General features: G+C 33.9%; 2 protein-coding genes, 1 long non-coding RNA gene, 1 other non-coding gene and 1 pseudogene across 9 annotated transcripts; 2 read left to right on the forward strand and 3 right to left on the reverse strand.

Moving 5' to 3' along the window:
* The first annotated feature begins 9,595 nt into the window (after positions 1 to 9,595).
* Positions 9,596 to 20,016, forward strand: LOC113739232 (TSL-kinase interacting protein 1-like; annotated as a pseudogene).
* A 2,765-nt stretch (positions 20,017 to 22,781) lies between these two features.
* Positions 22,782 to 27,926, forward strand: LOC113740227 (exosome complex component RRP4 homolog). Of its 6 annotated transcripts, none has more exons than XM_027267769.2 (9): positions 22,782 to 23,050; positions 24,455 to 24,570; positions 25,113 to 25,388; positions 25,532 to 25,633; positions 25,725 to 25,770; positions 26,099 to 26,188; positions 26,532 to 26,597; positions 26,938 to 27,006; positions 27,299 to 27,926. In XM_027267769.2, the coding sequence occupies exons 3-9, from the start codon at positions 25,228 to 25,230 to the stop codon at positions 27,752 to 27,754; spliced, it is 990 nt and encodes a 329-aa protein (XP_027123570.1). In that variant the 5' UTR covers positions 22,782 to 23,050; positions 24,455 to 24,570; positions 25,113 to 25,227; the 3' UTR covers positions 27,755 to 27,926. The 6 variants fall into 6 exon arrangements, with proteins under 6 accessions (XP_027123570.1, XP_071902357.1, XP_071902359.1 ...); XM_072046256.1 differs by having other exon boundaries at positions 24,494 to 24,570; XM_072046258.1 differs by having other exon boundaries at positions 24,494 to 24,561.
* Positions 27,927 to 34,160: 6,234 nt separating this feature from the next.
* LOC113738426 (uncharacterized) lies at positions 34,161 to 39,493 on the reverse strand. The gene is made up of 4 exons (XM_027265623.2): positions 39,159 to 39,493; positions 37,594 to 37,829; positions 36,500 to 37,223; positions 34,161 to 36,317 (listed from the first exon to the last, which is right to left on the reverse strand). The coding sequence occupies exons 2-4, from the start codon at positions 37,813 to 37,815 to the stop codon at positions 34,570 to 34,572; spliced, it is 2,694 nt and encodes an 897-aa protein (XP_027121424.1). The 5' UTR covers positions 37,816 to 37,829; positions 39,159 to 39,493; the 3' UTR covers positions 34,161 to 34,569.
* A 4,784-nt stretch (positions 39,494 to 44,277) lies between these two features.
* Positions 44,278 to 44,438, reverse strand: LOC113740485 (U1 spliceosomal RNA). Its single transcript, XR_003460481.2, has one exon. It is a non-coding gene; the product is annotated as a U1 spliceosomal RNA (small nuclear RNA).
* A 7,044-nt stretch (positions 44,439 to 51,482) lies between these two features.
* On the reverse strand, positions 51,483 to 52,680 carry LOC140005367 (uncharacterized). Its single transcript, XR_011813198.1, has 2 exons — positions 52,139 to 52,680; positions 51,483 to 51,912 (listed from the first exon to the last, which is right to left on the reverse strand). It is a non-coding gene; the product is annotated as an uncharacterized lncRNA (long non-coding RNA).
* Between the last annotated feature and the right edge of the window lie 19,409 nt (positions 52,681 to 72,089).

Below are 72,089 nucleotides of genomic sequence, written 5' to 3' on the forward strand. Positions count from 1 at the left end.
TTTCCTTTCAAATGTCCTTTTTGACAATAAAAACTACACATAATGGAAGAGTCTTTAACATGTAATGATTTGATAAATCTCAATCCACTCCTTTTATATGTTGTGAAACCATGTGCATTTTTGTTGTATGCTAATGTTCTTTCATGAGCAGTAATAAAGGTGGTTGACATGTTCTTTTTGAGATAATCTTGTTTTCTAGCTTTTAAGATCTCATCCAAATTGTCCATCTTTTTCTTCAAATCACCATGTCTTTTCTTTAGCATTTTACAAAGACTTGTCTTTCTGTCAAGTTCATTTTGAACATCAAATCCGGCTCTTACAAGGCACTCATTGTCAGCTTTTAGTTGTTTATTTTGTTGAAAAAGACTTGCATTTTCTTGAATGAGAAAAATAATTTTCTGTTTTAGCTGCTTGTTTTTATCATAAGATTCCTTCAAGGCATTATGCAATTTTTCAACAAAGGATTCAAGATCATTATCATTTTCATCATCACTTTCAGATTGAGAGTGTATGGAAGTTACCTCATTATCTCCAATAGCCATGAAGGCCATTTGAGCTGATTCTTTCTCTTTTTCAACTTCGCATTCGGAGTTATATTCATTCCATGTAATCTGGAAGTTGTTGAACATTGGCTTTCGATCAGCTTTTTCATCTTTCTTTTTCTTCAGGGAGCATTTGTTTGCGTAATGTCCAGGCTGTCCACATTCGTAGCATTTGTTCAATTGTTTCTTGTTGAATTCTTGTTTTCCTTTGTTCCTTGTGTTTGAAGACTGATTCTGGAATTGATTGCTAGGTCCTCTCCTTCTAAACTTTCTTTTATTCAAGATTCTCTTGAAGTTTTTTGTGATGAGTGCAAGATCGTTGTCATCACCATCCGAGTCTTCATCATCCAACTAAGTTGGATCATCTTCACCTTGAGCTGTCTTTAGAGCTATGTTTCTCTTTACTCTCGCGTCCTCTTTCTCCTGCACTTTAGTTTTCAACTTCAACTCATAGGAGGTTAATGAGTTAATGAGAGATTCAATAGGCACAGAATTCAAATCGTTAGCTTCCTCTATTGCAGTCACTTTACTTTCTCATTCTTTGCCCAACGCATTGAGAATTTTCCTGTTTTTCTCTCCCAAGGTGTACTCTTTACCCAACACCTCGAGATTTTTGATCAAGTCATTAAACTTGCAATACATTTTGTCAATATCCTCAAGGGGTTCTATTTTAAATGATTCATATTTTGTGACCAAAATAGACTTTTTCTGTTCTCTCACGTTGTCACTACCCTCATAAATTTCTCTTAGCTTATCCCACATTTCTTTGGCAGGTTTACATTCTTTTACTCTAATTGATTCATTTGAGTCTAAGGCACTATAAAGAACATTCATGGTTTTGACATTCAATGTGAGATTGGTTCTATCTTAAACATTCAACTCAACTCTTATTTTTGGCCGAAACAAACCTGTATCTGCATCAAGAATGTTAGCATCATGCGGTCCTTCATTCACAATAAACCATAGTTCAATATCAATGAATTGCAAAAAGATAATCATTCATTCTTTCTAACTAACATAATTAGAACCAGTAAATATGGGAGGCCTAGTGACAGATTTCCCCTCAACAAACATGGCATGATTGGTTGTCATCTTTACTCCAAGCCGTTTGAGTTTAATCTCTAGGAGACCAAGTTCTGATACCAATTGTAAGGCTCAAAGACAATCTAAGAGGGGGGGTGAATTAGGTTGATTAAAATTACTTGATTTAGTTTATGCACTTTTTCTCTAATAAAAATTTACCTTCTTTTCTAGTAGTGACCAACCAAGTAAATTTAAAGAAGAGAGCAATGTTGATTAGAAAAGAGAGTGTATATAAACAATGAGAATTTTATTAAACAAAAAGAATAAGATAGAGTATCAAACCGATTGTTTACCAAGCTTTCCTCAAACTTGAAGACCAATCACAAGGATGAACACCTTTTCTTTGATGAAAAGAAATCAACTCAATGTACAATGGAGGAATCACTTCCTCCTTGCCCCAAGTCTCACTTAGTCAAGTTAGGAAGTTTTACTATCGCTCAGATAACTCTCAACAAAGCTACACTATTGAAAATTTCAAACACAAGAGAAGTGCTTATAAGAAATTCACACCACTTGGAGAACAAATCTTGCTTAGGAGACTATTTTCTAGCTAAAATATCTCTTGAGATCTTGTAAATAAAGTGTGCAAAAGTCTCTCACTGGTTCAAAATCGTTTGTATTTAAAGGGGACAAAAAATGGGGTTCAATAATGCTTCCAATGGATAGTAGGCAGATGAAGAGTCAGCTAGCCGTTAGGGCCGTCGGAAGTCCGACAGATTAATCACCGTCCGATCCCATTGTCCGAAAATCAGCCAATTTGTCGTTCGGACGTCCGATGGGATATTATCGTCCGACAGCATTTGCGTCCAAACGTCGTCAGAGAGTCATCAAAACTTTGCGAAATTTCTCGGACGTCCGATGCAATCGATGTGCGTCCGATCCTCCCGGACGTCTGATGCTTCCTTACGAGCGTCCGACAGAGTTTCCTTCTTGATGTTTTTCATCCTTTCGGACGTCCGACAGCTTCCTTTAGGACGTCCGACATAAGTGCCATGTTTTTGCTTCTTCTTTTGGTTGATTTTCTTTCCTTGACACATTTGTACCTGATTCTCTTAAAAGCAAAACACTTATATTTGAAGAGAATTAAATAAACATTTCAAAATACTTTGTGATCATCAAAATCAAGAATAACACGGCCTCAATCTTTTTCTTGGCCAAACATATAAACAAGTTACTAGCGTACAAGAAACTACATAATTTATAGGGTTAATCACATTTTATCCCCTTAAAGAATATCTTATTTATCAATTTATCTCATAACCTTTAATTTTGCTCACTTAACCCCCTTTAAGACAAAATTGCCCTTGCATTATTTTGACTTTTCATTTACCTTATTTTCCTTTCTTTTATTTCTTTTTCTCTTTCGTCTTTATTTAATTCTTCCTCTTTCCCACAAAAATTTTCACCTTAATGATTGAAATTAAAAAAGAGGAATTGCAGATATCTATCTTCTCCTTAAATGATTAAAAAAATACTCAAATCACTTTCCTAAAATACAATTTTTTTAGTCTTTCAATTCTTTTAATTTTGGATTTTTCTCTTTCCTTTCTAATTTTTCATTTTATTCTTAAGAAAATATCATAAGATGAAATTGTTTTCTTTTTTTTATTTCTTTTTCTCTTTCTTCTCTCTTTCATCCTTCCCAATAGAAATTCCATTTTAACGAAAATTTTTATTTTGAGTTTGTAATTGCATATTTCTGGGTGAAGGTTGAAAACGCATCAAAACTAATTTTGATTTTTTGTGTGATGCCACGTATCACAAATTTCAATTGATAATTATTAATCAAGTCACAATTCATCTTAAGATATTTTCTTGGGAATAAAATGAGAAACTAGAAAGGAAAGAGGAAAATCCAAAATTAAAAGAATTGAAAGGCTAAAAAATTGTATTTTAGGAAAGTAATTTGAATATTTTTTTTAATCATTTAAGAAAAAGATAGATCTCTACAATTTCTCTTTTTTAATTTCAACCATTAAGGTGAAGATTTTTGTGGAAAAAAAAAAGAATTAAATAAAGAAAAAAGAGAAAAAAATAAAAGAAAGGAAAACAAGGTAAATGAAAAGTCAAAATATTGCAAGGGCAATTTTGTCCGAAAGAGGATTAAGTGAGCAAAATTAAAGGTTAGGGGTTAAACTGAAAAATGGAGTATTCTTTAAGAGGATAAAATATGATTAACCCTAATTTATAAGAGATCTGAGAATAAACAAGGAGAAGAATCATGTTCACTGGTAAGGGGTTGGTGAAAGTGGTAATAAAGGTTCTTTTATTAGGGTTAATCACATTTTATCTCCTTAAAAATACCTCATTTCTCAATTTACCCCCTAACCTTTAATTTTGCTCACTTAACTCCCTTTAGAACAAAATTACCCATATTTTGACTTTTCATTTACTTTGTATTACTTTCTTTTATTTCTTTTTCTCTTTCTTCTTTATTTAATTTTTCCTCTTTCCCACAAAAATTTTCATCTTAATGATTGAAATTAAAAAAAAAAAGGAATTGCAGAGATTTATCTTCTCCTTAAATAATTAAAAAAATATTCAAATCATTTTCCTAAAATACAATTTTTTTAACCTTTCAATTCTTTTAATTTTGGATTTTCCTATTTCCTTTCTAGTTTCTCATTTTATTTCCAAGAAAATATCTTAAGATGAAATTGTGACTTGATTAATAATCATCAATTGAAATTTGTGACACGTGGCATCATACAAAAAATCAAAATTAGTTTTTGATACCTTTTAAAACTTCACCCAAAAGTATGCAATTACAAACTTAAAACAAAAATTTTCGTTGAAATGGAATTTCTATTGGGAAGGATAAAAGAGAGAAGAAAGAAAAAAAGAAATAAAAGAAAGGAAAACAATTTCATCTTATGATATTTTCTTGAAAATATAATGAAAAACTAGAAAGGAAAGAGGAAAATTCAAAATTAAAAGAATTGAAAGGCTAAAAAAATTATATTTTAGAAAAAGTGATTTGAATATTTTTTTTAATCATTTAAGGAGAAGATAGATCTCTGCAATTTCTTTTTTTTTTTATTTCAAGCATTAAGGTGAAGATTTTTGTGGGAAAGAGGAAGAATTAAATAAAGAAGAAAGAGAAAAGAAAATAAAAGAAAGGAAAACAAGATAAATGAAAAGTCAAAATAATGTAAGGGCAATTTTGTCCTAAAGGGAGTTAAGTGAGTAAAATTAAAGGTTATGAGATAAACTGATAAACAGGATATTCTTTAATGGGATAAAATGTGATTAACCCCTTTTATTAAGTACTTATTTTTTTTCTCTCTTTTTTCATTCCTATAAATTTAAGGTAGAAAGTGTAGTCCAAACATGTTTGGAATTTTGCTAATTAGGTGTTGAATTTTAAAGAGAAGCAAATGGTGGAATAGATGTCAGCTAGAATTTTCTTGCTGGCATTGTAATGCTAATGTTATAAAATGTCAACTTTCAATAAGGGGAAGGAAGTGTTTGAGTTTGACCCAAAAAAAGAAGGGCTTTTCTAAACGGTGTCCTTAGCGTACTCGTTAACACATCTAGTATTCACATAACCTATCAGATACATATATATACTAACAATTATTATCTTCTCTTGTATTTATATACTTTTCTTAGTTAATTTTGCCTACCCTCCCTTATATTTATTTATTTTATTTAATTAGCCTTATATTTTAAAAAATATAACACCTAAAATATATTTTAACCGTTGCCCATAGACAAACCGAGAAAAGAAAAGAAAGGTTTAGCCAAAAAGATTTGGAAAAAAAAAAGAAAAAAAGGGAATGAAGGAGGTTAGTATTTTTGTCATTGGAAAATAAAAAGTGGCTGGCTAACCATCAAAGCCATTTTGTTATAGTTTTCTCAATTTGATTTTGAAATAAGGGACCTTCCCATGTAAGTATCAATCATTTCCCATACCATTAACTGGATAAAGGAAGTCTATTAATCTGGCCATTAATTCAATCCTATAGTCCCAAAGCGTCCTCAAGGTTTCTTTTTTCACAGAATTTGAAAAGGATGATGGCAAGATTATCTTTTCTTTTGCTTTTGTGGTAGGATGATAGATTTCCCATCATGTTTGGGATTCATTTCTCAAATTAAATCTGAATCCTTTTTAAAACTACAAATACTTATTTCTACTTTAAGTTTGTTATTAGATAATATCTTGTAAATAGTTTGTGAATAATTTACACTAACTAAGGGTGCGTTTGATATAACTGAAATTTGAAATATGAAATCTAAGTCTGAATCCATTAACTTATTGAATTGTTAAGTATTTAATATAATACATTTAAGTGCATATCATATTCAGTGACAAGTGAATAGTTTATCACTTAATTTTGAGAGCAAGTTTTGCCTAGAAAATTCAGTGCCACTTAATTAATTCAGATGTTCAATTTTTGGTTATCAAATGATTTGAATATGTTAAGATCTAAATCGATTAAGTTTAAATGCTAAATTGAGCTATTAAATAGGGCCTAAACTCGTATGAAGAAATTATACAACTACACAGTCATGTACAAATGCAAAACTCACAATTTTGAAGATCATGCGAAACCCATAGAATAAACTTCATGTCCTGAAATTCACAAAGAAATAGTATTTACATTTTTTATTTTGTAAGTAAGAAACAAGGTTTTATCTAAGTTGTTCATGTTATGACTAAAATCAAAGGTTGGTCAAACTATACAAATCCACAAAAAGCATCACAATTTTAAATCAACTTTTTATCTTTTTAATGACTTTTTTATCTCATATATATCACATCATAAAAAATATTATGGTACTTAATATAAATAATATTTTAGATAATCTCCTATCCAAATAAAGTACCACATACATCCTAATAACCTTTTACAATTCCCAATGACATTTGTTGTCAACCAACTAAATGAATTCTTCTTGCTAAAGGTTAAAAATGTAAAACAACCACCATATTAACGATGTTTCAAAGCAAATTTTGATAGGCAAAAACCCTACTATTTCAAAATCAAGAAGGGAGGTTTGTGATTTTTATCAAAACTATAAGAGGGTTAGTGTAATTTACCCTTTTTCTTATTTCTGAAATTTTGTAGAGTGATAAGTGAGAACACGTAGGTTCATATTTTGTCCTTGTGTAAGCAGAAACTAACAGAGTGGGGTACATAGAAATTGCTTTGGAAAAAACAGAAAAATGCTAATACCAAACATGCCCTTAATTTGAGACCTTTCCCCCAAATTCTTTGCCCTAATTCGTAATCTTTAAGGCTTCTTCATCTCTATCGGCCATCAATCATCAACTCCACCCTGCCTGCACTGCCACTGGAATCCTATCGTTTTCTTCCAGTTGGGCTTTTTCTGCACACTGATTTCTCACTTCAGCGGAAATCTATGGTAATATTCCTTCTCTGTGCGTATTACAATCTTTATTAGGGATTAATTAGTAGATACTTAGTTGAATAGCTTTACATATTCTTATGCTACTGCTTCTTCTTAAATCCTGCTTTGTTTTTTGTTCTTACCCTGTGATACTGAGGTTTTGGTTTTCTTTTATTGGCGATTCGGGAGCTAAATTTGTGATCTATTTTGAATACTTTTTAAAAATTAAATCTAATCTTTTAATTCAAATTTGTTCTATTTCTCAAAAAAGAAAAAGTTTGTTCTATTTCTTTTTGTAATGTGGAATTTAAGGGCGTATTGCAATTAAATTTTCTGCTGTAGTAGTCTTTGCTTTGGCTGTCATCTTAACTTAAAATGTGTTATGGTTGTGGTTCCAATGTTAATTTCCTGATTGAAAAAGTCTTGTGCATTGAGAGCTGTTGACATTGTTTAACCTAATTTTGTGGACTCTTGGGTAGCTTTTCTTGTGGTGAGTCAAATTTTGGCTATTAAATGAAGAGCGAATTGCGCGAAATGTCACTAAACTATTTCAAAGTGCCGGTTCTGGTCACTAAACTTTTTTATTAGCGCGAAATGTCATTGAACTAGTAAGTCTGTACCGTTTTGGTCACTCCGTGTATTTGTGCCGTCAAGAGAGACGGAAATCAACTTTTTGAGGGGCAAATTCGTCTGCACAGTCTCTTCTGTTGGTTATTTAATATAGTGAGAAAATTTAAATTCTTTTTTCCCAATTTATGATTTGGGTGCAATTCTCCTTGTTTTCCTTACTCTTGATATATTTTAACCATCCAGCTTGAAGATCTTGGCCTTAGTAGCAGCTTTTTTCCTTTTATAGTTGCTGAAAAGGATGTTTGCTCTGAGATCCGTATGCTTGAAAGTGAAATGGAATTACCTGAGACAGATTGTCTTGGTGTGAAAACCGAAAGTAGAAAATTGGCCATGGATTTTATACATGAATTTGGTTGGCTTCTCCATAGAAGTCAGTTGAAGTCTAAACTAGGGCACTGAGATCAAAATTCTCATCCATTTGCTTTCACACGATTCAAGTGGATTATACAGTTCTCAGCAGACCATGCTTGGTGTGCTGTCGTGAAGAAACTCCTAGATCTTCTTCTTGATGGTAATATAGGTGCAAGAGAGCAGCCTATGTTAAGGTCTGCAATGTTTGAGATGGGTCTCCTTCACAGAACAGTGAGAAGAAATTCCAGGCCTTTGGTGGAGCTACTATTAAGATATGTCCCAGAGAGAATAGCAAATGAACTGAGTTTGGAATACGCTTCTCTGGTTGGTAGTGAAGGAAGCCCGTTGTTTAGACCTGATGCAGTGGGTCCAGCAGGACCCTGAGTCAAACGAAACCTTGACGCTTTTAGCCCGATTATTGTCCAAAGCCAAGTCCAAAAGCACAATCCCAGTTCCGCCAAGAACAAACATGAACCCAGAGGAGAGCCCTTCGATAATATACTGCCCATTGACCCGACTCGGGAGGAAAACAACAGGTCTAACTGATCCGGTGCGAGGATCCTGAGTAGATCCGATGCCCGGAGGTTCAATGATGACATCGTAGACGAGCCCTGACACGACGAGGAAGTAGGTGAGGAGGATCAAGGCATAGATGGTCATGGCGGATGGAAGAGTGAAGGATGGGAGCTTTAGACGTAGACGAGGAGGGCGGAGGAAGGAGTAGGGAAGGATTTTGAGGACGTGGAAGAATGGGTCGATGGCGGATGCAATAGGATCCTGCCGGGCTCAAGCACTCACCTATCTGTTTCCCAAATTTTCTTACGAAAGTAAGAAATATTATGAGCGCTACTTGGCAGCGTCAATTAAAGAAATTTTACACTGATTGAACTTGGTTTTTATTTAATATTATGCGTGATGTAAAGGTGGCAGTTGAAGCATGGAAAAATGCTTGTGACAACAATGGTTTTTGACTGTGCAGACGAATTTGCCCCTCAAAAAGTTGATTTCCGTCTCTCCTGACGGCACAAATACACGGAGTGACCAAAACGGTACAGATTTACTAGTTCAGTGATATTTCGCGCTAATAAAAAAGTTTAGTGACCAGAACCGGCACTTTGAAATAGTTTAGTGACATTTTGCGCAATTCGCTCTTAAATGAATCATGTTTTGTGTAAGAAATGGATCACGTAAAATCATACATCCATACTTCATCTTTTGCAAATTACCCAGCATAATGCAACATGAGAAAAGTGTTAGTTGGTGTTCAATTGCATTATTTGGTGTGGAATATTCTGTCATTCATTTGGATGTAACTAAAATTACAGACTTTTATTATTGGTATCGTATGCCATTAACTAGCCTCTCAAGTCGATTTTAAGGTTGAATATGCTACAAATTCTAAGATGAATTTTACATATAGTCTATCAAAATAACTCATTTATGCTAGTAAGTTCACTTACCTAGATATCAATGGCCTTTGACTTTGATCAACTATCATTTTGTATTGATTCTCACAAATATTTCCTTCTTGTGTGCTGATATTTTGATGCAGATTTTGAGGAACTAGCTTACGTGATGTTGAAAACTGGAAAATACTAAATTCGCGTGTTCCCCTGATGACCTTAAAAACGCAAATGGAGCCACAGATCTCCTTGGATTGCAATTCATGCCTCCATCCCGAGAATCATGTAAAAGGAGAAGCAATTCCTGGTTCAACCATATCCTTGCAAGACAAAAATGCCTCAACTCTGCCAGGTTTGTGATGTGATTGGTTGCTTAATCATTTCATTATTAGCTCCATACATTTCAGACACACGGCATTTATACTATGAACTGCTCCTGATTTAACATATTTCTTGTCCCACAGTGACTAAAGTGTCTTGAATGCATTATGTTCTCCGAAGAAATTTCATGCAAAGAAAAAGATCTGTGTTTAGTCATGTTGTAATCTTTCAGTTTCCTATTTCATTGATTTTGGTTTGCCTGCTCCCTCAACGTTCTTCTTAATTTCCTAATTTCATATTCTTTGCAAGTTCTATTATCCTTTTTCTTGCAATTGATCTGTTGAGTAGTTTTATGTGTGTTTATTTCTCTTTCTTCAAGAGAGTGTGACCATGTTCACCAACTTATGTCTAAATTTGTCTTGTATAACTGATACTTTGAGATATTGAACTTTAACGAGCATTCTATCTTCTAATTCAGTGAAAAGACCAACACGACAATGGCCTGCTTGGACCCATCAAGAGGAAGAAAGTTTTTTCTCTGCTCTTCGACAAGTGGGCAAGGCAATCTACTTTTATTTTTAATGTTGATTAACCCAATATGTTTTGTTAGATTCCTGCAGAAATTCCTTATACTATATAAGAATGAGTTTAGAGTAAAGATGTTCTTTGAATTTCAACCGTAAGGGTAAGGCTATTTTGGGAATGTAAGAGTTTGAAGTGCAATTGGAGTATTAAATACAAGTCATTATAGCTAATTTAGTTTTGTTGTAATTACTTAGATGTTCTTTTAGACATTTAAAGATAGGGGTGACAAATATCCGATTGAACATTGGGTATAACTAAATTCAACTTGTGTTTTAGTGAAATAACATAAAAGCCCTTCTAATCATTTAATTGTATTAACATCCAAGTCTCTTAATTTCCTAAAGCATTTCTCATCAGTTATCTGCAAACTTATGATATATAGATATTAAGACACAATTAATGCCAATTAGTAGAGAAGTTTGCTTTTTTGGCCGTTACCCCCATCTGTTCATATTCATTTCATTTACTTACAACTTTCTTCCACCACAATCATCTAGCCTATTAAATTTGGATGTTGCTATATTAGCTACTCCTCTTCCCTATTTTGTAACACCTTTTTTAATAAGTATATTTTCTTTAGCCAATTTACTTTTTGGTTGTAAGAAATCTCAATAGGTATGTTTTCTTTAACCAATCTACTTTTTGGTTGTAAGAAATCTGTAATCTTGAAGGTTGTATGTGTAATAATTTTTTAGTATTTTAATTCAATTGTCCATATTAGATAGGCATGATAGAGAGGAGATCACATTTGTTAATTATTATTTGTGGTTTAAAGTAAGTTTATCATTTAAATTTTTCCATATGCAGATTGCATCTACTTTTGTTGTTTTAACTATTAGTTATGATAATTTTCAAATTGTTTGTTATTTTATTGATGATTCCATTTAGGCAAATTTTTCACTTCATTTGATTTGCTAATAGGTTTAACTATCTACTTAAAACTATTTGGCTACAAATCTAAAGTATGTACTTCATTACTTTTAATTGTTTTCTTGAATTGAGTGGTCTAAAATGTTTTTGTACTTTATTTGACATGATTATTCTTCTAAATTAGCATTTTAGTTGTTGTATATCTTTGCAACTAGATCAAAACTGATGTGTAGGGATTGTAATTCCTATCCAGAAGGAGATGCTTTACTATATGTTCTAAATCATACAATAAATCATAATTGATGCATTGGTGAATGTGGAGATTTCATGATGATATGTCCTTGGAATCAATATAAATTCAAGAATTTGGCTTGCAAGAACCGAAATTCCACTAGCAATGATTTTCTTCAAATATGCTAATTGTTCAAATATCACTTATATGACAAGATAATGTGGTGGATTGCCCTTATATTAAGATCAAATTCAAACTAAGCAATAGATTTTAATATCCATAAAGTGCATGAGCAGATATAAATAGGTCTTTTATTTTATTAGGTTAGATGCAAAATAGTTAGGTTAGATGCAAAATAGTTGATCGTATCTTATAATTTTGTTTCATTGCATATTAGTATATTTTTTAACTCAATATGTAACTTATGATTTTTCTGTTTAATATCATATATTAAAATTGTCATATTTCAATTCTTGTACTATAAAATACCAAATAATAATTATTAACCATCTTTAATTATAAGCACTAAACTCCCACGCATCGCGTGGGCTTTTCCTCCTAGCATTGACATAATGATGAGTATGATGTTTTCTTTGACAGAACTTCGAAAAAATAACTTGTCGAGTTCAGAGTAAAAACAAGGATCATGTGCACTTACTGTTGATATTTGAGTTTCTATCTCTTAGTATCTTGTTTTTTTCTTTATGTCTAAATCATGATTTAGGGTCTGTTTGATAATATTAAAAAGTGCTGAAACTGAACTTTTTCAGATATTCAGATGTTTTGAATGTTTGTTGTTTGATAAATGAAAATCCATCTGTTGAACTTGTTAAGCATTGCTGAAATTATGTGTATTTTTTTCAGCACAAGAATCCTAACTGAATTAGAATTACTTTAACTGTCTTATTTTATCTACCAAATCTACCTTTGTTTGTCAATTATGTTCAAAATTCTTATCTAATTAAACAACCTGATATTCTTTATCTAAGGGTTTTCTATTTCTCTTTTCTTCTTTTTTGATGACTTTCACATTTTCTCCATACTCCTCATATAATATATTTCATCTTTTATAGTAATTTGATTTAAAAATAAATATTGTCATTTACATACCTAACAATTTTAAAATAATTAAATTATAGGTTTTATTTCTTTTTTGGATAAAAGATATAAAGACAAAATTGTCAAATTTAATTTATTAAGCATTCAGTTATAAATATTTATCAAACAATATAAATAGGTTTAACATTAAAATTCAGACATTTATATATTTCTTTTCGGTGTTTAAAATTCAGCAAATTAATTGTTTGAATATTTAGATTTTAGAATTCAGATTACGGAACATTAACTTTTCTTGTATTCTCGTTCTCCTTGAAATTGGGGTTTTAGGTCAGACATTATTACTATCGCCTTGTAAGGCGTATGAACAAATTGCTGGGTCCAGAACTTTGCCTTGATGCCAAAAACTCTAAGGATACCAATGCTGCAATGCTTCGATGGTACTTGTATATTCAATTAAACTTTCTTCTGTCTGTTTCAAGCTTTCTGTTATCATTCTAACTTAATTACTTTAGTGTATAGGCTAGAGTCCTCTATGCAACAAGCCATGATAGTATTCATCTATTAAGTTGTCAGGAGTCATTTTATTTGGAAATTTGTAAAACTCAGGATGAGCACCATCTGTGCATAGAGGAGAAGCGTGTTTTTTTTTTTTTTTGTTTTTTATGGTCACCACAATGATTTTGTTGAGAAGTTTTGGTTGTGTCGTACTTGTGACCTGGTCTGAGGTGTATGTATTGTCAAGAACAAAATTTTGAAGGTAATTTACATACCTGTCCTTTTGTTCCTTTTAATTGAATAAGGCTGTGGAAAACTTGTCCAAGCAATGAAAGGTAAAAAGTAAGGAATTGAAGAATGAGATGCTTCTGCCCCCAAAAACTGGCCAGAGCTATTTTTAGGATGAATGGCACAGGAAGAATTTTGTTGGTAAATGTTAAAAATGATGTACTAGTAACTTTTAATTGCCCTGAAATATGAGATTTCAGCTTGGGTCCTCTGTCACGCTCTCTGTGTGCAGAAAATCACAACCTGTCAGAAGTTGGAAAACTTGTTTATCATTAAGTGCACTTTAGCAAGCACCTCATCTACCTCATGCTAAGTAGTAAAAGTGTAACTCTTCGGAGGGGTTATTTCTATTCAGCTTGACAAGCGAAATGTGAATGGTTGTACTTGCGTGGTTTTTGGTTTGTCTGGAAAGAGTCTACATATGCTAATTTATTCAAAATGTACATCTCATAAATTTGGTCTTTTTGGTTTGTAGGTGGTCTTTACTTGAGAAGTACAGCTGCAAAGCATCAAAACTTCACCTGAAACCCCGAAGATTCAAGTTGTTTGTAAAGACTTTGGTAAGCCTGGACCAAATTGTAGCCATAATCTTTTTAAAAAGCTTTCTGGTGCCCATTTTGGGCACATTTGGTTTTGATCTTTTTTGTTGATTTAGTTACTATAGCTACTTTCTCTTGAAGGAAACCCAACTCTTGAAAGATAGGAAGAAGAATGTCAGAAAAAGAGCTTCTTAGGGAGAAAACAGTTCTATAACTGCTCCAACTGGCCTCCCAAACCAGGGTAAAGTTTCATGCCATGAAAGCCGCGTGGTCAAAGACGTTCTTATTGATAGTCAAAACATTCCAAAACCTGGAATTGGGAAAGGATCCTCTATACACCGCCATCTAAATATAGGCATCAACAGAGGCAACTATAAATCAGGCCCCTCTGCTCTTAAAATAGCTAGGTATCAGCGCAAAACAGGTAACTTACTTTACAAGTTTTATGGTTGGCATGCTGTAGTATGTAACAGTTTTTCTTTTCTTTTTATTTTGATGTCTTAACTGTTTTATTCTAGTTGTAAAGGAAATGGGTATTGATAGATTATATTTGGTGCATCTCATCATTGAAGTCTTGTTTGGGTGTCCTTTTTTTAGATTCTAAATGTTGCTTACGATGTTGGAATACAAGAATAGAATATAATATGTAATGGCGAACCTACTTGTGGTGATATCTTTTTTTTTTATGCTAAAAAATTAATTAAGTGATGCTAATTTAACTGCAAATATAAATTTGACTTCTTTTTACCAGCAATGTTATCCTAGTTTTATGATCCCAAAAGCTGTATTCGTCATGGGTTTAAATGCTTTCAAAGAGGTTTAAGTGCAAGTTTAACTATTTCTAGGAGAATAAGTTCTGATTCTTTTTTCCTAAACGCAAGTAAAAGAGATTTTCATATTGTCTTTCCCCAAATTCTCCTTTTGTGTTGGATAGGACAGCAATTCAGGGAAAAGTCTGCTGTCATTTAGAGGATTTAGAATTATTAGTTTAGTCAATCATGGCATAACAGAGAAAGTTCAAGGTAGGTTGTATACCAGGCAGAAGAATGCTCCTGAACTAGTTGATACAATGTAGTTCAGTAGAAATTGCATGTAAATCTTTTGAAGGATTTGACAGGCAGTACGAAATTCTATGAGAACTCCTTTAGGAAATGCTTGTGATGTTAATTTAGAAAGCTATGAAGAATTTACACGTTTTCATGTGGTTTTAGTTGTATTTTAAAGGTGTGAGTTGATGATTATATGAAAGTGAGGCCCTTGAGTGGAGTGGTTGCCGTATAGATCTGTTACCTGGCATTGTAGCACTTCACAGCTTTAAGTATAGAAGTTATGAAAGATTATTGTTTGGGAAAAGTCTTCAGCGTAAAAGCTGGAATCTTGGTCAGGTGATTGAATTGCATAGACAGGTGTAACGACAAAAATTTAATGTAGATCTGACTTGTAAGTGTGGCCATTAATGTACTTTGAGTTGATACAGCTGAACTGAGGTGGTGCAGCCTCAGTGCATTGGGTGTTAGAAAAGGAAAAAAAAAAAAAAACAGTGTTCACATGGGGGTAATAGTCTGCTGCTTGTTTTGATTTTTCTATGAGTAGTGAAGTATGCTTTTAAATGCATGATGAAACTTGTTTCTCCTGGCTTTTGAGCATAGTTGAAGGGATCAAGCAATCATACTTGGTATTTACCATGATAGGCTTTGATTTTAACTGATCCTATTGACTCCGTAAATTATGTTGACAGGCTTCTGTTCTTTTAGCACCTAAGCAATTGAAGCTCTTTAAGAATTTTTGATGCATGGGAATCACCATTCTGGCTTATCTTGTGGTAATCTGTTGCAGGTGCTACATCAAAAACTGCCTATAAAAGATGGGAGAAGGCTGCTATTGCCGGGGTTTCTTTGGTTGCTGATGCTGCTGAACATTTAGAGAGAACTGCCACAGATAGAGAGGTTGAACATGTCGAGGATGCTCATGGTGAGTTGCCAGTGTGATTTTCTGAAGCTAATGGATTAGGACTTATTTGTAAACTTGCAGATTTTATCTGAACTTGCTCATTACTTCTCAGTGCAAAATGCTTTTGACTACTGTGGAAAAGACATGCCCTCAATCCTGAACAATATGCAGAGTTCAATGAAACTTAAGCTCCAGTTATTCCCCGTTGATGAAGCTACCCGAAGAGCCTTGGAAATGGTGGGTTATTTAGTTATGTGTTTTCTTGTGCCAATCTAAGGGAAGTTGTATAACTCAGAACTTGAAATCTGGCTTTTATCCTTTCACAGGATAAACATAATCCATACCTGGAGCTGACTTTGAGTACACGAAAGAAGATATCTTCTGTACTGGAACATCTTAATCGCAAATGGGGTCAGTCAAGCATAGCATCTGGAGAACTAATGCTCTTGCCATACTTTGTACAAGCAGCGAACCTGGTTAGCTGTCACAAATGGGCTAAAGATTCAGTTCTTGGTGCTTCAGATGTATATGTGCAAATTGGAAACCCTCCAGTTTTCCGCCTCAGGTACTCTATCCTCCCCCCACCCACCCCCCCAACTGGCCAAAAAAGGGGTAAAGTACAAAAGAATCCTGTATGGTTAGGCGAATGTAAACATTAACTCCCTATAGTTTTGGAAACCTAGAATCTAACTCCGTGTGCTTATACTGTTATGAAATGTTAAATTTTCTGTTATGTTTAACAGCTGTAAAGGTTAAATTAGTAATTCAATTATTAGGTCAATTAATAGTATGAAAAGAGCCTCTCGCCTCCACCTCTACCCTCCCCTTCCCCGGTGGCTTTCGCAGCACTGTAGAAGCCAGACATAAGAGCCCCAAAGAGAGAGAGAGAGAGAGAGAGAGAGAGAGTCAATCATGGGATGTTCTTATGTTTCAGCAAGATTGTTGTAAACATGACATCTGGATTCTCTAAAGATGTTGGATTGCTAAAATATTCAAAACTTAAAGGTGCATACCTGTGGGGATAGCAAATGAAGCAATCAATTGTTCTCAAACTGAATACATTTCTATTTTGGTTGCTTTGCTACTCTGCTCAACCCAAGAAAGTTTTCTTTTTGGCATAAATGAGGATATGCTCTATTAGCAATTATCATTTCCTTTTCCGGCAAAATTACTGAATTGACTTGTGACAATAGGATAGCAATTAGAGTTTTCCCTCCTGTAGCTCTCCCATGTGTCATCACCTACTTTTGAGAGATTGATTCAAATAATTTATTTGATTTTCCCTTTTGTGCTGGAATTGATGATGATCCAATGGTCGACTTGAGTTGGCCTCCACCCCAATTTGCCCATTGCTGGTGATTGGGGAATTTGGTTGGAACATGGATATGCGGAAGTTGAATGGCGCAGTTGGGCTATTCTTCTGGTCACAGGGATGGGACGTGAATTTTAATAGGGCAGGAGAGTAGAGGGAGGATGATGGTGGGGAAAGGGGAGGAAGGAGTGACGAGTGAGAAAGGAATGTACTGAAGAAGATAGGAAAGAACAGAATTTTAATTTTGACCCCAAGTTTTCTTTTATAATTTCAATTTTACCTCAATTTAAAGGGAAATCCGATAATTTCATCGTTATTCCATATAAAATTGCTGACTATTGGCATTAGACCATTAAATGTGACCAAAAAAAATTTACCATTTCACTTTAGTTGGAACCATAAGGAGCTAAAGTGTAGGTTTTCAAACTGTGGGATGGTTTTGTCTATACTCACTAAACTACTAGGGGTGCTTGTGTATTTCCCCCTACCCACACCCCCACCCCCCCCCCCCTTCAAAGAAAAAAAAGGCAATTTTCTTCTTGTGAGAACAAATTCTGGAGAGTGATTTCAATGATGATCATTTTTTCTTTTCCTTTAGATATGGTTGGTTTCCTCATGCTGACCCTGGATCTGCAACATCTGTAGCATCATTATCATGCCCTACTCAGCACCATACGGAGACATCTATTGTGAATGAGCAGATTGTTGATACGACACCAAAATCGAGTCCACTTACTTATCAGGAAGCAGAAAACCTTTTAGGTATCCATGAAGGCTTGCTCTCTGCTACAAAAATGACCACCTCGACTCCTTCAAGATTGCCCAATGATACCATTGGTTGTGCTGGCATAGGTCCAGATGTGAATAGAGTCAGATCCTCTAATCATACTGCAGCACATGTATTGAACAGAAGAGAGAGTACAACTGACAGAGTCGTGGAACAAAAGGAAAATCTGGTAAAGTATTCGTCATTTTAGCTCCTAGTTTCAGAACATCTTAAACTAATATGTTCAGCACACTGGAGGTTTCTGTTGTTTAACTTTCTCTCTTGAAGCTTCAGTCAACTTGGCCTTGCAATTGTTCTATATTAATCTAGTTCTCAAGTGAAATTTGCACTACCTGAAATTACAATTATGTATGCCTGTAATAGATCGATATTTTTCCTCGTTGTGATTGCTGTTCCAACTGTGTCTGGACCACCCGTGATTTTGTTTTTTGGGGCCCCCCCCAGGTATAGATTAAGTAACACTTGGTAATATACTTTTGTGGTTTGCTGAAAGTGGCATAAGGCTGTTGTCTATCATTGTGGACTTGTGGTAGCAATGCTGCCTATTTCTGCCTCAAACTGTCAGAAAATATTGAAGTCGTGAAATAGATAGTCTGCTATAAAAATATGATATGCCTGTAATATTTTGTTGGAAATAAATGGGTGATTTTCTTTCCTTCATACCATGTATAACTTTTCGCGCATCTCAAAGTCCGAGGAATGGCTGGTCCCTTTGTTACAATTCTATCTAATTTCCTATTTGTGCTTTTTTAGGATGACTTGAGGCCACACAAGACTGTGCTTTGTCAGCTGGGGAGTGGGCTGATAGCCTAACCAACATAAGCATTGGGGATCTGCTCACTGAGGCATCTCACAATGGAGAAGTAAATTGCATTGATTCAACTGAATTAAGGAACTCTCACTGCCTTCGGCAGATTCCATTTAGCTGTGACTCCTTTGATGCTGCAATTGCTGCTCATATATATAAACATCAAAGCCGATCTGCTTTGCAGCCACCTCTTCACACTAATACATCCTCTATATGGGATGGTGAAGAAACATGTGATGCTTTTGTGTTTCAGAAGAACAGTGTTTTCTCTGAAGAATTTCAAAATGCATCAAGAATTTCTCCTCCAGAGACATCCAGCGAGATTACCAGTACAAGTTCGGCTGCATCTGGTAAAGCACAGGAGGTAATTGCATACAGATATTCTTGCAATATCTATTTCCTGCTTACTATCAAATTCTTGCAATTTGAATTCAGATATAACATATCCATTTTTGGTTGGCCTGGCAGTCTGATCCTGAGGAACCCTTGACTGATGATCCCATGCATGGAGACATTGTGGATAAGTGTCATTCCGATCAACATTCTTTTGATGACTCTCAGAGGGATCTCAATGGGCTTACTGACATTTACTGGGTACATTCTTGACCCTTTGCTTTCCTAGTTCGTGTTTCTCCTGGTTTCAATCAAATGCCTCGTATAAATCCAGTGGAAAGATGGTTGTCTTTTTTGCTTTTTTTCATATCAAACTAGTACACTTAGTTAGTTATTTTATTTCGAAAGAACACGAGAAAATTTGCTAAAATTATGTAATATTACAGAAATTTTTCTGCTGTAGGATTTTTGCACCTATGACCTAATTCCATCTTTCAATTTTGCAGCCTGATTCTTTAGGCGCACTAGATTTGGACATATCTTCCTGTAGATATCCTAGTGATGATCTGATTTTAAGTGATAGTCTTGGTGGCTTGAACCGCCTCATAGCTAGCAGTGCAGTCTGGATGCATTCCAGAGTTGCTCCTTTTTTGGGTCGGACAAGAAAGAGTCTGCATCGGCTGTTGAAGCTGGAGAGATTGCTTCCGACCTCAAAATCAGCACTCAAATTTGAAATGTGACCAAACTCTGAAGAAAAGTCTAGCAGGTGAAGTGGGTAAGCCTCCTTTTGGTCCAAAACTCCAGGATGAATATTTTCCCTGGTTCAGCTGACAGAAGTATATGGTAGTAGAGAATTCTGACATGCATGATGGAGTTTATTCAAATGAAACTGTTCCAGATGCAAACGGCGGAAAGTTTGAGTCTCTTCCTGACTTGTTATTTTGTTAATATAAGCTTGTACATTTTGTTCTTTCATCTCCTTTTGTGCAGAAATACGGTAATTTTAGTCTATTTTGCTTTTCTTAATTAATCAAAGAGTTATATTAGGAAATTGTACATTACGTTTTTCCCCCCCTCTTTCTGTATAGATCGTTAAACTTGCAAGTTAAAGTTGACTGATCTTTAGCACCAGATTAACAGGAGCTTGTCTTGTCAACGGGAAATCCCCTCATACAATAAAAAAAACAGTTGTAACTTCAACCCACTGAAACAGTTTGCATAATCAATTCTCGGAAAAATGATCTTCAACAAACCATTCTTCTCTACCATGTGAAGGACGCCGATGATCGGCGTCACAATGCCCGCCATGATGGTCCCGGCTTTTGAGCTCCCAACTGTTGTCACAGCCTTTCTCCATTTTTTGTAGGCCGCAAAACAAATAAATTGAGATGAATTGTAATATGCACCGACGAATTGTCACTAGATTTTTCTCTGCAATCTATCAATTCTAGCACTCAATTAAATTAGTTGGGAACTAATGAAATTTGGTAGCAAAAACTTCAACACTCTTAAATGATCTAGCGTACTTGTACAAGGTAATTAAGTGCTAAGATGGATATAAATTTAAGGGTACTAGAAAAACTCTATTTATTTCAACAATGTGGCACAATTTGGCAATACTATAAGATAATGGAAACACAGTTTAATAATCTTATAAGATACTACTCCCTCCGTCCCACTTTGTTAGTCTTGTTTTCCTTTTTCGTCCGTCCCAAATTGTAGTCCACTTTCCCATTAAGAAATGTAGTAATCTTTCAAATTGTCTAAAATACTCTTATTAAATATCTTGTTATTAATACATTGTTATTAAATACTAACCTACTACATTGAATACATTGAATTTTTCCAATACATTGAATACATTGACTACATTGATTAGCATAAGGATATTTTAGGAAATTATTAATCTAAATTTATGTTTTTAACCAAATTAATTACACTTTCTTAATCTGTGTGAAAAAAAGACCAAGACTAAGAAAACGGGACGGAGGGAGTAATAATCAAGAATTAAACAATGGAGACTTTAAGTTCCTCTTGGGATGCTGTTTGAAGAATCATATTCCTTTATTAGCATCAAATACCAGAAATTCTTTAACTTCTTAAATTCAATGAGTGCCACAGTGCACTTGTCTAGATTGGAAGTAGTTTAGTTTTCTTTTGTTCTCAATGATTCCGTTGAACTTATCTCCTTCCTCTATAGTATAAGAATAACAGTATAGGAACGATAATCTATTAGGTTTATCCCCTTTCTCTTAGGGGTGGGCAGTTTCGGTTCGTACCAAATTCATAACCGATTTCAAATTCAATTCAGTAATTTGAAATCGAATATTTGGTAATTCGGTTCCAATTCGGTGCATACCGAATTCACCGAATTCTAATATGGTATAAAATAGGTAATGAGATTATGAATTTGGTAATAACCAATTTCGAATTCAAAATTCGGTAATTGAAATCGGGTACCGCATTACCGCATTCGAATACCAAATTAATATATAAAATTATATAATATATAGATAAATGCTATTTAGTATTAGTATATACTACTAATACTTTATTATATTATATAGGTAAATGTTATTAATAATAATTAGTATATGGTATTATCATCATATCATTTACTTATAATACTAATAATATATAATAATGTACAATATATTTATATTATTTTAGTATTTATTAATTGTTATATGACTACAATAATGCATAGTAATACATTACAATGTAAGATAACTATAATACTTATTATTTTATACATGAGTAACATGACTAGAATTAGATAATAATTAATACATATATGTATAATACTAAATATTAAACAATAAACATAATTAGTAATTAGAATTTAGATATTGGTAATTTGATACATCATTCATATTTGAATTATTGAATATTTGAATGCGTAATCTATAACTTGCAAGTATTAGTGTACTCTAAATTTACATTACATATTCACTAATTTTAAGGCTTTAAGTATAGATAAGACAACTAAGCAGTGTAAGTGAATGTATATGAATTGCAAATCAATGTATTAGTGTATTGACATTCACAATAACATATGTAAATAAATAAGTTTAATTTTGATTTGAAATAAATTATAAGTTTGTAACTAACATAACTTATCACTAATCATTGTAATTTGTAAGTTTGTGACTAATATTACTTATTATTAATCATTGTAAATTATAAATTCATAAATTATTACTAACCATTGTACAGTCTAAGGTTTATTCTAGTTTAAATTAATCACTTTTTATGTATTCCTTAAATCATAGACTAAGGATTGTAGGTATAAGTGATCAAATAAGTTAAAAGTTCATATTATCTATTTACTAATCTTAAGGCTTTAAGTATAAACAAAATAACTAAGCAGTGTAAGTGAATACATGTGAGTTGCAAATCAAGTAAATAAGTTTTATTTTGATTTGAAATAAATTATAAGTTTGTAACTAATGTAACTTATCACTAATCATTGATTCATTGTAATTTGTAAGTTTGTAACTAATATTACTTATTATTAATCATTGTAAATTATAAATTCATTGTAACTACTAACTAAATTAGTTTAAATTAATCACTTTTTATGTGTTTTTTAAATCATATACCAAGGATTTTAGGTATAAGTGATCAAATAAATGCCAATTAAACCACAAAATGATTTGAACATAAGTAATGTGTTCAATTATGAATAAATTTGGAGATCAAATCAGTAATAATTTTAAATCATCGAGGAGCATAATGAATGTATTATAATTTAGGAGCCCCAATTTGTAAATTAAAAATTACAAAATCACTTCATTTGGGAAAAGTCGGATTTCATCTTCAGCTGATGAAAATTGAAAAGTGAGAAAACAACCATTGCAAAATTGCAATATTGCATGGTGCCGTGACTGCCGTCACCACAGCACTAGCACTCCCAAGTCCCAAGTCCCAATTCCCAAATCGAAGGTGCTCTCTGCCTCTCCGGCCTCCGCCAGTCCGCCGCGCTATACGCCTCCTGTCGGCTGTGTCCTGCCGTGCTGGTTCATCGCTGCCGAGTGTCGAAGACGAAGCACCAAGATCTCACTAGTTCATCGCTGGTTCATCACTGCTCATCTCTGGCTCACTTAGGTAAGTGCTCCTCTGTTTTTGGCTCTGTGTCTCTGGCATTAAAATGGGCCAAGATCGACTAGGAAATTTGTTATCCTGAATTGATAAGGGGACGAAATCTGAGCTTCCAATTGCAAACTCTAACTGTTGTAGTAGTTTAGATTAGGTGTGATATAACATAAGCTTTGTATTTTATACACAAGAAGCTCTCTCCAGTTGTGCAGCCTTTAAAAGTTAAGGCCTTGGGGAAAAATTCCACCTTTTACCCGTTAGAAAAATTAAAAAGGAAAAAACTTGTTAAAATGAAAATTTTACCTCCTTGTCCGTGGAGATTCTCAATCTTTGGCGCACATCTAGTGAAAGTACGGCTCCAGAAGTTGTACCTAGGATTCCGGATATGAATTTTCTGCAATGTGTAAAAGAGAAACATCTAATGGCTTGCGGGGGTTGGTAGTTGCTGAACTATAAAGATTGGTTTTATATATTCTCTTAATGGTTCATCACTGCTCATCTCTGGCTCACTTAGGTAAGTGCTCCTCTGTTTTTGGCTCTGTGTCTCTGGCATTAAAATGGGCCAAGATCGACTAGGAAATTTGTTATCCTGAATTGATAAGGGGACGAAATCTGAGCTTCCAATTGCAAACTCTAACTGTTGTAGTAGTTTAGATTAGGTGTGATATAACATAAACTTTGTATTTTATACACAAGAAGCTCTCTCCAGTTGTGCAGCCTTTAAAAGTTAAGGCCTTGGGGAAAAATTCCACCTTTTACCCGTTAGAAAAATTAAAAAGGAAAAAACTTGTTAAAATGAAAATTTTACCTCCTTGTCCGTGGAGATTCTCAATCTTTGGTGCACATCTAGTGAAAGTACGGCTCCAGAAGTTGTACCTAGGATTCTGGATATGAATTTTCTGCAATGTGTAAAAGAGAAACATCTAATGGCTTTCGGGGGTTGGTAGTTGCTGAACTATAAAGATTGGTTTTATATATTCTCTTAATTTGCTTCAGGTTTATTTTTTTTAAATAATAGATGAATTCGGTTAGACCGAATTCATTACCGTTTTCGAATTTGAAACCGGGTACCGCATGAATTCGGTAATGCCCAATTCGAAATTGAAAACGGTTTAGATTTCTATAGGTGCAATAACCGAAAAAACCGAATTCAGCGCACTGATTTACCGCATTTGCACCGAATGCTCACCCCTCCTTTCTCTATAGCACAAGGGTAGTTATAAAATGTTGCCATCAAATCACCAAAAAAGGTTAAACATTGGGACTAAAATAACATTGTTCGCATAAATATTGACAATTAAGGGTAAATTATGTATTAAATGTAGTTTGAGGGTGCGTGTTGCAATTACAGTAAAGTGAAACGCATAAAGTCACCAACGTTTCTTCTTTTATCTTTCATTCTCTCCCTCCAAGCCCCACGTCCTGTTACTTTCCCTCCGTTGCCGTCTTCAGCTCTTCCTTCGCTGCCGTAGCCGCATCGTTCCTCCCACCGCTACGCTACTCTCTGGCTCCTTAACACGGTTGGTTTTGTAAGTTTCCAGTTTTCTTTTTTTTTTTTTTTGTTTTCTAGACTTTTGTCTGCCTTAAAAATTATCCAGTAGTAGTTATGATTCATTTCATTGTTGGTATATATCGAAATTGAACAGATAAGCACTTTTGAGTTCCATACCTTGGTTCATTGAAAGGGGATTGTTCGAACTTGGGGGGACAAAGACTTTTAACATACCTCAGTCTTCAATTATTTTGCAGCTTCTATGTTAAATTAGTTTATCTAGTTTTGCACATGGACATGGACATTGCTTTAATTACCCTACTGCTATAATAGTTTGCACATAGAGATGGTTTCTCAACATAACGACAATTAAGATCTTCCATAGTCTATTAATTTTAAAAATGAGAGTTATAGGGAATTTTTCAATATTTTTTACACAACAAATTGGGCATTGGGCACAGCCGGAAAATTTCTAGTCTATAAATATATAGCGACGTGGTTGGGGTTTTGGCAGGATTTCCTAATTCTTAGTCCTGAATCATAATCTACTGTCTGTCTACTGTCTCTCACACACGCAAGACCTACGAAGAAGAAGAAGAGGAAGAAGGGGCAAGACCTACGAAGAAGAAGAAGAAGAAGAAGAAGAAGAAGAAGAAGAAGAAGAAGAAGAAGAAAGTAAAAGGGAGTTGGGAAGATGAGAGGAGTTCAATTGTCATTGAACAAGACCCAGAAGCTTAGACTGGAAACAGCACTTGAGAAGTTGGAATCCCTTTCCTCCACCACCAGCAACAATTCCAATGCCTCCGTCACAGTCGCCGACACCATTCCCATCAATTACGAAGACGGCGTTCTCAAGTAAATATTGGTCACACAAAATTTTCTCTTTTTTGGCATTGTGTCTTATATTTTTCCGTCATTTCATAACAATTGAGAGAAAATCTCAAATGGGAATCTATCATGGGTGGCGAACTCTAATCCTCTTGATTTATTGGGCGAAGGGGGCATGGGACGTCGGAGATGGATGGCCGGGTGGTGGCAACCATCTGCGGAGTGGTGGAGCGCGTGAATAAGCTTGTCTATGTTCGTGCTCTCAGGGCAAGGTACCCCCAACTGTAGAAAAATTGTTCCTTTTGTAGCGCTGATAATTTTTGAAAATACATTGCTCTCAATTCTATCTACCCTATTTTTTAGGTACAAGCCTGAGATAGGTGATATTATTGTTGGCCGTGTTATCGAGGTGAATGTTAACCACATCTTTGTTGAATTCTCTCCTGTATTTCTGTCCCATTCCTTTGAAACCTTGCCTTTATTCGAAATTACACTGCTAAATTCATTAATACTGCTTACGTTATATAGAACCAATTTGATACTTATTATTGTTGCCTTTTTTTAATGAAAAATTTTGGGAGCCAATTAGTTGCTTTCTGATTATTGAGGGAAAATGTTCATGTAGAGTTTGTTAAACATGAGGCGCGTCTGATCCATATCTTATACTGCTAGTGAATTCATTTTTCTTTATTCCGCTTTTGGTGGGTGGTTCTTTATCTGCAAGTGTATCTTTGAAGGTGGCTCCTAAGCGTTGGAGATTGGAGATCAATTTCAGCCAAGACGCAGTATTGATGCTTTCTTCAATGAACTTGCCTGATGGCATCCAGGTATCTGCAAGTTCCTTTTTAAATGCATTTACTATATAGTGTCTCTCATTTTATAATGTCTATACACACTGTCAATTCCAGACTATGCTGAAACAGTTAATTACTTGAGCTTCACATCTTACAAGAATAACTTCACCACCATTTTTTTTCGGTTTTTGGGTTGGTTGGTTTTTGGGGAGGGGGGTGGGGGGCACTGGTTGAGCACATTATTGTTCCTGGGAACTGCCATTTGTTGTCCGTGAAGATATAAAAGGAATATGGTTTTTGAACCGGATTGAGTGTGAGTTCCATTTGATTTCATCCAAAAGTTTTCCTTACTCCATCTCATTATTTTCTTCTCCAGAGGCGCCGAACTGCAGTCGATGAACTCAACATGCGCAGTATATTTGAAGAGAATGACATTGTTTGTGTAAGCCCACCAATTGTACACCTTTTTTGCTGCTGCCCTGGTATCAGAATTTGCTGTTATAAGGCTATAGGATTTCCTTTTTGATATGTCTTATGGTGATCTAGGATTGCAAAAACCACCCTCCCCCCTCCCAAAGAAAAGCAATCAACTTGAATGTCCGTTCTTTTCTTCAATTTCATCACAACTATCTTCTGCATGTGAATCTTTTGACATTTGGAAATTAATATCTTGTATGTTGATCATATCCAGTAATCAATAAATTTTGAGGAACTTGGATCTCGAGAATTTAATACTTCAAATGCCTAACATAGATCATTTAGCAAAGATTGTGCTGTTTCAGGCTGAAGTCCGTGGTTTCCAGCATGATGGAAGTCTGTACCTACAAGCAAGAAGTCAGAAGTATAGAAAGGTGTATTCGTGATCTTTGGCTTCAGGATTAAAGTGTTTTTGTGCTGGTTATCGAAAAAACCAAAGAGGAGATGTTTCGGGTATCAAGGAGTTGGGCTTGGGGTTTATTAATGCTGTTGCTATCTCCATGTCCAATTCCTATTACCTGCGCCTCAAATCCCTATCCTTTTTTAGCCTCTTGATCTAGATCAGTGCATCTACTATACTTTCCTGAGCAATCTAATACTTTTATTACTTTCAGCTTACTCATTTTGTTTGTTTGTTATTTTGTTTCCTTCTGTTCTTTGCAACAGCTTGATAGAGGTCAATTACTCAGAATCTCCCCTTATTTGGTGAAGAGGCGTAAACAACATTTCCACCACCTAGACCAGTATGGAGTTGACTTGATACTTGGCTGTAATGGATTCATATGGGTTGGTGAACATGTTGAAGCCAAAGATGACATGGTAGTGGATCAAATGATCAAATCCGAGCAAGAAAATGCCAGTTTAAGTGGTTCAGTCAGTTCCTGTGAACAAGAACAAAGTCACACATCAGTAGAGATTAGGCAACATATATGTAGATTAGCGAATGCAGTCAGAGTACTATCCACTCTAGGTTTCATGGTTACTGTGGAATTGATAACTGAGTTAGTTGATTTGAGCATCTCGCATAATCTCAATATACATGAGATGCTTGGGGCAGAATTTTACGTCATTGTTGCTGAGAAAGAAGCTGAACGTCGAAGCCTGGCAACTAAAAAGAGATGAAATCCTGACCCTGTAGTTTAATATTAGTGTCTGATTTATAAATGCCTATAACAGGTGGCAAAAGCCATCTCTCCAAAGAGAGAGAGATAGAGAAAAGAGATTCAGTTTGTTGCAGTCATCTTTGCTTATAACTAAATTTAAATGTGTTCTCTGTTGAGATATTTTTGAACCATTGACAGATTTGTTAGCGTCAAATTACTAAGGCAATGAAGACTAGTTTCTTTGATAACATAAGAAGCGTCCTATTTGTGCATGCATGTATTTGTGGGTTGTGTTTGCTGTCTACAGACTTTGCATTCTTAAGAGATTGTCGATGGATGGTGCCTCTGTGAGAAATAGTTTGCTGTCTGCAGACTTTGCGATGCCCTCTACGCATCTAGCCCATTGTTTATTGTACAATGGTCCAGAGGTCACTGATGTTTCTGGCAACTGGCAACATACCATTCATTAACAAGCTCCAACCTCAACAAGTGATCTTGTGTAATTTGTTGTCCATCATCAGTCAACAAATCATTATAGCAACCAATGGTGTTTATATCAAATTTGTTAATATTAACCAAGTTAGGCACCTCAACTACTTCAAAAGCATCAACAGCTTCATCACTTGTTATTGAATATCCTCTACAGCACTTTTCCTATAAATCTTGCTGGCAACATTGGATTTTCTTGCAGTTATATACCATTCAGTAGCAAGCCTTCATTCAATGAGTCGACATACGTAATTAGTCATCCATCAGTCCACAAATCACCATAGCAACCAATTGTGTTTTTCTCAATGTTGTGTTTCATGAGATACAACTGAGATGCCCTCTGCAACACATTCCCTACAAATCTTGGTTGCAATGTTACTAGTAATTAGTTGTCCGTCTCCTGGTTGTACTATTGCGTGTTTCTTGATGAGGTAAATCAATTCTTGATCCGTGATTCTGTAGTAACATATATCACACTGAAATATTAGGAGCAAAATCTTACCATATAATATGCAGAACATAAAAAATTTCACCAAAAATTTATACGAGATAAATTTCATATAACCATTGTGGGAGGCAATTTAGATACATACAAGTATGTATGGGAGAAGAGAAATAAATCAACAATATAATATTAATAATATCATAAGAACAATGCTCTCAATCCTTCACTCTTTTCGATTGATTCAATAATAAGACTCTCTATTTGTAAATAAACCGCTTGACTAAGTAAACAAATCTTATAGCCAAAAGAAATTTTCTACTAAAAAACTAAATTCTAAATAATAAAAAGGGTTAAAAACAAAAAACCACCCATGGTTAAGCGAATATATAAGAAAGTTTCCCGTGATTTTAAAATATACAATCTGACACCTCGTGATTTGAATTAAATTGAGAATGTGATGGAAATCATCAAAACTAATGTGAGTGGACAAAATGACAAAAATAGCTTAATATATAAGGATAAAATGCAGAAAAATTCCCTGTGATTAAGCCAACTTACAAGAAAATTCCATGTGGTTTCAAAAAATATAATATTCATCCCTTTTACACATAAAACAGTTGTTCTGGTTTGGTTAATATCCGTATATAGGATAACACCATGATCACAAAAAAACCCACAGTCATCCATTGTATACATAAAGTGCAACATCTCTTTTGATGGCTTTTTCAATCTCAACAATTTTTACTTTTACTTTTTCTGAACACTCACAAATCTTGTAATGGTATCATAGGGTTTAGTTCTACTATCCACTCGAAAATTTGAGAAAGATATAAGCAACTATTTTGTAAAATTTTCCTTCACTTTGTACAAAGAAAGAGTATTGAAATTCCTACTTTAACTTCTTAAAAAAGATCCTCTAAGATAATATTATAATAGCAAAAACCCAATTTTAAAACTTTTACCATACCCCAAAAGTAGTGTGCATAAGACTGGTGGTTGATTTCTCTCAAAAAGTTTTACTTTCTTTTCAATATATTTTATGAAGTTTCGGATTAAATCCAACTTGTATGTTTCAGAACTACAGAGTGCTTTCCTATAGGTTGAGTTAATCACAGGGAGCTTTTCTGTAAGTGGAAGAATAGGTATATTAAATAAATATTAATTATAAAAAATGGTTTTCAGGTACCACTAGTTGCAAAACAAAGCGTGTATGCTTTGAACATGTTAGTTTTGACAATTTTGGTCACGTTTTTAATTTAATTCAAATCATGAGGTGTCGGATTATATGTTTTGAAACCATGGAAAGATTTCTTGTATATTTGCATAATTACAGGTGACTTTTTTGTTTTTAACCCAAAAAGATATCAACAACAACCAACACTAATCAACACCCAACAGCAAACAACTAACAACTCATTCCAACATTATTTTCATCCCCAAACCTTTAAATGTGCCTATTGAGTCCTTCAAGTTACTAATCTATCCTTAAATCCTCTCTCTCCCCAACCAAAAATAAATTACATTTTCCTTCCCCTAAGGTCTAAATATTGGGCAATTTGACTAACAATGTTAACCATAAAATTATATGAGTCAATTAAGTAGTAAGTAGATTTTTATTAAGTTTAAAAAACCTAATTGACATTTTGAATTTAGTAGATTAGAAAAAAAATATGATGGAATTAAACTTTTTTATATGTAGGTTTTAATGTTCAAACTAAAAATGGTAAAATCAATACATAATTGTCATTCATTCTTGCCTTACGAAAAGTTTTTAGTTTTTTCTAAACCCTCCCATCCCTTTCCACATTCTTTCCACCCTTACAAAAAATGGTTCTAGCAGTTTTTTCTAAACCCTCCCACCCATTTCCACATTCTTTCCACCCTTACGAAAAATGGTTCGAACCCTAAACTTGACAGCGAGGAGATGTAAAAACTTTTTACTTCTTAACTTTGGATTGCATACTCCTGGTATTTATTTTCGTTTGTCTTGTATTACAACGTAAATGCTTATACTAGTGGTAATTAGGCTATAATGATCAGAACTTGCATAATCTAAAACTATTTTTTAAGCTTTTTTTTTTTTATAAATGAGAGGTTTTGAACCCAAGATCTCTTACTTACAATCTTTTTCATTTTACCACTCAACCCAACCCTCTCCTTTAATCTAAAACTTGATTAAACGTGTGTAAACGACACAAAAACTCCATGAGCTTACCTTTGATTACAATACTAAAGATACAAGGCAAAGCAGAAATAAAAATGAGATTTAACTTTTTTTAAGTATTATTTTTTTAAAAAGGAGGGGTAGGATTTAAGAAGTTGAAAAGGAGGAGGATTTGAACACAAAATTTCTATGTTCTAAGATCTTAATTTTAGCCAGTTGAAAACAATATTTTACCTTCTTAATTAGAAAAACAAGATAGAATTCACCAGGAGTAAAGTGTAAAATTGAAGTGTTTTGACTCCAAGGTTTTTTATTTTCTTTTTTTATTATTTTTTGACATGATACAAGTTTATTTATTAACAAGCATTTGTTTTTTGGCTTGAAATACATGCAGAAAACAAATAACTTATGTTTAATTTTCACTACAAATTCTTATGAGATTTATATTATAAAATAATCGAGGCAAAACGGATGTGTAATCTAGATTACTGCTTTAACCTAAGAAAATAAAACATGAAAAAGTAATGTAAAGTTTCATCCATATACCAGTAAAGGAGATATCAGTCAATGCGTCCCATTTAATGAAATAATATTTATTACGTTGCCTAAATAATTTTACTAAAATTTAAAAATCTTTACTCAATCCTAATCCATCCATTCGACAAAGATTAAAACCTTGCCAAGTGAAAGTACAATGAAAATCAGATTATGTACGCAAATGGGAACCGTGTGTACACAAATGCCAAAATTGTGTGAATATACATTTATTACAACGAAAAAGAAACAAGCCAAAAACAAGATTGTAAACGATATATTCTTTTTTCTATCTCAACAATTCTAGTAATTACCAAGATTGATTTAGCTATCCAAAATTTCAATTTCAGCATTTTATGTTTTATTGTCGACTATAAAAATGTATCAAGAGCAACCACTATCAAGAATATTAGAAAAATGACTCTCTGTTTTATTTTCAGTGTAAATGAGAGGTTTCGAACCTTCGCACGTGCCACCTGATCATCCCTCTCCCCAGTGACTCTCTCTTGTTGAGCGTAAAACATGTTTCAATAGAATTCAATATCTAGACGACTACTTAAAAAATTATTATTTATTATACTTATGCAAAGAGCATTTCCATCTTGCTCTTCTTTCAGCACGGATGAAAAAAGGCAATGGATCATATGCATAATTCTCACACTTTATTTTTGTGCGAAAAGCTTGATTAGGCATTATGGAATCAAATTTCCTGCACCCTCCTAACTTCTTAATTAATCCCACCCCTTTCCTGCTGGAAAATAAAAAAATAAAAGTATCTTCCTTGGTTTCATTAGCTGAAACCTTCGAAACAACTTAATCTTAAAAATGAGGGTTAATTCCACTTTATCCCCCCAAACTTTAGATGGTTACCCACTTCAGTCCCTAAACTTTAAAATGGGACACTTAAGTCCATAAACTTATAAATACCTCCCATTTAATTCCCTAAACTTATAAAATGGAACACTTAAATCCCTAAACCCTTATAAAATGGGACACTTCGAGCACCAACGACATTCAAGATTTGTTAACAATTTTCCTTAAGTGGGAGGTATTATAAATTTAGGGACTTAAGTATCCCATTTTAAAATTTAGGGACTGAAGTGGTAATCATCCAAAGTTTGGGGGATAAAGTGAAATTAATCCTAAAAACGATAAATTTAGTAATATATACCATTCTGGAGTATGTACAGCCCTCAAACATATAAGAATCAAGGCATTAACATTTGAGAAATTTAAAACTCGCCCAAATAACATTTTATTGAATTCTAAACGACCCAATCATCAAGATGCCTAGAAATTGAACATTGAGGGAAAAGAAAATAAAGATTGCCTACTTCTATGTTGTTTTATTTTGGCCTTTCCGCTCTTTGCTATTTCCTAAAATATAGTAATATATGCTCTATAACAAGACATAAAGAAATAAATAACTAGTAGAATAATGCTGATTCTTATTGTATTTTATTTAGTTTAGTTCCAACAAGTTGTAGTTGTACTGTTGTCGGCTCCAATGGTGGCTAAACCATTTGCGTAGTTTCACTTTGGTCCCAAACCTCAATTTTGCCTATTGAGTCCGTCAACTTACTATTCTGTCCATAAACACCCCCCCCCTCTTTAAAAACTTGATTTTGGAAAAAATAAATTGCACTTGCCTTCCCTAAGGTCTATATATTAGCCAGTTTCATTAACAATTTTTTTTTTAAAATAATTTTTCTAGCAGAAAAGGAATGGGATTTAAGAAGTGGAAGATAGGGAAGGGGAATTAGTACTTGAGAGAAATGTTTGGATAGCAAATTTTTCCAAAAAAATTTTTCGCTTGCATCATAAACACATTTTCCAGTTTATCTTTTTATATTCCTAACTACCTTTTTATCTCACATACATCACATCACAAAAAGTGTTACAGTAATTATTCCAAATAATTATTTGGAATAATGCTCTATCCAACCTCTAAACCTTAGAGGTTGAACAGTTTTATTAACAATGTTATCAATATAAAAATATGAGTGCTTAAAAAAGTAATTAGATTTTGTTGAGCATTTAAGATTAGAAACCTAAATGACGTTCTGAATTTTGAACTAATATATGAGATAAAAAAACATAGAAGAAAAAAAAATAGATGGAACATTTTTTCATGAATATAATTGGTAATCTTCGTTCAACATCATTCTTATCTATTTGCGAAACCTATAAAAAAAATTATGGTATTCATCCATTATTTTCCTTTGAAAGTTTTTCTTTTACTCATTTGGATCATAAACTCATCTCATTTATTTGGTTTGCTTCCATTACAATCTAAATAGTAATTATAGTTAGAATATTATGATAACAACTTGTAAAATCTAAAACTTAGTACTGTTTTTTTTTTTTTTTTTTTTAACTTGATTCGTCATCAAAACCTAAGTACTTTAATTGATCCTTAATATGAGAACTTGATTGTTTAACAAAAAGACACAGAGAAATAGAAGCACAAATGATTTACTTGAGAACTTCAAAGCAATATCGAATATCCATCGCAAAACGTAAATATAAACATAATAATTTAACTTTTTTGAATCAGAACAAAGATAAATTAGAATTCTCCATGGGTAAAAGTGGAAAAGTACTTTAAAGCAATTCCAATTTATTAAAAAACATTTGTTACCTTTGCTTCAAACACTCCCTCAAAACAAATAACTAATCTACGATTTGCAGAAGTGTAAAAGGAGAAACGATTCATTGCAACCCCACAATTTGATGAAAAGTATTTCTTACTTTTGTCTCAAAATTTAAAATCTATACTAAATCCCAGATCCATCCAAACAAAGATTTTCATGGATACATTTGCCATTTATCGTAGAGGACAAAAGAGGTTTTCACTTACTGCCTTGCCCAGGAGTACAATCAAAATCAGCTTCTGTACACATGTACATATGGAACATATGTACATAGGGCCAAGAGTGCGGTAATTGACCTTTACTACAACAAAAACGACACAAGACAAAGCAGAATCGTGCAGGAGATTCAACCTTTTCCTATCTCAACAATTCTAGTAATTGCCAAGAGTCTTTCCATGCATTAAGCAGCTCGGTACGACTTCACAGCTTTAAAACATTCATTGCTCAAAAAGGCTTCAGAGCTAAGTTCATTAGCTTCCTATCATTCTATCAATCTTCCTACAGCCAGACAAGTAGGTTCTATCCATGTAATTTACAGAGAAGCCATGTTAAGTGAAACCAGGATCAAAATAAGTCCGAGCCCTCCGATGCTTTTGCCGTCTATGTTTCCTTCCCCATCCAAATGAGCAACTCTGCAGAAAGCTCTGCTCACTTTGACAAGGATTCTGTTTTGAGAGCGAGCACGCCTTTCCGCTGATTGCATTAAGAGGGAACCTTTTAGAGTGCCTCCTCCCTCTAGCACATCTAACTCTCCCGACTTTCTTCCTGACTTTGACATTCTCATGAGCTGTTCTTGCAGCAGCTCTTAGCTTTTTAATGGGCCGAAGATTCTCAGTCGCGTCATGTGAACAGAGAGAAGAAGCACAAGGTAGATCTTGTGACTGAAAATCCTTCCACCCCCTTGCCTTTCTAGATTGTCCCTCACTTGTCAGTAGAGGATCACCTATTAACTTGTTTTTCTGGTCAATGGTCATATGACAATGATCTTCAACCTTGATTCCTGTGGACTTGAATGTCATGGCTTCCAATTTTTCAAGCACTTTGGGAGCAAGATCGCTGCAATTGCCAACAGGTGCATCAGTCAGATGATCTTCCGATTCATTTTCTGCAGAACCTGCCACAGTACAAGCAATCCCAGCAAACCAACCTAGGCAGTCAGCAGAAACCTCTAATAGTTGACTCATGCTAGCGTTGAGACTTTGTTTTTTGCCAGAAAACATAATCGAAAGAATAACCTCTGCTGCAATCCTGTCAAGTTCCTTGACTGTACCTTCATGATTCTCGCTTTGATTGTCCTCAGACTCTTCTCTAGGTGGAGAATGCTCCTTGTTGTCTGGACTGATAGGTGCCTGCAAATCTGTCCCTACTGCAGTTGTTTCAGTCAGTACCTGGGAATACTTTTGATCCGTGTTGGAGAACCGCAAGTCCATACAGGTTTTCAACTGGGACATTTCTTTTCCACAATCGTTAGCTGGACAAGTTTCATCATCTTTTGGAGATTTTTCTGAATCGTGTGAAGAATCACAAGACATATGGATAGCAGGGAGATCAACCATTTCACCATTCTGGATGTCGTTTTCCTCAGATAAATTTGAATTGGAATCAATTGCAGTAAATGCACAAAATTGGCTTCTGGAAATGGAAGGATCTAACAGTTGTGGACATCCAACTATCTGACCTTCAGAATCTGGCTTAACTCTTGGTCCATTCAATGGCCCTACAGAATTTTCACACTTTTTTTCTCCAACCATACTCCTGTCCTTATCCTGAGAATCTTCTATTTCAGGTACTGAGTTACAAGGCATGGTATTCAGATCCATATCCACTGGAGTTTGGTGAACTGGGTCCTCAACAAAACCAGCAAGGTATTCAGCAGTGGGTTGATTATTACTGTTGCAGCTCATATGGGAGGTAATGCATCCCAGATTTGAAGAGAGTGCTGCATTTCCATTTGAATACTTCTCCTTAATCACAGAGCTTCCACTAGATGATCTGGAAGTTTTACTGGAGAATTGTATAGAACTGAAGCATGGCAGTGCTTGAATTGCTATAGGAACCTCAGTGTATGATGTTTTCCAGGAAGAATTTGAAGCTGATGCTCCTGTATTGGTTTGATCAGAGAACTGCACAAGTTGGGATGCAGTGGTTACACATGAGCTTACCATTCTCAGCTCATTGATATTGAAGTCTTGCTCTTTTTTGGCTGATTTTGAACCCAAAATTGTTTTATCATTGCATGGCAGGGGCAACTTTCCGGCGGATTGAACTGGAAGCCCAGAATTTGCTTCAATACTTGCTGCAAATTTAGATAATGATAAGGTAGTTCGTTAAAACCATATGTGAATTAATTTATTAAATTTAGATAACAAGAGGGGTTTCATTAAAATGGAGATATAAACATGGGTAGCATTAATTTACTCTTTTCAGACAAAAAAAAAAAGGAAACAGAAATACGAAAATAGACGCTAAGGGAAGAACCTTTTCCTTCCAGAACATCAGAAGCAATACTCATCAAGTCAGGGGTTTTTGATCTTGGCTTTCCAGATAAATCTGGATCCTGTTGCTTGATTCCTGTGCTGCTTATGTTAGAGTCAACTAAACTGGTGGAAATTGTAACTGGTTCATCAGATGGTAGAGGCGCATTCAAATCAAGCAAACAACTTGTATAGCTGCAACTTGAATTAAAATTGGAAGAAGCTCCTTTTCTGATTATTAAATTACTCTTAGGCGAAGAGTCTACAAATCTTACAGATGGATCAAGCCAAACTGGAGAGACTTCAGAAGATTTTTCCTTCTCTAGCTCTTCGCCTCCGTCACTATCCATATATTCCTCAGGTGGAAGTTCCAGATTTAACATTCTCTTCCCATATTTGTTCCTTCCACATGATGAGACTTCAAGTTCTTTCAAATGGTTTTCTTCTAGATAAACATCAGAACCAGCGTGGATGCTCTTCCTTGAAACAAAAATTGAGGGCCTTTGAAAGTTTTCCATTCCATGTGCAGACGGCTTATCATCTCTTGGGTTTGATAAAAGCCATCCTGGAAGCTGTAAAGCCTTCTTAGAAGTATCACACAGCATTCCAGATACAAAAGAATTTGACGAGGAAGTTTGCATCCGTAGATGATCTTTACTTAGTTCCATCATTTTTATTTCATCCATCAACTCCCTTTGCCTCCCATACAAGCGATGTAGTTCACGAACCTGGAAAAGAAACACAAGTAATTATTTCCTCTGTTTCAAAGGCCCCCAACAAAATTTTCCCATTTCAAAGGCCATAGACAAACTTTTCAAATAAAATAGCCACAGTTACAGAAGACTCCAATAAAAAAAGGTACAGGAACTCCAGATCCTATGCCATTTATATAAGGCATACCTTTAACGACATAAAATCTCATTTGAACAACCACAACAACTCAGCCAGCAATAAATGAAATCATTATCAAAAACTAAAGAAAATAGAACACAGACAAGTTCCAGGATCCGATAACCTAAATTATGATAATTAAAACAGTGTCTACAGAACCATAGTCCAATGCAGTGCATATAAAATCAATTTTTGAATGTCTTTTACCTGATACATGAATAATGATTCTTGCTTTAGCATTGTCTGCCTTAATATTTCTTTGTTGTAAGCTAAATACTGATCAGTCATTGGTCGCTGAGACAAAATATTGTAGTCTCTCCCACTTCTACAGAAAAAACCATTGTTGAATTGTTGCCATAAGCTCCCACTAGCATCAACATTTTGCTCTCTAGTATAATAATACCCAGAAAGATAGCTTGTACACTGCATCTTTGCTCCACTTCCTATGGACAATTCAAGAAGGAAACAGTCAGTTTCGACCGAAGATACGTAATCAAGATATCAGAACTAATAATGCCTCAACCGCTGCTGGTGACAAAATGAAAGAGAGTTTACTTATTTAGTGAAGTTATGATACATTTAAAGTCAATTTTTATGTAAACAGAAATTCCACAGGCTTGGAATGAAGCTCAGCATACCGCAACAGAGACATAATCATCTAAATTTACTCAACCAAGATATTCAAAATCAATTCAAATAACTAAGTTTGCATCGCAACAACAAAGATTTTAACCAATTTGACTATGTTGTCTATTTTTTGACATCTTTCCTTGCGTAGTGCCAGCTAGTTGAACTGATCCCAGAGTACATAATGCGCTGACTGAGGGAGATGAAACTCAGTCCATTTTTCAGATTCAATTAGAAGTTAGCCAAGTCAAACTAAAGTGCAACAAGTTCAATTATCTATACCAGCTCAATCATTTTCCTGTCTCAACAAACAAATTCCATAATCAACGATGACAAGAGGTATAGGCATTTGAAGTCTAGAACTCACATACAAAGACAAATACCAAAAGCATATGGCAATCTTCAGTATCAAACATCAACTATAACCAAGATCTTTAGGATATACAAGGGAAGAAAAAACAAATAAATAGTGCACCGTCACAGTGCACATCAGATTAATAATGGCGGTGGGTGGAGAGAGAATGCAAAGAACATTTGAAACTCACAGAAAGTAATAATATAATTACTTAATATCCCAGGAATTAAACCAAAAGCAGGAAAAAAATATGTAGGGATCAGGAGTTGTGAGGAAACAAAAATCAAATCCCTTGAAGTGTAATGGTTATCAAAGAAGTTAGTAAATCGGCCCTTTGAGAAAAAAAAAATCATTTCATTTGAAACTGCAGATCTTTTGACATAAAAAATTTGAAATTGCAATTGTGCGCCTAAAAACCTTAGAGATTTCATCTACCAATGTGTAAATTCATTAATATTGCCATCATCTACAAAGTAACCGTAGAGCATCATTGACACTCCAAAATTCAAGACAAAATCATGGAAAAAGTGAAGTGGAGAGTATATACAGGACAAATTTGGCATATCAAGGCCAACATCTTTCTGCAAATCAGTTCATCAAAATCACAGGTATGCATTCATACATCACATACTCATAAATTCATGCATACCAATTCAGATATCCATACAAATACACAACTGAAAAATCATAGAAATTCATGAAAAGCAGAGCATCCGAGATAAGAAAGCAACAAAGTAATCAAAACCCATTATCATTTTCTTGCAACATTCAGGAAAGTATGAAACTTTACCTTAAATTACAGCCTAAAAACCTCTTCTTTCAAGAACCCTTTTGAAATATCAACCCATTAATCCAACCCCAATTCATATCTCCTATCCCACTTTTCAACTGATGAGAGCAACCATCAGCAAAAGCAAAGAAATAAGCAGAGCCCATTAACTATTATCACAGCCCAAAAAACAAGAAAAAGCTTACAGAAGAAAAAAGCTCAAATTTGTATACTATCTATCTATTTCTGCTTTTCCTCTTTTTTCTGAGCACTTGAATGCTGAAAATGGGATATGGCAGACTTGTAAGAAAAGTTAAGAAAAAAGAGGGATTTTGATTGTCATGTAGTACTAATGGGCACAGCTATAGGCTCAACAACTGTGAGAAAATATTTGGAGTTTTTGGATCTGATGGGTCCCACTCTTTACAAAGATGATGGAGAGAGAGAGAGAGAGAGAAGGAGAGAGAAGGAAAAAAGAATAACTTACATTAGAAGAGACATAGGATTTGTCAACATATGCGGGTCCTATACTCTTCTTCCTCTGATTCATAGCATATCTCATTTTGGATTTTTTTGATGTGTTGTTGGAAAATTTGTGCGTCATTTACTCATTAGATTCTCTCTCCGGCCTGTCCACTGTGTGTATACACTTGTCCTTGACATACCGTATTTTTTAGCACTGGAAGTGTACAATTCTCCATAAAGGGATAAATGTTGAATTCTGTAATGTGTCAATCCACGTGGGTTTGTTTGGATAGAGGATTATTTGTCAAAATTTATTTGCTTATATCATCATTATAATTTTTAACACATCTTTTTATTTTTCTAATTATCTTTTTATCTCACATACATCACATCACAAAAGTACTACAGCAAAAATATCTCAAATAATTTACAATTCAAACAGAGCAGTACTTTTAACTTCCATTCTTTTGTGAACTGTATTTGGTTCGTACCTTTTTTTTTTAAAAATCCCCGTTTAGAACCTGAGTTTTTTAGAAATTTGTTTAAAATTTTACTGTAGTGCACCGTAGAAGTTTTTGAAAAAAAATTTTAAGATGAAAAACTTTTTTTCCTTTCTTTTTCTTTTTTTTTCCTTTCCTTTTTCTTTTCTTTCCTCTTCTTCTTCTTTTTCTTCTTCCTTCCCCCTGCCCCTTCCCTCCCCCGTTAACCTCTGCATCCGACGAACCAGCAACCATGGTCCTACCATTTTTTTTCTTTCTTTCCTTTTTCTTTTCTTTCCTCTTCTTCTTCTTCTTTTTCTTCTTCCTTCCCCCTGGCCCTTCCTTCTCCCGTTACCTCTGCCTCCGACGAACCAGCAGCCTTGTTCAAATTTTTTTTTCTTTTTCTCTTCCCCTCTGCTCCCCTCTTCCCCTCTACTCCCCTTTTCACCTTCCCCCTCTCCCTCTCGAAGTCAGAGAACCAGCAGCCATGGCGTGCACATTTTTTTTTTTTACTTTTTCTCTCCCCATCTTCTCTATCTCCCTCTCCCTCTCTTCTCCATCTCCCTTTTTGTACAATGGGTTATTAGATTGGGTTCAGGACTGTCGGCGAAAGTTAGTTGCCGCGAGTTGCGTCGGCAGTCGTGGCTGCTGTGGGTTGCGAGGGAGAGAGAATGGAGGAAGCGGTGGGTGGCACGCGGCGAGGGTTGGACAGCGAGCATTGGTGGCCGAGGGTTGGCGGCGACTGTTCAACGTTGGTGGGGAGGGTGGCCAGGAAGGGGAGGGGGAGAAGAGGGGGAGAGGGGAGGGAAGGAGAGGAAGAGGGGGAGAGGGAGAGGGAGAAAGGAAGGAAAACAAAAAAGAGGAATGCCGGCACCTGAATAGGTGGCGGCAGCGATGGCCGGCGATAATGGTGTGGTGGATTAGGGTGGGGGAGAAAGAAGAAGAAAAGAGGAAGTTTTTTGTGTATTAGATATTTTGAAGTGTGTAGGTTAAAAAATTTGATAAGTATTTTTGGATTCCTGTAGCAAAAGTTGTTAAAAAACTAGTAGCTAAAAAACTTGGTAAAAAACTAGGCTTCCAAACAGGCCCGTAGCATGTACACTGATAAGTCTAAATGCATATTATGTTATCTCAAACTTGATTCTAAATTTTGCTTATATAATAATGCATTCAAATCTGTTAATATATGCACTGTCAGTATAAAAATATTAATTTAATTTTTTTTAACGATTCAAATTTGAGAAATTGTCATCGATGGTAGTATCTTGACTTACTTCTAGAAATTGATAAAGAAATCTTGTGGATGAATAAATTTTATAAGAGGAATAATTGGTGAAGGCACCGCTAACAAATTTTGTGCTTAGTCTATCTGGGATTGAATATCTATTTTTTTTGTAAGGATTAGATTGAATGATAAGATAGGAGAAATTATAAGTAGGAGATTTAGAGTTCAAGACCTTGCTCTTTTTTCGGCCTATAACTACAATTGAATATCTCCTTTATTGACATTTTTTGGTCAGTCTAGCTATCTCAAGAAAATATAAATTGAAAAAAAAAATCTTCTATAAAAATAATAACACAAATTGCTTAGAACCAATTTGAATTACTATTTTCTAGAGTTTTTATATAAAAAAAATGTATTGTAATGATTTGATATATGTGAGGCAAAAAATATTAAAAAATGTATTCACAAAAAACGTAAAAGTTTTGACATTGTTTTCCTCAAAAAGCACTTGTGAAAAGGGTGTGTAAGAATTTAAAAGGTATGTGTGAATAGCATTTGACATTGTTTTCGTCAATAAAGCAGTTCAACAAGAATGAGAAGGTTAAAGCAATTTAAAGTGCAAAAAGTTCCAAACCTGAAGTTTGAGGGCCAATGTTGGAATCAACCAAAAGTTTAAGAATGAAAAGCGAAACAAATTAAAGAGAACATGATGCCCGCGTCTTGTTTCCATCTACTTCTGTAAACACCTTTTACTATTCAAACTAACTGGGACAAATTAGAAAGTTCAGGACAGAAAATATCTAAAATTGAAGTTGATGGTACAATCTGGTAATAGATATGAAATTTACCAATACAAAGTGGAATTATTCCATAATGAATGAAGCAATTATTGAGTAACTACAAAATACAGGACAACAGTTACTTTGAACACTTTCTTTATAGTGTAGTGACGAGATTAGCACCACTAGAGTCAACAATTCTATTCTGCTTATAAGCAAGATTAGATTAGAAAAAACATAAAAACCAAATCAACCATTGTATTCAGCTTCCCTTTTTTGCATTGTTGAAGATGCTGATACTATTGTACTCAGCTCATAAACAAGACTTGCTGCAAATATTAAGAAAAAATGAGAGGAAATTCCACATACCTTAAAGTTGTCCTTCCCTCTAATAACATGGTCTAGGTATTAGATACTAGAGGGGCAAAATGTAAAAGAATTTTTTTTTTCAAAAATATAAAAGTTTTAGGTTGCAAATAACAATGGTCATGTTTTTGGTACTTATTCACTGCAAAGCTCAAGCGAATGCTTGTTTGGAAAGGGATTTTCTATCAAAAAAATCTTTATATTTTCTGTGAACGCGTTTCCCAATCATTTTTTTATTTCACAAATATCAAATCGTTACAGTACATTTTCTACAAAAACTCCAGAAAATTGCAATCCAAACTTCAGAAAATTACACTAGTTGCACCTGAATTGTGGATTACCAAGAAAATTGACGAACAATGCATGTTTGTGCATATGTATCATCTTTTACAGAACAAATCTTTGACGCAAAAAGAGATAACATTTTGCAAAAATTTGCATTTTTCCTTCTCCCATTAAGTTAGGTTTGGATTAGCTTACTTAATTTTCTACTTCAACACATTTGGCTACTTATGTGCTGTAATTGTATATATTTTTTAAATCTGTCATGATATATACCTTTTCAATGTATATAGTTTGCTGTACTTGACTGTCTTTAAAGAACATAAGTTGATAACCCCAGATACCAAATATTCTGATACAAAATTCCAAAATTCATTGAGACCAAACACGAAGAAATAAATGTCTTGTAGGTTACTTTCTCATTCCAGTCGTCAAGAGGGATTTTTTGAGGGAATTCATTGATGTTAATGCTAAGCTTGAAGACAAAAGTCCAAAATTTTGACCAAAATTTGACGACCAATGAGCAAGTTCAAATTTACTTTTGGTTAGGTGATTTTCAGAGGAAGATAGGACTGGCTTGTCAAATTCAACTGCAATATATAATTGGTTCAATTATTAGGGCCTAACCATAAAGGAGTATTTATTTGGCATGTTGCTGTTAGCCGTTAAGTTAGGCATGATTAGTTCATTATTGTAATGAACATTTATCCACACATTACCAACCTTTCCTCTTTAAAATTAGCATGAGATAGTCAAATTCAGGTTCGCGTTATTTATTTGATTTCTTAATTGCAACGACCAATGTTGCACTTAACATAGGGTTTTTTGACTATGGATTTCTCTAACGGACGCCTAATGGACACCTGTTAACACACTAAATTCCATCCAATTTATTATATATATATATATATATATATATATACTAATAATTATTACTTTCTCTTGTATTTATTTATTTTACCTAATAAATCTTACACTTTTTAAAAATCTAATATGTGAAATACATCTTAATGAATAGACCCGTTGTTTATTCTCATTATTCTGGCATACATTAGGGTTTTAGTACATTTCGTTGTGCATATCACTTCCAAAATTGGCAGTTGTGTCAATGCAGTCAATTATCAATAATTTTTTTTTTCTAAATTTATGTCCTCAGTCTCTTGAAACCCATTTATTTCAAAATTTTTAGAAATGGAAAAAGAATAGACTGCAAACTTTGGCTAATTTCAATGTCAGTTCACTTTCAAAAATTTTCAATTGTGTCAATGCAGTCAATTATCAATAATTTTTTCTAAATTTGTGTCCTCAATCTCTTGAAACCCATTTATTTGAAAAGTCTTAGAAAGGGAAAAAGAATAGACTGCAAACTAATTCTTGCCTTCGCTTTCAAACAAGGTTACATTATTGTGTTAGGGTAAAGGTAGTAGGATTACCAAATGTGCAACCTCGCAAATCATTTTGAAGGAATTTTTTTTTTCGTGAGATGATATCTGCTGGGATCATTTTATCCATTTCTCTCAATCTAAGCTGCAAGCCTATATATGTGTGATATAAACCCTTTTTTTTTTCCCACAGCCACAAATTATGATTTTGGCTCTCCCACTTGGGGAGACCATAGGCAGGCACCCCTCCCAAGCGCAATGGAGGTCACCAACCTAAGCCATGAGCCTTCTTGATCGTCCATCAACCCCGTCCAGGTAAGTGATATAAACCCTTCTCGTGGTCTTGGTCAAAACGTATTTTAAGGTGTTCGAAGGATGAAAGCAACAGCATAAACCCCGAATCGGTTTTCCTTTTGGGATCATTTCAGAACTTTTCTAAAGTTTTTGAGGATTCTACAATATGATTAAGCACCTCTGGAATTTTTAAATTTTCATTTGACTTCCCAATTTTAATTCTTTTAATGTATTTAGCACATTTTAAACCACACTTTTTTTTTTTTTTTGTATAAATCACAGATATTCACATCCGTTTTACGGTTTGCGACTAATTATATTCGAACAAAGTCAAGCCCTTTATGGGGGAGAAACTCTTCCAACATTGTTCTTTTCATTCCTATGGATTTTGTACCCTAGATTTCATGATTAAGGTATGCAAACTCTCCTAACATTTTAGATCTCATTGATCTCTTGAATGTTAAACTTATTAATATGTATTTAAAGAGGGAGAAGATAATTTCATAGCACAAATTGACCTTTCGTTGTCCCACTGGTTATTTTAGTATGAAATTTTATGTTAGCAAAAGATTAGAGACTAAGGAAAATAGTCAGTGGTTGAAAGTTTAATGCCAAAAAAAAAAGTAGCAGCAACCATATGCATTTTATTGTCCATGCAACGACTACTATTGTCGGAATTGAATTGAAAGGAAGTCGGTGGTGGAAACAATTGAAACTTTTTCGGAAGTGCCAAAAGCAATAAAAAAAAAAGGAAAAATTTTTGAAAAGTACAAGTATTTCCTCTTGAAGCTTTGAAGGGAAGTCATGCAATTGGCTAACATCTTTTAGCGTAAAGAAACGAAATTGTGGCTTTAATCTAAAAGCCATAATCAAATTTTTATAGTTATTGAGAAACTTGAGACATGCTGAGCCTTTTGTTTTGGAATATGCATATTCTTCCAGTGTTATAAAAGCAATGAAGTGACGAGATAAGCGTCTAAAGATATGCAGTTGGTACATGGATGCTAGAAAACTGTGCCTTTTTACACACTGGCTCCTAAATGGTGCCAAATTTCTAATGGGATCTTCCTTAATAATGAGGCAAAACTTTATGACGAAAAAGAAGAAAAAGAAAAAGAAACGTGGCAGATTTTTGGCTGAGAAAATATACAATAAGCCTAAAGTGCTAAAGGTTGACCTGTAGGAAGGCCTTTTCTATTTTGATTTTTGTGCCATTACGAGTAGAAATCATCATCCACGATGGTTTACACTTTTTTAAGGTAATGTACATGTTACGTCAGCATTCCACTTTCTCCTATTTTATTATACTCTCATTCATAATGGATTACATTTTACAAAGTGTAATAGCATGGATCCATAATTAAATTAAATATTTATTTTAATAATGCATAACTCATATTGCATAAATAAATAAAGTAATTTTTTAAAAATAATTTTGTTATTTTTAAAAAATAAATTATTAACTTTCATTGAATTTTTTACCTTTTCGAATCCATGGCCGTATTTCATAATTGGGTTTCGAATCCATGGCCGGATTTCACACCTGGCCCACCCATTACACGCATCATTCTGATGATGAGTGTAATGAGCATTACACGGCCACAATGGGTGTCTGTGTAATGGACCTATGTCATGGCAGGTATTACACGCATCATTACACTCCATTGTGGATCATAAAAACTAGATGGAATGAATTTATTATAAAATTCAAACATTACCAACCGCCTCCTGAATTGTGTAAACTTTTGCTTATTAACCATATATTATAAGAGTAAAGATCCCTTCCATCTCACCTTGGTCGCCCGCCCATGTGGAAAAAGGGGATTGGCCTCCTGGTGATGTGGCAAATGGAGATTGGTAGAAGGAGATAGACATGACCGCTATTTTAGAATCGAATTCTAAAAGATAGAACCTGAACCAACTCTTATAAGGATGGTTACAATTACAATTGTTAAACCTCTTATTCCAGTCCGATTTCGATTTCGATTTCGATTTTATTTCAATTAGGTTTGATTTTTTTGGATTACGATTCTAGTTCTTTTAATTATGCTTAAACATTTGGTGTCATAAGATTGATTTTGAGAAGATATGACAGTAAATGTAGAAAAAAATAAGAACTTTGTTGCATTATCATGTGCAAGGAAAAAGAAAAAATGATATAAAATTTATGAAAAAAATATCTTATTTCCATGCGAGATTTATTCTGATATCATTTGTAACGTCCTGTGCCTGTTAGATTGGCCCACTAATCTTTTGAGCTAAAACCACTTGTTCAAAATGGTTAATCCAAAGTTATTAGTAACCTGACCGACTAGATGTTATAAAGGAATGCTTATATTTTTTTGGTCGCTGTAGGACATTACATAGGGAGCGAGTGGAGTCTTATTCAAACTAATACTAAATTATACATAAGTCTATACAATAAGTTAATTAAACTAATACCCAACAACGTATCATATAATAGCAAAATATTTTGGCGAATATATATTAAGAAAATCCAACTAGCTAAAAGTTGAGTATTGAGAAAACAGGAAGATTGGAGTAATTTGGAAAGAAAAATATGCACATGAATTTATCAAAATTAAAAGTACAATAATTCACTGAGTGGGACAAAAATATACATTTTTTAAGTTCGGGATGGTAAAGTGATACAAAAATATACTAATCGACCTTTATTATATATATCTAATTATATGGCTCCTAGCAAAACTTGCTATATATCTGTAAAATGATTGCCATATAAAGTAACCAATACCTTCTCTATATAGACCTTCAATGCCTACTACAATCATTCCCACATGAGTAACATGACACTATCCATATTTCTAAATTATTATTTGCCTGTCACATCTAATTTAACCATTTGATACTCATGGGTACAAGAAACGAATCTATCACTATAATGTTGATAAAATGTGAATTTACTCAAAATATTGTTTTTGATATGCCTAAAATATTTAATTAGTTCTATTTTGTTATGCCTAAAATTTTCTAATTAGTTTTCTACATTTATTAATTGTCTACCCTGACTACTTCATTTTTATTTTCTCTGCTACTCATTATCCTAGTTATCAGGTTTATACTAAATTTACTTTGAGAAAACTAAGTCTAGAATGTTTCATAATTATAATATTGATTAGTAATTAGTCTTTTGAATTTCTAGTTATCTTCTTTGTCCTTATCTCCTAAGCTAATATTATTCTTAAATTGGTTTATTAAACTATTTATAACTTCTTCAACTTTAGTTTTTTTGTCTTAACTTTTTTTTAATATATTTTTGTTTCTAGATTATTTAATTTTTCACAAATTTTTAATACTAATAAAATTTATATGTTGGATTATCTAGTTTGTATTTGATCTCTCTTGCTTATTCCTTGATACTTATTAAGTGCTTTCGGATCTTCGTGATATTTTTTTTGCTTCTTTTTGTGCTTCTACGTATTCTAGGTTATTCATTCACCATATGTAATCTTTTAATTTTTCTAATTTCATTCCAAATTTTCTAATTTCTAAACTTGCCCATAAACCTGACTAATTTGTTTATCTACATGTTGTAAGGAATTTCTTATTTCAATTTCTAATGTTTTAGGTGCCTTGGGTTCTTGTTTAAACAATATGTATTACAAGATTCAAAACTTTCTTCCAGATTATTTGTTAGGTTATTGTCACTTTACTCCCTTAAATTATATCACTATTATTAGTTTACTTTCTAACGTTATCTTTTAGTCACTTCACTCTCATAAGTAATTCAATTCAATATGTTAAGAGATTTTGGATAAAAATATCCTTTTATTCTATAGCATTACTACATTGTTATTATCACTTTATCCCTATAAATTATAGTGATACGATTGATTTAATCCCAAACATTATTTTCTAGGCATTTTATCTCATCATTAATCTAACTAGTATGGTTAAAATTTTTTATATGTATTTACCCTTTATACATATAATTAAAAATAAAAAGTTGGCATGGTTATTCTTCTTTTTTTTCACTTTAAGAGATCCAAAAACATAAAAATAAAAGAATTTTCTCAAATTTCTTTTTTCATATTTATTAATACTAGGAAAAGAAAAAGGGATAGGAAAGAATGAGATAGAAAATTAGATTTTGCAAAGAAAAAAATAAAGAAGAGTCTAATATTATCGTATTAGTTTAAGGTTGTCAAAATTAGGATTGAAATTGAATGGTAAACAGAAAAATAAAATAATTTTAAAATAATAAAAATATTTAATTCTTTCTTATTTTTTTTAAAAAAGAATTGAGCTCGCTCCCCCACTCGCCTCCTCCTTCCTATCTTTCTATTTTTTTCAATATTAATAAGATTGTCAAGAAGAAAGAGATTAATACTTTGACTTTTTTTTCTTGATACTAAAAAGAAGAAAAGTCATTCTAAATTTTTTATTATTTTTATTATATAAAGAGGAGGGTACTTTCTTCTAAAGTTTCTTAACTTGTTAAGTTAATTTAACGGCGGGATAAATTGCCTAAAAAACAACTATAAGAGATAAATTGATAATGAAACTATAGTTCATGGGGGTAAAGTGATAACAATTTTAAAGACTAAACATGTCTTTTCACTTTAATTAACAAATTCCGCTAAGTTTGACCATTAGTTTTGGGGGTACAATGACTAAAATGTAACATTAAGGGGAAAATTGATAGTTACATTGAATATTAAGAAGGTAAAGTGATAATAACCTTTATTTGTTTTACTCTTTTATGTAAGAGTAAATAACCAAAATGGTCACTAAATTATTCAAAATAGCACGTTTTGGTCATCAAAAAATTTTTTTTTGTGGCAAAAAAAGTCACTCAACTTCCTAAAACAGACTATTAGAATCATTTTAACTAATTTAACCTGTAAATCAACTATAAAAAAAAGCAAACTTGACCTATTATTGTAGGTTCTCAGGATAGAAACATCCTATTTTAATTGACACAATTTTTCTTGAAAGAAAAACCAAATTTTAGGGGTTAATCCATATTTTAGCCAAACTTTATAGGAGGTAAATGGAATTAATAAAAATCACCAACAACGTCACTCTCGCTCTTCCTCCTCCTCCTCCAGCAGCACCACAGCACTCTCTCTCCTCCCCTCCCCTCCTCTCTCCCGCTTCCCCTCCCCTTCATTCCTTCCCCTACGACTAGATCTAAGTTTCAAAATATCCCAAACCGGGTTATGAAGAAATCATAAGCTAGGCAGAGAGGAGGAGCAAAAATCCATCTCCTGGCTGCTTCATTCTATGAAGCTAAAATTATGTAAAGCAAAAACAGAAAAAAAAAAAAAGAAGCTCAGATCTGACCAAAAGAATAGGCAAAGAGGGAGGAACCCATTGAAAATAATTTCAAATTGTTTGGAATACATATTATTTACACTTTATTTATACACACTGACTTGTTTATATCATCAACACAATTTTCAATCACCTTTTATCTCACATATATCACATTAAGAAAGTGTTACAATATTTTTTCAAAAAATTATCCCAAACAATCTCCTATCCAAACACACTAATTGCCATCAGGAGCCAAATCACGGACCCGTAACCGTCATGTGCAAATTACAGCTCAAATAGAAAGTATCATCACAGCCTAATATCAAAGTAGAAGACAAAGAAGAAGACGATGACAATGACAGTGATGATCTTGATGCACAAAGAGTGAAATAATAATGGGTTTGTTTGGATTGCTGTTTATTTGCCAAAATATATTTGTTTGCATCATCGTTACAATTTCAACACACCTTTTTATCTTTCCAATTAACTTTTTATCTCACATACATCACATCACAAAAAGTGCTACAGTAAAAATATCTCTAATAATTCACAATCCAAACAAACCCATTAATGATAATGACGAAGATTGCTTTCTTTCGTATTTTACTTTCCAAAGGCTGTTCAAGTGAAAGGAATGAGGAGGAAGGGTTGCGTGAGGAAAAGGGCATTTTTATCCCTAAAAACTTGCAATTCCAGTTAAGGGAAAATCGCCAATTTAGTCCTCAAATTATTTTACTAAAGTCGATTTGGTCCCTCAACATTTTATCGCACGAATTAAGTCCTTTAACTAAAATTCTTATGCCAATTGAGGACCTATATGACGTCGCCACCCAAAACACATGTATCTGTACAGAAACCAACGGCAAGGCAGGGGTTTTTTGGAAGTAAAAAAATACGATTTCTGCATCCTCCTCTTCGTCTTCTTCATCGGCAATCGTTTCTTCTTTTACGGGTGTTTTTGGGATTTCACCGGTTAAGCCGGCTTCCATCATCCCCTTCTTAAAGGGTCTAAGTGGTTGCCCTTTCTTACAGGGATCTAAGTGGTCCCCCTTCTTACATCTTTGCCGCATTTAATCGTTACTAGAAATTTTGGAGCAACTGGATACCCAAGCTCAATTTCCAATTCCAGTTCTGATTTGAATGTTTTGTTTTTGTTCTTGCCTATTTCCAGTTCCTGTTTTTGAAGGTTAACCCTTGAGCAAGCTGGCACTGTCGGAGGTCTTAAGGCCAAGATATCCCCTGAAGGTTAATCCCGTGGACTAGTCATATGGACTTTTCTTCTGGGGAGTATTATTTTATTTTGCATATACGGTTGGCACAATATTTATTTTGTAATTTTGAGACTTATGCGGTCATGTGTGTGTATAATTAGTTCACATATATTTCACAACTAGCATAAATTGTATACTGTAAATCTTCTTAATGAAAGTGTGAGGAACGCTTAGCAAGTCAACCAGAACAACTCTGCGCTTTGAGCTCTATTTTGCTTGCAGCTGACTTTTCGCTTGACTAATCGATCAAAGACTCTGCCTTTAGTTTCTTATACTTGTCATTTTACATTCACACGCTCTACCTTTGGTTTCTTATGCTCATCATTTTTGTCGTTCATAAATCAAGAGGTCTTTGATTGTGAATCTAAGCAGCAGATAAAAACGGAAACCCACTTCAGGGTAAGTCCTTACCTGTGGAAAATTATGCAATCACCACCATGCACTGAGCACATGGATGTATGTAGTTTCTGATTGCCAGAAAGGAAGCCTTGGATTCATATGTATACTAGAGATGTTCTTCGATAAGATAAAACTGCACATTTTCCACTTTCCACTTAGATAATGTGATATCAGCTACACCCAATACCAAATCTACAACCCAACAAGCATAACACAAAAAGAAAAACATTTAGGATTCTTCATCAATGAGAATCTCCGAATCCACCACGGTATGCAAATTGCAGCAAAAGACCCTAACGTATGTATATGTACAGGTTTCTGGGCAAGGAACTTCACTGGTAGACCCGAAGGACACATGCTACCGAGCTTGGTTGTCAACATCTTCTGAGATGTTGAATGAGAACTGAGGCAGAGATGCTATCCTTGGAAGATTTAGCAGCAAGTCCCCAACAGAGTCCTTTCTAGACATAGGAGGAGGCTGCTTGCACCCTAAGATATCTTCCATTTTCCCCTCAGCTACGGCAGACTTTTCATCGATCTTGCTTCCACTGGCCTGTAAAGTAAAGCTTGAATCATCTATTCTCTTATCCATCACCAACACATCAGAAATGCTCTCACTTACAGGACTAGTCATTGGTCTTAAGGCCAAGAAAAGTCATCACATAAATAATCCAGTGGACTTCAATTCAGACATAAATAAAGCAACCCAACATATTAAAAAAAATATGCCCTGAAAACTGAATTAGGGAAATAAGTAGCAAAAGTCATCCAAAATATACCTTCTCAGCAAGAATGCGGTCACCTACATCAAGAGTGGGGTACATAGAAGTCGAGGGAATTGATCTTGGCTCAGCTAAAGATGATCTGAACAGAATGCTAACGCTCAAAGCAGTAAAAGTAGCCTTAGCATTATCGGAACAGACATTTAACAGTTTCGACTTTCGACAACCAACTGCTTCTAGAAAGCTTTAAATCCTCGGACATAGCCTCTGATGAAGCAGCCGCCACTGCAGCAACAGTACTCTTCTCCACAACAGGCCCTTGCTTCCCGGTATTACTAGACTTATCCGCCGTAGCAGCAGTTTCCCCTTTATCTACCAAACTCCCCGCCTTCCCAATACTGGGTTGGCTACTGGGCAACCACTTAGACCCCTGTAAAAAGGGGATGATGGAAGCCGGCTTAACCGGTGAAATCCCCAAAACATCCGAAAAAGAAGAAACGATCGACGATGAAGAAGACGAAGAGAAGGATGTAGAAATCATATTTTTTTACTTCCAAAAAAGCCCCCTGCCTCGCCGTTGGTTTTTGTACAGATACATGTGTTTTGGGTGGCAACGCCGTATAAGTCCTCAATTGGCATAAGAATTTTAGTTAAGGAACTTAATTCGTGCGATAAAATGTTGAGGGACCAAATTGACTTTAGTAAAATAGTTTGAGGACTAAATTGGCGATTTTCCCTTTCGGTTAATTTAGCAGAAAGTGATCTTAAAGGCTTGTTTTTTTCAGTTCAGTGATCTTTTTGGCCAAAAAAAAAGTTGCGTGACCAAACTGTGCCATTTTGAATAATTTAGTGACAATTTTAGCCATTTACTCTTTAGGTAATCTAATCTCTCCGGTATTCGTTTTATTGACTAGCTGTTCTTCATGTTTAGTTTTTTTATCTAATTCTTCTTTCAAATTATCTGATAGATTTATAAGTAGATCCACTAGTGTATTATGTTGTTTATCTTCACTGTGAATAATATGTCTCTGTTTTCCTTCTATATTACAATTTAACTAGAAATTATCAGTTATCAATTTTCTTTTATTATACTCACTAATTTCCAATATTAAATATTCTCTCTTTTTCAAAAGTTAACAGAGTTTATTTGTTGTCTAACTAATCTTATTTTGTCTTTTATTTCCTTCTTCCTAATAAGTCTATGATAGTATCAAGAGTTGCTAACGTTATTAAAATATTTATATTTTCTAATTGTGATTCTAAGTTTCAAATTTTCGTCTTTTAATTATTCTATTATTGTCATAAAAGATAATCTTCTAGCCCTAATATAGGAAATGAGACCTTCCTAGTAAATTTTTACCTATTGAAATACCAGAAGTGTCTCTAATAAGTGTCCAGAACTTTTATTCTAATCAATGGCTATGTTCTAATTTATGTCTAGGATTATTTAGATAATTTACTATTCTATTTTGTCTTTAGTTAATAACTAAAAAGAGGTAGTCAGGACCATTATATAGTAAAATAAAAACGGGAGGTCAGAAATATTTTAATAAACAAGATATAGAATTAGTTAAAAGGATAAAAGAAATATGTAAATATATACCAAAATTAAATGTTGTTTAGAAAATGATTATATAGTAATAGAAACAAATACTAGTGAATTAGGTTAGGGAACCAAATTATTAGCCAAACCCAATATATATAGCAGTAAAGATGAAGAAAAAATTATAGATATCCATCTGAAATATACAAGGAATCTGGATTAGCTAGCCTAGAATATGAAATTCTAAAGGCAATAAATGCTCTAAAGACCCTCCGCTGTGTAGAGGGTTTGCCCTTAAAAAAAAAAAAAAAATCTGCTAAACCATTATTGTCTCTCACTTTGATATGTTCAAATTTACCTGGTACCCATTTCAAGTTATTGTATTTACGAAATTTCGCCATCTTCTGCTACTTAAGTTTTCCTCATTAGTTTTATTATAGAATTTTTCTGTAGTTTCACATTCAGTTTTACTATTAAATGGATTGTTTAAAAATAGTCATGAGGAAAACAGGGTGGTTAACTGTTTGCCTAATTTTGTGTGTGATAATAAGTGTTTCAATATTTTTTTTTTTTTACATTTTCACGAACTTCCTAGACTAGCTAAAGGAGAGCTTAGGATAGATAGGTTTGGATTACCATCCTTTAGGAATTGTAATTAACTTTAATTTTGTTTTAACTTCCCATGTACTTTTTGAGGTAAGATTTATGGTCCCCTCAGTTTATTAATACTAATAAAATTTAGGGATATAACAACGCTGTATGGAAATGAAGTGATGAGTCAAAGACAAAAGCTCCTCATCTTCAAAAGCAATTGGCCATGGAAAGATTGCCTTCTTGTTCAATATCTAAACCAAAATCACTGAATCTAACTCAATACGAAAAGAATCAATGTCATGCTGCAAACACAAATGAAACCCACATAATAGAGCCTTAGCTTCTGCCTGCACAGTTGAACAATGTCCAAAAAATGCAGAAAAACCAATAACCAAATCTCCATTGATACCTTGGATAACACCGCCTCCACCACCATCTCCTAGTAGCCTGTTGCATTACAAGATGACTATTAGAAGAGTTACTGTGGATAAAAATTCCCTGATATAAAATTTATACAGAGAACTCAGCTGAAAAAATTAGTGGAATTCCATAGGAAAGGAATTTTTCAGAAGATACAAAAACCAAGATGAAGACAGCCAGGAGGAAAATGATCTAGCAAATGTCGTGAATGATGAAGAACTCCTTATTTAGGATAATATGATAGAGCAATAATAAAATTGTCAGCCAAGTTGACTAGAAAAAAAAAACTGAACAATCAACTTGCCAATTAATTCATCCTGTCTTTAGAAAATGTCATCATCTGGTATTGGATGGCTTTAGAAGATACAAAGCTTATCAGATAATTGAAGAAAAAAGCAATTGTTGATTCAACCAACACTAACTACCATCCAACAATTCAAGTATATAAGAAGAGAGTTTGAAGAGAATCGACAAATCCTGAAGGAGAAAGAAAGTTTTGCTTTGCAAGAAAAAAATTTAGCAACTAAAAATTCTAACTCCAGCAGGCCAATCTCAAATGCTTCCTAAATTGTTATTGTAAAAACTTTTTCTTATTTTTTTAGTAGTATTATTATTGAACGTTTGTTGGTAGAACTTTCTTCTCAACATCCTACAAATTTCCAGTCTAAGTTGTGTCGGCATCTTCTGTGATTGTAAATAAGTTCACACTTGTTATCTACGAATCTTTTCAGATTAAATATTCTAGTTGTTTGATATTTTATTTCAACCTGAAATTTTATGATATCTATTTCTTCAAAAAAAGACCATCTAATAACAAAAACCTATCCATGGATTCTTCTATTAACATGTCTATCTCATTTCATATGTTAAAAATATAGATTAGTTTTCAAATACCACTCTAAATCTATTCTATGTCCAAAAGTTCCTATTCACGTATCAAGCTAGTTAGGGGAAGAAGGATTTTTTTAATCTTAACATGCCTAAAAAAATTGAAAAATAATTTGAATATAAGAAAGGATAAACTTATATTAGTGATTGAGAAAATCCTTGCTTGAATAGGAATAGCCATACTTTTTATTAGATCAAAACTTTAAAAAGAATTGAAGACTCACGAAATAAATAAATCAGCCAAGGTTGTAGGAGAGGAACTTTTTCATATTCTACGACATTTCTCAAAATATGAGAAAAAGTAAGTGGGTGTTCACCCAATAGCTTCAATAAGATAAAAGTATTTTAAAGAAGTGGTAGAAGTCTGCCGCAGAACTTAAACTGCCTGATAAAATGTATTTGTCTAATCAAAACAAAACACTTTCACAAATCTCTTCAACATTATATGGTCTGTTTAATTAGATGTAAAATATTTTCTGTTGAAATTATTTTCTAGGAAAAGATTTGTATTTACATAATTTGCAGGTGTTTGGTTGCAATTTGAAACTTTGCTCCTATCTTTAAAATGTCAATGGCCAGTCGCCACCACCATTGTTCTCTGCCCATTGCTACTGTACTTCACCACCAACTAACAAGTCCTAACCTATGAAATCCATCCATGAAATAACATTTTTTGATGTATTAGTAATATTTATAGACTCTAAATCCAATTTTTATAATTAGATAGTATAAACTTCCAAGGATAAAGATCAAGGGCAATTGATGAAAAAGATTGGGGTTTCAAAGAAAATAGAAAAAAAAGAATCTACATGGAGAAGGAAAATCAAGTTGTTAGAAAGGAGAAAATTCCATTTGCACCGGAAAGTTTGTCGGTAATGCAATCATTGATAACTTTGTTCGCTAGTGAAGATTCAGGCATTCAGCAAATTATCTGACAAGCTTTTGGGGCCTTTCGTGTCCTTTGGATTGAATATTCTTCTATCAATAAATGACAGGAGTTTCGACATTGCCAATGGACGCGTTCTTTTGGAAAACAACTTTAATTTCTCATTTAAAGAAGTTGTTTTACATCGAAATGAAGAAAATAATTTCTTGCATAAAATATTTTCATCAGTTCTAAGGCAATCAAACACAAAAAATTGTGGAAAACATTTTTCTGAAAAATATTTTCATTCCAAACGAACACACCCTACATAGATTTCACTTTAACTCATTTTGAACTTGCCACTCGGATCGTTTACATCACTAGATGAGGTATACTGTTCCGAGACGCGTTTACATGTCATCTATCTGTAAAGCTCAAAGACTTAGTTCACAAATTTGTTGTGGTTCAACTACCAAGGATTTGGGACTTGTGTTGCAATTATTCAAATTTTAGTCGCACCGCTAGTTAAAATGACGTTGAGACGACCTGTTAGATTTATTGTAATCTATCTAATGCACTAGTGACATTTTTTTTTTTTGGAAATGATAGATGATTATATTGATAAAAAGCTTACAATATTTGAGCAACAGCTCAAAAAATTATTTAACGTGTATCTCGACACTTAAGGAGTAACAAAAGTTCTCTCCTCATCTCTAAAAATACCTAATGCATATAGGCTAAAACTATTACAATGATCTATATTATCGAATTTTCTTATACAAAAGGAGTACAATTGAAACAAGTTAGCTAAAGCCTTGATGTCCTTTACTAGTGACATAAACTAGACCTGGAATGTAGGAACATTTCCCCTCCTAAACTTTTATTTATCAAGGGGAAAAAAAAGACTTGGCTAGTTCCCTTTTTTTTATATAGAAAAGATCATTTCATTCAAACAAATCTGCACTAATGGTAAAAAATACACCAAACAAACATTACACAGATACATATAGATCTAAAATCAATAGATATAAAAGATCTAATAAAACAATACAAATAAAGATAAAATTGATGCTCCTATATATCTTCCATCCGAAAGAATCACTGTAACCCAATATATCAGTGTATATCTGCTGACAATCAAATATGTTTAAAACCTATTCAAGTCCAAAGAGAACTTTAATTAGATCTGACAATAATATCAACTTCGGTTCCGTCTTCTCAATTAAATGATGAGTTATTGAAAAATCAATGATTCTCATTCTAGTTCAACCAGCCTGATAAGTGATTGTTCCATTATGTTTATAGTTTATTTACCAAGGGGAGAGGGGTGAAGGACTTGGCTCGTTCCTTTAAAAATTGACTTTGGTTCTGTCTTCTCGATTAAATGATAAGTTATTGAAAAATCAATAATCCTCATCCCTGCTTAACCAGCCTGTGGTTATTCCATTATGATGACAGCTTGAACCTTAGATACCGAACTGGTTTAACAATTATGGCTACAAATTTATTGAACAAATGAAGCATCTGTTTGGACCCTATTAAACTTGGAGCTTGAACCAAAAATCGCAAACCTGGGCGGTTCTGGTCAAAGTTTTCGAATACAAGTAAACTAGATTTACAACAAAATGACTTGTTTATTGCTCCAGTGAAGGATCTTGTATAAAAAGAATCTATGTAAGCATGATTATACAACCAATTATATACGCCATTTAGAATTTTGTTACCAAAAAAATAAGTTTTAAATCTATTGAATTTCTTTCTGCTTTTGACCCCAAAACGAAATTCGTGGACGTGAAACCTTATTAAGGTTTTTCTGGTCATTTCACGGCTTGCAAGTACACATTAGTGTGGTCAACAAAAATATTCAAACCCAAAAACTCGCCCAACCCATCCACTAATTTAAGAGGTTGAGTTAGATTAGTTGGGTGTTGGGCGACAATAACCCAAATGAGTTTTGGGTAGTTTGGGTTTTAAGTTGGATACCCAATAATTCAAGTGCTAGCACCCTCCAGTTTAAGATAATCAAATCACTTTTCTTGTATTTCACCTCATGTAAAATAACATTAGCCTCATATATGAAAATTATGAAAAGTTCCAACTGATCATTTATCAAATCCACTAGAATTCCAATGACAGCATGGAGAATAAAATTCTACATAAATGAGTACTTGTTTATACTTTTCTCCTTACCCTTTAGTAAAGATTAATGATTATGAGAATCTCAAACTTATAAAAGCGTTCAGCGAATAGACGAGGACATATCTAGGATTTTTCAATTGCAAATAAAACATAAGGTGCAAACATAATTGCAAAAATATTTAAATCTATTAAATGAAAGAAAACTACTTTTCTCCTTGTATGTTGATTAATTTTACAAAACACGCATAACTAGCTATCGACAAAGGATAAAAATATATAATCAAATTCATTTTCTTTTCAAAACTTTAATCTTTACTCGTTTTTAATATCATATCCATGTTCAGTTTTGAATCAATACTACGCCAGAGGAAAATAGCAATAGGGTTATCGATTGATTTTATGCTGGAGCAAATGGAATCTATCCTTAACTATTTGGAATTCCGTAATTATATTACTAAACTATTTATGTTAATCAAAGTGATCAATTTTACTAATGTCAATTACACTTTGAGTTACTTAACTTATAAAAATTTACACTTTTTTGGTATTAACTCTATGTTTTAATTAGATGAATGACCATTTTAACTAAATCAAAAGTTCAGTTATCAAAATAGAAAAATTTAAATAGTTCATTGACAATTACTGTTAGTTATATTTTATGTGATTGATGAGGTGGAAAGCAGTATTGAATAATTTAACTTGTTCCAATAGAATAGTTATTAAATCATTATCCAAGTTTTCCTATAGGATTTTTTGTAGCTGGTGTCCAAATAGAAAATCATAAATGCACCTAAATTATACGTAACTTACCTCATGAATGCAATAATCACAATTATTACACCCTGCACTTAGATATTTTCCAAATCTATTACACTTTTTTTTAAAAAAAAATTAACATTTGACACTGCTCTTAACGAATAGCCATTATACAAACTGCTTTCTTTTAAAGTGGTTTGTCAACACAAGTAAAGTACTTTAATTGAATTAATGTACTAGTGGGAAGTCCAAAATTTCGCTAGCAGGGGCACTTTTCGAGTTATTATCCTAAATCTTTAAAAATGGAGAATATACCAGTAGAGCTCTACATATGCAATAAGGATATCAAATGGCCACGATAATTTATCAAAAAGTTCTCTGTGACAGCCCCACCGTCCCCTAAAGCGTATCAAAGGGGTTAGCGGACTGCCTGCCCAACTCTCACTAGGACTAACGAAGCAGTTAAATACAATCTAAAACGTTTCGGAAGATAAAAGCACGCTCAAACAAATCAAAAATCACAAAACGAAAACGAAAAATCGGAGCCGCACATGAACAGTGCCGGCCATGTCACAATCTGGCCGAAATCTGGCCGGATTTCCAGCCGGATTCTTGGCCGGATTGTGGCTAGAGAGCAACTGGCCGGATACCAAAATTTCCAAGGCAATCCGGCCAAGTTCTGGACGGATTCTTGGCCGGATTCGCCTGTGACCTTTCCCGCCAATTTTTTTTCTTTTGCCGTTTAAAGTCCGAACTTGTCCAAAATCCAATCAATCACCAACAGTACATATAAACCTAGAAATAAGACATTTACAAACCAAAATATCATACGAACATTACCAAACACGTTTATACACATATAGTCTCAACTTTACAACTCAAAAGGGAATGTTGATTCAAAATACATATAAGGTTTTTCCACCATCGAGGAGCTATACAAAAGAATAATATTAAACTAGCTCAACTTGGTTTCAAAATCACAGTTTCCCCAAAAGGTACTCATATCCCTGTAAGGAAAACAAAGGTAATAGGGTGAGCTTTCGCCCAATGAGGTACCTTCACCCAAGTAACGAGGTTCATGTAAGCACAAAGCCAATCAATCCAAATTCATTCAATAAAGGAGTTAACTAACACCACATTTCAATAAAGATCGGTAAAAGGATACGGATAGCTCTCAAGAGCCTTTTTCCTCGCTTGCCATACTTGATCTCACCTCATTGACTCTCCGTCAATGTACAAAGAGTGACCAATACCGTAGACTCCACTTTTCTCCAATTTCCGTCCACCTCTCATACCCCTACCGGGCCCAAACTCCAATCAGTTCAGAAATGGTAATACTCGAGTATACCGGATTCAAGAGTCTCATACTCAAGGATTCCACATAAACAGTCCCCATGGCTTGTCAATTTTTTCGACCAAACCCTTGCCGGCTCAATTCAATTGACCACCAATGGGGTTGAGCTCAGTGTTAACAGTAAAGGTTGTTGGATACACGTCCAAACGACACTAGTTCAAGTATTTTCAAGTGACATTCAATTGATACAGTAAACAGTCACATAAGACATAGAGTGCGAGAGTGATAAAGTACACCCTCGTCTCAATCAATCTCAACAGTACACGCAAGTATTCAAGTATAACAAAGCCATGAAGTAACAATTATGTGAGTAGTACACTCACCAAGCAAACAAAGAGTGTTATCACAAATTTCTGTCCAACGAGCACCTTGCATCACCGGCACGCCCTAAAACATTCAATAAAACACAATGAGATTCGATTACGAGTCATAAATCCAAACCACATATCACTAACGTAAAACCGTAATAACTTGAAAGTAATATAGGGTACACTTGGTGCTAAAGGTTTAGACAACCCTAAGGTCACCAATTAACCCCTAAAGCAACCCAAATCCAAGAAAACATATGAACCCACCATTTGGACAGCATTTCCCCTTATAATTTCAAATTTCCAACCTACAATCACTTACTTATTTTTCCCAAACACTACCATAATCACCATTGCAAGTCATAGGCCAATCCATACAATTTATTAGGGTCACAATACCCTTTAAACAAAGTCAATTCAAGAGTTCCACAATAACCCTAGAAAAGCCCCAATTCAAAACCCTAAATCCGAAATTTTCCGAACAAAGCGAAAATTTTCCGCAAATAGCTACAATTAACACACCAAAGCTTCATTCTAAACCATACTAGACCATCATCCATGCCCAACCAATACTAATCATATAAAATCAGAACAATCATGCATAAAAATAAAGATTCAATAATCTCTACCAAAAGTCATGAAATCTTACACAAAATCACATTCTTAACTAACACAAGTCACTAATTGAACATTATTGAGAACAAAAGAATGTTTCCATAGCCACTTACCTTGCAAACTCAAGAAAAGAGACAACTTAGCACCTCTTCTTTCCAAACCACTTCACCAACTACTTCAATACCACCTAGCTAAGGGTTTTTATGGAGAGATTTGAAGTTTAAACGGTTGAATTGCAAGATTGAGCAAGATTGAGAAGAAGAAAGTTGAAGGTTTCTTTTCTTTTCCTTCTTGAGAGAGTCGGCCAAGAGAGATATATGATGAAGGTGAATTTTGGGTCAATTTTTGGTTATTTAGTAAAGTTGGCAAAATGGTCAAAGTCCACCCTTTAATCACAAAGTGACACTTGTCACCTTTTAAGCTCAAAACTATCCTTTTGTCTCTCCAACATTAATCCATTTGGAAACCTCTAATCATCTATTAATACCTAGTAAATTAATTTCGGTATACAAAACTTAACTTAATTGGCCGAATTTTATCGAACTTACCGTACTAGCGGGTCCCACGCCCGATATACACTCCTAATTTCTCATGAATTAACTTATACTAGAAAAATGATTTAAAAACCATATTTACTCATAAAAATTATCTAGAAAATTTCCTAACAAAAAAAATATAGAAATGGCGTGCAATTAAATAAAAGAAAGCCTAGGAAATAAGAAAATTTTCGGGTTCTCACATTTTTAGTATCAAATACAATAAGAATAAACATGGCTATTTGATCCTTTAATCTTTTTCATCCTTCAAACTACCATTTTACTTGAGTTATCTATTAATATTTGATATTAGTGGACGCACATAAGGAGTATATGCCTAATCATAATTTTTCTAACAGGGTCTCCGCATATTTAATAGTATTTGTACCATTTTTTAATAATTTTAGAAAAAATTTTCCCCAGTTTGGGTTTTGGAAGAAATGAACCACCAAATTTCTAAAATTTTTTTTTGATAATAGTTGGAGTTTTCATAGCATAATATTTAGCATATTTTGCAAAAATGATTGCTCCTGTGAATCATGAAAAGAAAAAGAATCTGTTTGGATGACTCAATTTGCTTGAATTCTACAATTCTTCGGTCCAAATTGGTGATTCCTATGATTACATTTTACATGATTTGATTTGCTTTTGGAAAAGAATTTTTTGCTCTTAATTTGTCCATCCATGTAGTTTAAAAAGTTGGCATATTTGTATTTGTATGTGTGAAAGTATGTTAGTGTGTGTTTGAAAATGGCGTGTTTCCATTTAAGAAGGTTAAGAAGTGAATGTGTGTTTGTATGTGTGGAAGTGTTTTAGTCTGTAAAGTATATTTATGTGCAAGAAAAAATCATTTTGTACATATAATTGTGTGCTTGAGAGAGTATTATACATCAAAATGTGCGAAATAGTATATTGTGTTGTGAAACTAATAAAATAAACTACTAAAGTAGGGACTAGAATAGTAGAGTGAGAAGTAGAGAGAGAATAGAGAACTATTTTCTTATTATTTCTTTGGTTAGATAGGAGGGCATTAGACCCATTACTATTTTCTTATTATTTCAACTAATCAAAGTTGTTACAAGAGAGGTTGGGATGCCTCTATGTATAGGTAATATAAGATAAAAAATACATGAACCCTATTAAATATTTATTCATGAATTTATTAGTTCAAGTACATGAATTGAATATCTCCATTAATGAACTAACGAACAACAAAAGGATTCACCCAATGTACCAATGAATCTTGTGGATGATTTATGAATCAATCTTCTTGAGAATACAAACGGACATCTATATCTTTAGTTGTTTCATAACATTCCCCCTTGGATATTCATTATACAAAGAATATGTCTCGTTAGAACCTTACTAGGAAAAAATCCAGTGGAACACAAAAACTCTAATAAAGGAAAAAGAGTACATTATTCTTATGTATTAATTTCTCTCTCTGATGCAAATATTATTTAAGATCTTTTAGCCGACGCATTCCAATGTTCTTCACCAATATTTCAAATCTTGCAGTCTGCAATGCCTTGGTAAATAAATCTGCCAAATTATTATCCGATCAGATCTGTTGCACATCAATTTCACCATTCCTTTGCAAATAATGAGTAAAGAAGAATTTGGTGAAATATGTTTTGTCATATCTCCTTTTTTTTTATTAATCAAAGTTCAAATTTTATTCCCTTAAGCGGAGAGACAGCGCCAAAGGGGGACATAGACCTTACCTCCCAAGAGGACAACACATCTATTAAATAACTTGGATGGACCTAGCATTTTCGAAGGGAAGAAAGGCCAAGTCTGTCCAGCCTAAATGCCCCTCGGGCTTGAGTAGGGAGATCCGAAAGTTGATGATAGGTTCTGTCACAGCCTTCGTCACAGCCAATATTAGATAAGCCATCAGCCACTTGATTACCTTCTCGGAAGCAATGAGTGATGCTAGCGACATGGGATGATAGCTGAAGGAGGGTCCGGACTTCCGTATGACTACTCCACGGGCTTTTGTCATATCTCCTTTAATATATCCTACTTTCAATTGAGTTATACAAGTTGCATTATCTTCATATAATATGGTTGGAAGATTTTCTTTCTCGGAGGATAACCCACAACTCTTCTGGATGTAGTGAATCATTGATCTTAATCAAACACATTCTCGACTAGTCTTACGAATTGTTATTATTTTAGTATGATTCGATGAAGTAGCGGCTATTAATTGCTTTGTAAATCATCAAGAAACAGCTGTACTGCCACATGTAAATAGATAACCAGTGTGAGATCTTGCTTTATGTGGATCAGATAAATATCCAATATCAGCATAATCAAACAATTCAGGCTTAAATTTATTTGAATAAAATAAACTAAGATCAATTGTTTCTTGAAGATAGAAAAAAATATGTTTAATACCATTCTCATGTCGTCTTGTAGGTGAGGAACTAAATCTTGCTGATAAATTCACTGCAAATGATATACTCCCTCAGTCCTATTTATTTAGTCATGTTTGGAGAATCCAACTTTTTAAAAATAGTGATTTGATTGTAATATTTGTGCTTTTATTTCCAATTTTACCTCCACAAATTCAAAATTTAAACTTGAATGGTAATATGCATATGATTAGAAAGAAGGGTTATATTGGAAAGAGAGACTAAAAGGTGCTTTGAGTTTTCTAACATGACAATTATTTCGGGACATCCCAAAATGGAAAGTATGGCACTTTCAATGGGATGGAGGGAGTATCAGGTCTTGTACAATTAACAACATATATCAGTGCACCAATTGCACTGAAATATGGTACTTCAGGACCAAATATCTCTTCATCTTCCTCTCATAATCTAAAAGTATCCTTATTAGAATTTAGTAATCTGATGACAATTGGGACAATTAATGTATGTGTTTTATTTATATATATCGCTTTACTACCTTTTGGATATAGGCAATTTGGTAGAAAAAAAAATTCCACCCTTCCAAATGCTCAATTTGTAAATCAAGACAGAGTTTTATCTTTCCAAAATCTTTGATCTCAAATTTTTTCTTGAAATATTCGCTAGCCTTTTGGAACTCTTTAAGAGTTCCAATTAAATTAAAATCATCAATGAATATTTATATTCAATTAGCTTTCTACCCTTTGGGTAGTTTGGGCTATAGGTCCAAAGACTTTTTATTATGTTAGTAAATTCGATGCTAATGGAACCGCATCTTTCTCTTTTCGGCCACTTATTTCTAAGCCAACATTTATCAACAGATATATTTTTATGATCCTCATAAAATCAAGTGCTACATTTCATTAGGCTCCAAGTTCATTCTCTTTAGGAGTTGATTCTTCAAGAGCGATCTCTTTAGGAGGTTAAATTTTGTCATTACATTTATTTAATCTCTGGAGATATTATTTGAAATCAATTTATACCTTATTTAGGTAGGCATGTTTTAAATTCATTTATAACACTTGTACATGTTCTTCAGGGAGATTAAATTTAAATAGTGTATTTCCTGCAGGAATATTTGATTTAATAACTTGGAGTCGGTAAATATATCTGACAATTGATTTGCAACTTTCTGCAAATGAATAATCTTTTGAACTTTTAGTTCACATTATTTTGTACGAGAATCAAAAAAATTCAATTTTTTCAAATGATTTCCTTTCAATTGATCTTTTCTCCCCCTAATGTCGAGAATTATAAATAGATCACCCATCGACATTTCATGATATTTAATTATAAAGGGCGATTCATACCTGACATAAATTTTTTATCTTAAATATTCTCACTTTTGTCAAATCATAAATCCATTGGCATTAGTAAATTTTTTATTTACTATAGGTGATGATTATAAATCAAGTGAGAATGAAGACAACTATATTGATAACCATTTCTCTCTCGCATGGTTATTGTGATATAATCAACCTTTGCCTCACTTGATTTCTAAACATGATATTTATTATTGTCTTGTTTAGTGTTTCGATTTGATATTCATTTCAGCGGATATAATTAAAATTTAATAAACACTTCAAGAATTATGAGAGTGTAGTACTTTATTTATGATTTTCTTTTCTCCTATAGGGAGAACTATTGTGAGAGCCCGAAATTAATTGTGTAATTTATTTAATTGTGTATTTATTTATTTATTTATTAAATGTGTTGCAATTTGCTTGTTAATTATTCAATTTACACGTTTACTTGTTTCTTGCGATTAAATGACTTGAATGTACCTTAAATTAATGTAGGATCAACCCTTATAAAAAGAATTAACACTAACTAAAATAAGAAATTAGTAGGGTTATAACATGATAATATAGAAATGTGGGGTAATTGTTCGATTAAGTTCTTGATCCATGCATAAGCAACAAGTGGCGTAGACTGTGTGCCGAGCGTGAGATATCTTGTTCAAAACACAAGACAATTTGACTAGAAATTTTCCTTCGTCTTGCTCCTTGCCTCCATTTCCAACCGAGAGTAGAACAGGCCAAAAAAAAAAAAAAAAAAAGCTTGTGTCTTGCTCCTTGTCTAGCCAAGAGCACTTGAGAGAGAGTTGAGAGAAACTTTCCTTACCTTGCTCTATCTTTCAACCGAGAGAGTCTTGAGAAAGAGAGCAATTCTCCTTTTCTTGTTCCATTTCTAACCAAGAGAAAGAGTTGAGAAATAACCAAAGGGAAACCAAAGCTTCTTGTCTCCATTTCAGCGCAGAGAGAAACCAGAGTTTCTTGCTCCATTTGCAGCCAAAAGAAACCAGAATTTCTTGCTCCATTTCCAACCGACGAAAAAGTAGGAAGGTGAACTGACTTCCAGCTTGAGTTTGGGTAGAGATATAAGGTAAAATGGCTAGAAACCACAACCTTTCTATATACTTTAGAGGGATTTTGATGCATGTATGGTTTGGGGCTGGATTGAAATAGAACCAGGTAGTAGAAACTTGTTTCATTGCTGGAAATTTCCCAGCTTGAACTGATATAGAGTAAAGGCTGTTTCTTTTCTATTTTCTTGCTTAATCAAGGATAAATATACTTGAACTCATGAAATATGTTTAGTATACTCATTATTTGGTGTTGCATGTGAATTTTATGGTGAAAATTTTGATTTTTATGGCTAGAATTTTGATTGGAAGTTGCATGACTGTTATATCATTTTCCAGCTTAGCCATTGGAAATTTCTAGGAGATTGAATGGATATTTTGGTATAAAATTGGTTGGAAAATGCTTGATTCGCACTCGATTGTGTGTGTTGAGTTGCTGGTGTGTGATTTGTGGCTAGAAATAAAATTTAAGATGGTTAAAATTGAAGAGAAAGGTTGTTGAAATTTCTGGAGAGCTGAGAGAGTGAGCCGTGAAAGTGCAGGTCTTATTTGCAAATTTTGGTTGAGATATGTCTTATTTCTGCTTTGCATGATATATATTGGATGTCCACCTTTGAATTTAGTGGAAACTTGATAACTTGGCTGTGAAAAAACTTGAAGAATTTGCTGGAAATCCACTTGACTGATTGAGTGAGGAAGAGGGAGAATTTTCCAGTTTTTTCACAAATTTTTGGTTGCAAAATTTCAGGTTGCTATTCAATATACCTCATAACATGCATGTTGAATTGCAGTGATAAATAAAGAGTTTTGTTGAAGGAAAGTTTGCTTAGCATACTGTTTTCTTGCTGGAAAATTTTCCAGTTTTGAGCCGTAGAGAAAACTTGAAATTCCAGCTTTTAAATGCAAATTTTCTTGTTGAGTTTTGCTAGAATCCCTGATTAATACCTCCTCTCTTGGTAATTATTGTGTAATTTATGGTTGAAACAAGTAAGAGAGGGGCTGTTTTAGTGACAAAAAGAGAGGAAAAACTTGCCTAAATCTTCTTGCTTGAACCATAGGGAGGAAGCTGTGTTTTCCAGCTTGTAGCTTCCATTTTTGTTGAAGTTTTGCAAAGAATTCATGCCCTACAGTTACCGTAGGATATAATACAAGATTTATGCTTGAACTATGATTAAATTTCAGCCTTAACTCTAAATGTTGATTGAGAATTTGTACCTTTTGGCTCATTAAACTTTTAATGCTATAAAATAAACATGATATGCATGAATAGATTCATTGGTTTTTGGAAAAAATTTGGGGTGATCTTAGAGAGAAAATTTTATTAAAGAAGCCTACAGTAAGGGTAAAGTTCCAATCTTATTTTCATGAATTTGGTTGCAAAACTTTATACTTTTAACTCTTGAATCTTCTATAAATAGCCGCCTTTGGAGGCCAATTTCATAACTTTGGAAGGCTAGAGAAACTCAACAAAAATGTAGTCTTCACTGGAGTTTCCTTAGTTCATTAGTTAGGGTAGTATAGAGTAATTAGTGTAGTATTTCCTTCTTGTATTTGTAGTTAGATTTGGATGAAGATTGAGGAGTAAAGATGGAGAGTTTGAACCTCATGTGACAAAGGTGACTTCTCTCCTATCACTTTTTCTTTTGTATTTGATTTCATGTTTAACTATAATACAAGTTTGATTTTGTGTTTTTATCATGTTTAGTTAAAGTTTATGCCTAGAGTTATGGTTGAATTTGCTATATCTTGTTTGTGATATTTACTTGGTTATTTGATGATTTATTCTGAGAAAGTTATTTATCACTTTTGCTATTCTAATCATGATTAACCGGCCATTAGTTGTGATTATCTAAAGGTGTTAAGTTTGCAATGAGATGGTTGAAATGAAGCTCAAGGAAAGATAAGAAGATTGGAATTAAATTGGTCAAAGTTGGTTAGATGACCGCCAAGTGTCACCATAGTGTCACCATAGGATCAAATCTCAAATTTTTCTTGTTTTCTCTTTTCTTTGATTAAAGATTGTGGCTGGTTTAAGGGATATTTTAGGGTTAATTTGCTAAAATAAAAGAAAGGGTATGAAGGTAATAAAGTAGTGTTCAAGTGGTGCACTCAATCGGTAATGAACGGTACACATCGATTAAAAGCCGTTTTTCCCGATTTCGCACGTACTAGGGTTTAAACTTATGATCCACTCACTTATTATTATCACTTCTAATCACACATTTTCTCTTATATAAAAGTCACTCTTAACCACCAAATTTAGTACACAGTCTATACCAATTAATCACGCTACCGAAATATATAAAAACCCTAATGTACAGGAATTAGGAACCTAAAGGAAAAACCGTTGATTCTATGATTGATTGCAGCTATTGAGGGAGTGAATGCGTAGTAAAGCTATCCTAACGTAATGGATTCCAACTAAAAGGAAATTTGTAAGAAAAATATGAGGGATTTTACAACTCCATAGATCATCAATTTAATGTAATCCAACAATCCATCAAGGTTAGCTACACCTCACGAGCCTACTAACTACCCACCTATTTGAATTACTTATCATAAAGCATGCATTGTCATACATAAACTCAATTAAACAACAACATTATAATCACAAGTAAAACTAGGATTTTTTTATTAAAATTTAAGATTTATAGTCTTTTAAAACAAAACAAGGTTTTAAAACAAAACAAAATAAATAAATCTTAATATCCTCATTAAAAACAATATCCTAAATTTCGGTGCATCACAATCTCCCCTCCTTAAAAGAATTTCGATCTCGAAATTCATACATTTACTTCAAACATTCCCGATATCTTTTCGGCATTCTGCTCTTCCTTGATGAAAAACCTATTCTAGACTTGATATCACGTAAATCGTGCATTTTTCTTCTTTTCATGAGCTAAGGGTTAGAATACTCTAATACTTTATTAACGAGTTCATCATTAATAGTAAAGATCGCCTCAAGAATTTTTCACTCTATGTTTTCCAATCCAAGAACCAACCATGTACTCCTTATCTCAAAGTCTCATTGGTATTTATTCTTAATGAACTTCAAATGTCTCATAGATCGAATTCTATAATATCTTAACAACATAATAATTCCGTTGTATTCGGCCTTAATGCTAGTAATCTTCTAAAACGATTAGAAAGAAACCTCAATACGATGGAAGATAGGGAGTGTACCTTCGATGACTGTCAATGGGTCAGTCACCTCTTGATGTCCCATTGCATAGGCCCTTGCCGGCACTTTCAGTCGATTACCCATTGCATTGGTTGGCTTAGAAATGATTCCTTCTGCCCTCGGAACATTTGCTTCTTTTGACAGGTGAGGACACTAAACAATCAAATGCTCAGCACTACCACATCGGTAGCATTTTCAAACTTGCCTTTTCTTCCAACAATTATTTTCCATGTGGTTAGCAGCCCCACAAAACTCATATGTTATTCTGGGTCCTGATGTCGGACCTCCAAGTGAGGTACCCCTCTGGGTCTCTTTCCCTACCTGACCTTTCTCAAAATTTTCTTGATTCGGGATCTCTATTGATTGTGGACCACCGACTCCTTGACCCATCTTAGATGATGACGCGCTCCTCGAGCTCTGTCCCTCAATATAACTGTTTGTGTCAGGTTATCTTCTTTTCCTATCATGAAAAGCCTTCACTTAACTCTTAGTATTTTCAATTCTTTGTAGATTTTCAATAGTTTGACTATATGTCTCCAATTGAGCAGCCGTCAGTGCCTTGAATCTCCACATTCAACCCCTAGGCCAATCGATGAATTCTCTTTTGGTCTGTCAGTACTAACTCTGGAGCAAAACGAGAGAGTTTGGTAAACTGCGTCTCCTATTCCGCCACACTCAAAGTCCCTTGACGCAGGCGTATAAACTTGTCATCCCGCCTTTCTTGAACAAGCGGCGGTAAGTACTTTTCATTAAACTCACGGGTGAAGTTAACCCATGTCCATGAAGTCTGCTCTCTATCCCATTTGGCTCAAATCACATTTCACAAGGCTCGAGCCGCTCCCTCAACTGAAAAACAGTGAAAGCTATCTGTCGTTCCTCCGGGTATCCTAATCCAGCGAAAATATCTAACATTCAATCCAACCAACTCTCCGCTGGCCTTGACCTTGTTGGTTGACCATTTGTTCTAACAAATTAGCCATTCACTGTATGATTGTAGCTACTTGGGTCTCGACTTGTTTATTTGCATTTTCATTGGTTACCCCTTCGGTTCCTCGTCCTCGTTCTCTATCCCCACTTCGACTACGAGTTTTCATTTGATTATTTTATAACTTCTATAATTGGAACAAAATAGGGTACGAGTTCAAAGTATTGAAAATTATAAAATGCACGAAATAACCAAAATATCAAAATATTATACACTAAACTATATATATATATATATACAATTCATGCAAAAAATATATACATATCAGTCCACATAACAGCCAACATCCAACTAGTACAAAACATGTTAGTTCATGAGCACACCTGCTCCAAAAAGAGTCAACAAAACAAGTCAGAGTAACGGCCTTAGCAGAAATCCCCTACAGAGCCAATAGAGTCTATCGCATCTATTGGCCCCGCGCCGCTAATTCTAGGTGGCGCCTCTGCAGTCACATCCAAGAGAATCTCACAGTCTCGCATAATACCCCGGATTCTCTCTCTCATCTGCCCCTTCAAAGCGAAGAGGTCAATCGCCTTACCTAGGTGACAACACTCGTCATCTATAGTCACAACGATCTCATTAGGGTATCTAGAGGTATGTCGACACTCACACGATCGATTCATCTGATCGAAGAGAGAATACAGCCTATAGGGTTCTCCGACCCTTTTCTGATATCTAAGGACGCGTCGGCACACCACCTGGTTCACCGGTCCACCCACACTCTTAGCTCTTACTCCGGCATCGCTTGGTCCACCAGTATCGGTTGATCTCCCTGTATCGTTAGGTCCACCAGCCTCCATACCTACACAACAAAACATTACTTAGTCAGTCTTGCGGCATTTCATTTTAATAGATACGATTTAACTTAAAGGCAATCGAATACTTATATATTCTATAACACATTTTTCAACAGTCCAAATCCTCTAACCTAGGCAGTTTTGATACCACCGGTGACGACCCCACCGTACCCAGAGGCATAACAAAGGGTTTAGCGGATTGTCTGCCTAACTCGCGCCAGGACTCGATATTTAAAATGAGAAAATAG

This window comes from Coffea arabica, chromosome 4c, assembly GCF_036785885.1.
Source record: "Coffea arabica cultivar ET-39 chromosome 4c, Coffea Arabica ET-39 HiFi, whole genome shotgun sequence".
NCBI lineage: Eukaryota > Viridiplantae > Streptophyta > Magnoliopsida > Gentianales > Rubiaceae > Coffea > Coffea arabica.

Coding starts and splice junctions, on each gene's coding strand:
- LOC113740227 (XM_072046253.1), top strand. CDS start 25,228: ATGAGAGGAGTTCAATTGTCATTGAACAAGACCCAGAAGCTTAGACTG. Junction 26,598..26,937: donor AAGAGAATGACATTGTTTGT/GTAAGCCCACCA, acceptor GTGCTGTTTCAG/GCTGAAGTCCGTGGTTTCCA. Junction 27,007..27,298: donor GAAGTCAGAAGTATAGAAAG/GTGTATTCGTGA, acceptor TCTTTGCAACAG/CTTGATAGAGGTCAATTACT.
- LOC113738426 (XM_027265623.2), bottom strand. CDS start 37,815: ATGCAGTGTACAAGCTATCTTTCTGGGTATTATTATACTAGAGAGCAA. Junction 37,224..37,593: donor AATCATTATTCATGTATCAG/GTAAAAGACATT, acceptor TTTCTTTTCCAG/GTTCGTGAACTACATCGCTT. Junction 36,318..36,499: donor TGATGTTCTGGAAGGAAAAG/GTTCTTCCCTTA, acceptor CTAAATTTGCAG/CAAGTATTGAAGCAAATTCT.